General features: G+C 44.8%; 2 protein-coding genes across 8 annotated transcripts; one reads left to right on the forward strand and one right to left on the reverse strand.

The window, feature by feature from the left end:
* The first annotated feature begins 4,753 nt into the window (after positions 1-4,753).
* CXCR2 (C-X-C motif chemokine receptor 2) lies at positions 4,754-15,285 on the forward strand. Of its 7 annotated transcripts, XM_032354766.1 has the most exons (6): positions 4,754-5,244; positions 5,438-5,520; positions 5,816-5,990; positions 7,121-7,223; positions 7,922-8,130; positions 12,019-15,285. In XM_032354766.1, exons 5-6 carry the CDS (start codon positions 7,967-7,969, stop codon positions 13,112-13,114), a joined length of 1,260 nt encoding a protein of 419 aa, XP_032210657.1. In that variant the 5' UTR covers positions 4,754-5,244; positions 5,438-5,520; positions 5,816-5,990; positions 7,121-7,223; positions 7,922-7,966; the 3' UTR covers positions 13,115-15,285. The 7 variants fall into 7 exon arrangements, with proteins under 7 accessions (XP_032210657.1, XP_032210658.1, XP_032210662.1 ...); XM_032354767.1 differs by lacking the exon at positions 5,816-5,990; XM_032354771.1 differs by lacking the exons at positions 7,121-7,223; positions 7,922-8,130 and having other exon boundaries at positions 4,756-5,244.
* Positions 15,286-34,917: 19,632 nt separating this feature from the next.
* Positions 34,918-53,321, reverse strand: LOC116597043 (C-X-C chemokine receptor type 2-like). Its single transcript, XM_032354318.1, has 3 exons — positions 53,277-53,321; positions 37,585-37,805; positions 34,918-35,876 (listed from the first exon to the last, which is right to left on the reverse strand). The coding sequence occupies exons 1-3, from the start codon at positions 53,319-53,321 to the stop codon at positions 35,348-35,350; spliced, it is 795 nt and encodes a 264-aa protein (XP_032210209.1). The 3' UTR covers positions 34,918-35,347.
* Positions 53,322-66,974: the final 13,653 nt, after the last annotated feature.

Here is a 66,974-nt window from a genome sequence, read left to right on the forward strand (position 1 = left end):
CTTCACGTCCTTTGTAAGATCTCCCTCGCCCTCCCACTCCCAAGGCAAACCCGTACCTACTTTCTACCATTAGACACTGGTTTTCCGGAATTTTATATAAACGGAATCATATGGCATGCATTCTCTATGGTCTGCCTGCTTTCACTCGGCGTCCTTATTTTGGGGTTTTTCCGTAGTCCCTGCTTACTGTTAAGTAGAACTCCACCGCATGGAGAGACCACAATTTTGTTGACATGTTCAGCTGTTGCCAGACATTTGGATTGTTTCCAGTTTGAGGCTGTTACACATACATTTCCTGCGATCAGCTGCATACAAATCTTTGTACAGACATCGGCTTTTATTTCTCCTGGGGAAACACCCAGCAATGATATGGCCACGTCCATATCATTGATATGGTATATGTTTAACTTTTAACAGTTGTTGTTAAAAACTGTTCCCCAAAGAAGTTGTTTCCCAAAGAAGTTGCGCGTCGTCCCCTCCCACCAGCGGGGGCTGGGAGTCCCAGATGCTCCCCGGAGCCAGGACACAGGGCTTGCATGGGCCTCCCTCGGTCTTCTTTCCTCCTAACCACTGTGGTCAGTCCCAAGTGGGGAGTGCCTGGACGGAGGGGCAGAGACCAGGTGACTCTCTTCGCACAGTACTCAGTCAGCTAAATTTTTTTTAAATATTTTATTTATTTATTTGACATAGATCATAAGTAGGCAGAGAGGCAGGCAGAGAGATGGGAAGGGAGGCAGACTCCCTGCCGAGCAGAGTCCCCCCCACCCCCATTCGGGGCTCCATCCCAGGACCCTAGAATCATGACCTGAGCCGAAAGCAGAGGCTTTAACCCACTGAGCCACCCAGGCACCTCAGAGAGCTACATTTTAATAAAGAGGGTTGACAAGGGCTTGTGTAGTTCCACAGTACAAGGTCATATCCCTGACTGCCTGAGAATTCTTCAGTAAATTCCATGTTAATACCATTTCAGAGGAAGCGTGGGCCCCACTCTCCATCAAGGGGATTAGCTGCCCTGTCTGAGCTCCGGGGCAGACTCTGTGGCCCCAAGCAGCCCTGCGTGCTCTTATCCCCATCCCCTCTGCCTCACACAGGCAGTCAGAGCTTCTGCAAGGGTTGGGCAACCCTGTGGCTCTGGCCAGTGCCTGTGCACCGCCTTTTGGGGTCAAGGCCACTCAGAGTTGCCTCTCATTACCATTGCATGGAGCAAGAGTTTTGCAATAGCAGTTCCTGCCCTGGAGAGCTGGTGAGAACTTCTCCTTAGCAAAGCCTGCAACAAGGTGAGGGGCAGGGAATGGAGGGAGTGGAGGGGGACAGGACCAGGGCTCTGGAGCAATCAGGGCAACAGAGGAACAGAGGGGCAGGGAGGGAGCGGAGGGGGACAGGACCAGGGCTCTGGAACAATCAGGGCAACAGAATCAGCCTTACCCAAAGGGGCAGCAGTCCCTTCCCGCAGGTCTGATTTGCTCAGAAATTTGTATTAGGGCAAAGTTCATATTCTAGTGGAAGACATTATGTTTTAGTGGAACTCCAGTGTCGAGTTCATGTCTGCCTTAAGACAGAGGGAGAGGAGAGACCTGGCAGAAACCTATGTTCAAAGAGGAGGCAAAGAGTTCTGCTCCTGGACCAGAACTCATCTGAAGGAAATCGGGGGCTGGGAATGGGGAAAACGGACCTTCTCCCCATTTGGGGAGGATGGAAGGACAGTGCCGAGGTCCAGCCTCTAGCTCCGCACTGTCCCCACCCCAAAGAGCCCCCGCCAAGTCCAAGGAAGAGTGCAAAATTCCACAGACATTAGAGGACTGGGGACCCCTGGCAGAAGCTTCCACAGTCACCATAGCCACCCCTGGTGCTGCATGGGGACGTGCATGGAACATGGGGAGTGACTCCAGAGCGCATGTCTAGCCCAGCAGCACCCAGAAGAGCACCTGGGGGGCACTTGCAACAGACTCCCTCAAATTCCTGGGAGAATTTATTGGGGGGGGGGGGCGGTGAAGCCTGCATGAGTGCAGAGACTGTCAGCCAGCGTGATTGTGGTCACAGCGCTTGATGGGACCTCGCTGTTCCCAGGCTGGAAAACTTGGACAAGGTCATTATTTCTTGAAACAAGATGTCACTCAGATCCTCCAATGTACACAAGTTCCCCGACTTTGTCAAATCATTCCATGCTCGACAGAATGCTATGAAGCCCCCAGGACATGCCAGAAAACACTGTGGTTGGTTTGGGGATTCAGAGATTTTTATCATAGATTCGTCCTATTTATGTATAATATTTATATATTTTTCTATATTGTGTACCATCGATTTATATATTATTTTTATGTGTTTTTATGTATTACATATAAAAGATATAAAATCCCTACATTTTTTAAATCCCTACTTTTAAGAACGTCACAGTGGGGAGGAGGGAGCAGCTGAGATGATTACCAATCCCATAACTGAAGCCATGATAGAGATAAGCCCCGGGGGAGTGGGGCTGTGCAGACCGCACAGAGAGAGGGCTCCATGGCTCAGGGGCGGTCTTGGCCAGGCGGAATCCTAAAGGAAAAAGAAGAGTTGGCCAGACCAAGAGTGTAGGAACGAGCATAGCCCGGGGAGGGAAAGGCATGCCAGGCTCTGCGGGGAACCACGGGGCTCTTTGGGAGCCACCCATGGTTCTCTGTGGTTGGAGTTGAGGAGTCCCGGAGGTGTGGCCTGGAACGAGGCCAGGAAGGTACAGAAGGTCCCATGCAGAGGCTCTGCCTGAGAGCAGTGCAGGTCCTTGAAGGGTTTGAAAAGGAAAAGAGCCTGATCAAATTCACACTTCGGGAAGATTGTTCTGAGAGCAGAGTGGAGGATGGTTTGGGGGAGAAAGACTTGAGGCAGAGATGATTTCGACTTGCTCTCTGCCCTCCGCGCCCCTCCCCCCACCCCGCAACTGCGCATGCTCGCTGGCGCGCGCACCTCTCTCTCTCTCTCTCTCTCTCAAATAAAAAATCTTTCAATACAGACACATTCAATCCACATGACAACACTATGCAGTAGATGCTTCAGTAGCCCCATTTTACAGATGATGAAACTGAGGCCCGTGAGACTGAGTAACTCGCCCAAGGTCTGCAGTCCAGCTCCGAAATCCACAGCTCTCCCCCATGTATTGCTTTAGTTCAGGCAAGAGAGAATAAAGTGTTGCCTAACACTGTCCTTGAAGATGGCAAGGGGCAGATAATCAAGAGAGATGCTAAGAGATAGCCTTGTGCGAGGGGCCTGCCAGGGGCAGACTGTTCCCTGTAGGCTAGTAGCCCAGCTAGGAGGGTGGGGTCAGAATTCCCAGAGACAAGCTTTCTACCTGCTGCACCTTGTGGACCTACTTGCAGCACCTGTGGAACCTCAGGGGAGACGTCAAGAGGCTGCACGAGGCTCAGGCTGCACAAGGAGTTTGAGCTGCAAAGAGAAGTTTGGAGGGAAGCGGGGCACTGAAGGTGGGGGAGACCCCAGCACTTATGGGGTGGGGGCTGAAGCCCGGGGAGCAGATGGTCTGGCCTGGTGAGGGCAGGGAAAGAAGAGGACCTGCATTGGTCCTCTCCTCTGGAGAACATCCAGGGAACATCCAGATTTGAGGAATGAATGGAGAACTACAGCCACAAAATGAGACCAAGGTTCAGGAAAATAGGAAGAGAATGAGGTCAGTGGGATTAAATACTGCAGAGGTCAAATGAGACTTGAACAATAACCATTTCCCCATAAATACAGTTACGAGGCATACAGCAGGCTGGGAGAAAACATTTTAACATAATTGACAAATGTGAGATAGTATGAGTAGATAGGGTAACTAACAGACCCTTTTATGAATTGCCAGTGGGAGAATAAATTGATAGGGTCTTTTCTTTTTTTCTTTTTAAAATTTTTTTTTAAATTTCAAGATTTTATTATTTATTTGCTAGAGGGAGAGACAGAGAGAGAGCACAAGCAGGGGGAGTGGGAGGGGGAGAAGCAGGCCTCCCGCCGAGCAGAGAGCCCAATGCAGGGCTTGATCCCAGGACCCTGGGATCATGACCTGAGCTGAAGGTAGATGCTTAACCACTGAGCCACCCAGGTGCCCCGATACAGTCTTTTCGTATGGAAGCATAGTGGATACACAATGTTATATTAATTTCAGGTATATAACACAGTGACTGGACACTTTTGTACATTACGCCACCACAATACATGTAGTCACCATTAGCAGATACAGCCTTATCAAAATTTAAAAAGGCACCGATATGACCCAGCAAAATTACACTTAAGCCACACAAACCATCATACAAATTCCCAGAGACGTACATCCAAAGATGCTCGTAGCAAGACTTAAATATTCATCCACAAGGCAATTATCGGATCAATCATGATACATCCGCCCCGTGGACTAGTATGTTGTCAGGGAAAAAAGAAAGGTGGACCTATGTGCAGCCCATAACAGCATGGTGAAGTGCAGAATGATATCATCAGTTCCATATCATTTGTTTTAAGAAGAAGAAGAAGGAAAGCATGTCCATACATGCATGTGTGGAAAAGTCTGGAAAGATGGACATAAGATCTGTGTGTGAATCTAAGGACTTAAAGGAGTCCTTCCAGTTCGACTTCAGATCCTTTGGTGGTTCCTCTATTCTTTCCAGTATGTGGGCTTTGTTGTTATAACCGTAAAACCGCTTTATTTAAGAAATGGGCGTGCTTGCTTCGGCAGCAGATATATTTAAGAAAGGGGCTTTTTGGACGTCGTGGCATGAGGTTGTTGGTAGTGTTGGCTAGAGCTGTTTCAGCAGAGGGATGGGAAGGGAGCTAGCAGCAGTGGGCTGAGCAGTGAAGGAGAGGAGGCGAGGGGAAGTAGCCACTTTCTCTAGAAGTCCACCGTGAGCAGAGCGCTGGGGGCACAGTAGCTGGAGGGGTCCTACAACAGAGGGCAGGTGACAGAGACATGAGCAAACTCAGGGAAAGAGATGGCAGATGGGGCAGAAGGGCCAGGAGGCAGACCCCTCAAGGACGCGAGAGGCAGGGTGTCCCACAGCCGGGGCAGGAATTCACCAGAAAGAGAAGAAGGGATGCTTCTCACACTGACCCTAGAAGGAAGGAAGAAAGTGTGTAACAAGTGCAGGCAAGTCTGTTCACCAGGGGCTGGGGTTGCCTGCATCTTCCTTGTAAAGAAGGATGTGCAGGTTGGAAACGCTCAGAGACAGCCTGAGCAGGCTCAGTCTCTCCTCAGCCTGGCAGGCTCCTCCAGAAAGCCTCAGACAGGTAGGTATGAAAATCCCCAGTGCTGACCACAGAATCTCCAGGCAGATCTGTGGCCTGGAGTCAGAGTCCTAGGACCAACCTCATTGCTTCTCTGAGGGGACGCCTCCCTGGTGGGCCTCCTGGAATTCACCCAGGTGACCCCAGGTCAGACGTTTCCCTCTAAAGCTGCTTCACTTTTTTTCCGGCCAAACAGTGCTGACTGCTCCCAAGCCCCTAGCCCCGGAGGAAATCAGGAGCCACTCCTACGACGACAGCAACTGTCGTGGCAAATAGCAGGTAAGTGAGCTGTTCCGAGCGAGGGCCGTCAGGGACTCGTGTCTGGTGGAATTTCACTCTCCTCTCTGAGTCCCCTGAGAACTGATGGGTTGGACTGCAGGAGCAGGAACATAGAGCTAAAGAGAAAGATATCTTCACCTGGACAGTGTGGCCCAAAAGAACTTTCTGCAGTCCCGGGGGTGTTCTATATCAGCACTGTCCAATATGGGAGCCACTCGTCACGTGCGAGCCTTGAACCCTTGAAAGGCGGCCAGTATGACTAAAGAACTACATTTTTCGTTCTCTTTCAACTCAGTTTCAGTAGCTATGTATATCCAGTGGCTCTCGTGCTGGACAATACAGATCTAGAACGATCGCTTCATTTTCCAGTAGACTGCATCAAGGCCCAGCGAGAATTGACTCGTCCAAGCTCATCTTGACCACCAGCAACGGCATCAGCCCATTCTACTCACCCCACCATCCAGGTGCAGGTGCCAGACCAACCTAATGAATATCAAGAAGCGGGCCAGCGGCGGGGTGGGGCGGGGGGGGGAGCAGATGTCAGATCTGGGCTCCTCTTTCTACACCTTTTCATTCCGTTGTCTGGAACTGAAAGGTTCCTAACCAAGCTCGGAAAGCTGAAACTAGGCTCCAGCCCCTTGTTACAGTGGACAGAATACAGAGTTTGAGGTCAGGTAACATTTCTTAAAAACTGTTTAAACGCCAGTTCCCTGTGTCACTCTGATGAGGTTGCTTAACTCCCAGAGTCTGGTTTCCTCATTCAGAAAGTGCACACTTCACGCCTTTGTTATGAGGATTAAATATGTACCAATTCTTTTTGTTCAAGATTGTATTTTTTTTTAAGATTTTTTTTTTTAATTTGACAGACAGAGATCACAAGTAGGCATAGAGGCAGGCAGAGACAGAGAGAGTGGGAAGCAGGCTCCCCGCTGAGCAGAAAGCCCCATGTGGGGCTCCATCCCAGGACCATGGGATCATGACCTAAGCCGAAGGCAGAGGCTTTAACCCACTGAGCCACCCAGGCACCCCATCAAGATCGTATTTTTAACAGATCTCTATACCCAGGGTGGGGCTCTAGACCCCAAGATCAAGAGTTGTTGCATGCTCCCCTGACTGAGCCAGCCAAGTGCCCCTCAGTGCACAAGTTCCGAAAAGCCCTTTTCCCAGAAGCTGGACCTTAGCAGGGACCCAACACTGTAGCTCACATGACTCTTGTTATCCAGGCCAGAGCCGATGGGGCTGTACATCAAAGTCTGCCCGGGAAGCAGACCCACTGCTTTTCCTTCCCTGGGGGTGTGGGGGGGTAGTGGGACAAACAGTCACGGCACTAGTTGATAAACTGTTCCAGAGACGAAGATCGCCCTAACAAACGCTAATATCAGGCTTGCTGTATGTCTTAAGTGCTTTATGAGTAATCCCTCGTTTGAATCTCAGCACAGCCCAGTGGGTTAGATGCTATCACTGGCCTCATTTTACAGATGAGTAAACCAAGACTCGGAAAGGGAAAGTCACTGGCCCCGAGTTGCCGGGCTCACTCAGTCTCTAACCACTGCTTTCCTGTGCCTCTCTCCGTGTATAACAAGCCTCTGCCTGGTTTTAGCATCACCGGGCCAGGAGACACTGCATTCTTCTCCAGCATGGGAAAGAGAGAAGTGACAAAGAGTGTTTGCTAAACAGTTGGACTTGAAGGTTCTTTCCTAGGGGTAAGCAAGTTTGTTGCAGGCTTCGAGCGCTCCACGGGTCCTGGGATGCAGGGGTCAAGAGGCATAGTGGAGGGGCTAGAGGCATGGTTTGCTGGAGGGAGAGGGAGCTTGGGAGGGAGCCGTGAATCAGTGTTCACTGTTCTGCCTGTATTTATCCTTTCCACGGTAATTAATAACAAATGTACATTCTCAGTGTCACTCAACTCTGCTTTCGAAAATGTGTTTGGACTTGGATAAGATGTGAATTTTTCCCAAAAGCCTTTCTTTCCAAATGAGATGGTCTTGGCTCCAAAAGTGGCCAGCCATACACACCCAACCCCAAGTGTACAGGCCAAGAAAGGGCTCTGGGAGTGCATGGGGTGGGGACAGGAGACATTAGGTCCAGGATCACCAGAAGCTCAAGTTCCATCTCTCTCATCTTCATGAGCTGCTGTCCTTTGAGATGGGAGAACTGTTCAAAAGCAGGAGGGCGGGGGGCTCCCAAGCAGGGGGCAGCCCGAGGCAGTTAGGGTATGGGGACAGTCCGACCAGGCTGCTGAAAGAGCCAGGGTCTGCTGAGACTAGGGCAAAGATGAGAGAAATCCATGCCGTCCTGGTTAAACCGCTGCCTTGGCATGGGCCTCCGTTTGCTCCTCTGTGAAATGGAAAGATTGGCTAGAAAACACCACAGGTCCCTTACCGATATGAAACTCGACCAGGTCAGAAAATAACTCACCATCCAAGAGCTGACCTGAGAATTAATTATGCAAGTTATCAAAAGCATCCAGCCGCCTGAGGACTCCACCCTCGAGTTGAGCAATGTAATCCACCGCTCACTTCCTCCACTCTCTTCTCACCACCCCGCCCCGTCAGTCAGACACATCTGCCCTCCCGGACGGGTCCCACAGGTGAAAGGCCCAGGCTCCTGGTAAGTCTTGGAATACCTACCCTTCTCACCTTCCAGAATGTCTCTGTTCTCTGACCCCCTTGACACCCAGCCCCCAATGACCCCAGACATCTCTCCCCACCCCGGGGTGGGCTTCTTTCCTCTTAAGACCTCCCTAGATCCCCAAAGGGAGAGCTCCTGCCCCTCTTCCTTACTCCTCTCTCCAACAACCACTTAGGGCAACTCTCTGCCCAGCCCCTTCCCTTCCTGACTCAGCCAGCTCCCCTGCTTTGACTAGGATGGGGTCCAAGGAAGGGCCAGACATCATCCAGGCCCCCTTCCCCTATATTAAATGCAAATATTGTGGATTATATTTATAGAGAGAAAGCATGCTAGAATTGTATTAAAATTCCTGAATTTTCTATTGTGATTGAAAAGATTGCCTTCAATGTTTGGGATCTTGCATGTCTCCGTTGTTTAGCGTTTTTATAAAATGAATTAGAATAATCCCATCCATGGAGTTTCTGAATGACCGTGAGTCATTAGGGTCCTGCCATTTCACTCAACGAGGGAATCTCCCGCTTGTTCACCGAGAACATGACCAGGAGGTCGGTGGGAGTCAGCCAGTTTAAGGGTGTTTTGTTTATCATTCTTGCAAGAACTATTTCTTTTGTTCTGGCCCTACTGAATAGATAAGAAAACAATGTACAAAATAGCAAACAATAGGAGTAAACTGTATGCAGTCTGACTTTATGAGATCTTGAAAACTTAACTTACAAATATATTTCAAAAATATTTAATATAGGAGGTATGACTTTTTTTTTTTTTTAAATAAAGCAAGTCTGTAGACTGTAAGTTGATCCACACCTACATGGAATCCGGGCTGTAGCATTTGTAGGCTCTGTGACCTTGGGCTGACGTCTGAGCTCCTCTGTGCCTGTCTTCTCATCTGTAGTCAGGACTAATCATATCTATCAGTAACACTCCAGGGAGGTCATGTTCCTCTGAGGCACAAAGCAGACCTCAGACAGGTCAACTCCCTTCCCTTAGTTTCCCCCTTTGACTGTCAACACATCCTTTCTAGAGACTGGTAAGCTGAAAAACCCACAAGCATCCACAAAGCATTGTCTCCCCAGTGGCTGGAGGTGACTGCCCTGTCCTGTTTCTCTTGCCTGCTTCTTCTTGTCCTGTTTCTCTTGTCAGAATTCTGACAGGAATTCTCCACCTCCTGTCCTGACTTTCAGGGTCTCCCTCTGGACCCTCAAGCAGATCTTCCATGTCTGGGAGTGGGAGCTCCCCTGTGTATCTCCAGCCCCTCCCCCACACAGTTGAGCGCTGGCTTATTTAGAATGAGGACTTACCAGTGAAGTATGCTTGGCTGCTGTTGTCTCCTGTTAGGGCAGTTTCTGCTTCTGCCCTGGCCCTGCCTTCTCACGGTCAGTGTTCCTAAATACGGGCCTGTCCTCTATGGGCACAAGCTCTCTGTCCCATTATGCTCTGCTAAAAGTGGGCCTTCTCTAGGTCATTTCTTCCCTTGAGAGCATCTCTGATCATCTGTTCCCAGAGGTGACCCATTCTTGACCTTGTGACTTCATTGGACAGAACCCTGGGATAAACAACCTCCTGACCGAGGGATGGCAGAACTAGTGACTTGTCACAGGTCTCGCCAACAACACTGGCTGAGTTGTATGGTGGCCTTTCCCATTATTACTTTATCTCCCTGGCTAGACATTCCCCAAATGCATCAGATCTTTCTAGGTTCACAGAGTCTGCTCTTTGCTCTCCATGGGCTGAGAAGCTGATTTAACTGGCCACAATCACCTAGACTAAGAATTCCGTCACTCCAGGGGAAAGGGCATTGCTTTTCCAGTTTCTCTTAACCCTATTCGGCTTTCTTCTTTGCTATATATGATTGAGAGTGACAGACCTCCCTCTGCTAAAGAGAAAAGCTTCTGGAGAGTTTCATTGTTGATGTGGTTGTTTTACTATCTGTGTTTGCTTCTCAAAGGTGTCCCCCTTTGGTTAATTTTTTTCTAATTGAGATGGAATTCGCACTCTGTAAAAGTCACCCATTCACAGGGTACAACTAGTGGTTCCTAGTATTCGCGTGAAGCTATACAATCCTTCCACTGTCTAATTCCTGAACACTTTCATCAGCCTGGAAAGAAACCCCTCCCTCCAGCACCTGGCAACCCAGATCTACTTTCTGTCTCTAATGATTTGCCTGTCCTGTACATTTCACATACATGGACTTGTACAGTATGAAGCCTTTTATGTCTGGCTTTTTTTTTTTTTTTTTTTTGGCCTGGAATAATGTTTTCATGGTTCATCCACGTCGCAGCAGATGTCAGTCCTTTATTCCTGTCGTTGGTTGGATAACAGCCTATGGTCTGTGTGCACCTCCATTAATTTCTCCATTTATCGGTTGATGTACATTTGAATTGTTCCCACTGTTCGGCTGTCACGCTGCTGTGAACATTTGTGTACAAGTTTTTGTGGGGACATAGGTTTTCCATTCTCCTGGGCACGTATCTAGAAGTGAAATTGCTGGGTCATTGGTAACTATGTTTGACGTTTTGAACAACTGCCAAACTGTTCAAAGCAGCCGCTCCACTGGCGCATCTCCACGAGTAATATAAGAAGGGTCCCATTCCCCACATCCTCGTCAACAGCGTTACTGTCCCTCTTGTTTTATAATGATGATCCTATTGAGTATTGAAGTTATTCTGGAGCCTTAGTACTTCGTGTTTTTCTCTTTAACGCTGGTTCCGTTTTGAGATGGGTTACCTCCTTGCATGTGGTCCCAGGACGGTCATACCTTGTCATAAAGAAATGGCACAGTACTGATGCATCTTGTGGTTCACAAGGAACTCACTTGGGAGCTGGTTTACTTTCATTTACATCCTCTTTGAAAACTGGGTAAAATTTCAGAGTGACTGCAGCTTCCCCTGAAAGCAGGCTTTGGGCTATCCCCAAAACAAGGGCCGAGCCGACAGAAGCGGGTTTACCTGGACTTCGTCTGGGGGTGCTGAGGAGTGAGGGATGGATGAAGGCACTCACTGGCATGACAGAAAGTGTCCCCACCAGAATGGAAAAGCCACCAAAACAAGGATAGTGTGTCTCCACCTGTCTGCACCTCCTGATATGGCACAGGTGCCACTGCCTGCACCTGTCTCGACCTGTCTTTTCTGCCTCTCCCACTGCTGCGAGCACTCTGGATTTCTCTGCTCACCTCCACGTGGCAGTCCACGGCTGTGACAGTCACATTTCACCCACTTAGAGAATCAATCAGCCACCTGCTTAGGACTTTTAATATACTTTTTTTTCAGACTGCACAAATATTCCCACAGCAGGTCTCCTGCATCCTGAAAGAAAAATGCTGGGCTGTAAATAAGCTTTCTTCTAGGTCCAGTATCCTGCAGCTGTATTGCTGTTACCACTAAATCTATTTTCCCACAAACTTCTTTTAATGACTTCCCAAAAGTGGGACAGAGGGGCTCCTCCCTCAGCTTTCTAGTCAAACCTCTATCTTTCTCTAGCAGTCAAACCCTGCTTCATCTCCCACATCAAGAACTGAATGGCACCTCCTATTTCTGACATTAAATCCAGCTTCATTAGCCAGAGAGGCTCACCACTGAAGAATCTGAGACATGTTCTGTAGGGATTGGGATTTCGACAATGTTTTTGGGTGATGGTGATGTCATGGAGAGAGCTCAGAACCTCTTTGGCTTTGAGGGAACTATAGGTTTTGTGCAACGTGCCATTTATCACAAAATGTGGCTCATAACGTAGAGCCACAACTATTTCCTAATGTGAAGGTTCCGTGTAATATACAAGCCAAGGCAAAGAATCCTGTCCGAGATTCATGGGCAAATAGGCTAGAATCTGGGGAGAGATTATCATGCAGTAACTCCCATCTCTCTTCTCTAGGCCAGGACTTAAGTTTGCCTCCAATATGGAAGACGTGGACTGGGAGGCTTATGGCTTGGAAGATCTCTTTGGTGAAAATTACAGTTACAGCACAGACCTGCCCTTCATTCCAGAAGGCTCTGCCCCATGCAGGCCAGAATCTCTGGAAATCAACAAGTATGCAGTGGTGGTCATCTACGCCCTGGTCTTCGTGCTGAGCCTGCTGGGAAACTCCCTAGTGATACTGGTTGTCCTATACAGTCGGCTCAGCCAGTCTGTCACTGACGTCTACCTGCTGAACTTGGCTATAGCCGACCTGCTCTTTGCCCTGACCTTGCCTATCTGGGCTGCCTCCAAGGCGAAAGGCTGGATCTTTGGCACACCCTTGTGCAAGGTGGTCTCACTCCTGAAGGAGGTCAACTTCTACAGTGGTATCCTACTGCTGGCCTGCATCAGCATGGACCGCTACCTGGCCATCGTCCATGCCACACGCACACTGACCCAGAAGCGGCACTGGGTCAAGTTCATATGCTTAGGCATCTGGGCGCTGTCCCTGATCCTGTCCCTGCCCATCTTCATCTTCCGCAGGGCCATCAATCCCCCCTACTCCAGCCCGGTCTGCTACGAGGACATGGGCGCCAATACCACGAGACTGCGGATAGTGATGCGGGCCCTGCCTCAGACCTTCGGCTTCCTCGTGCCCTTGGCGGTCATGCTGTTCTGCTATGGACTCACCCTGCGTACGCTGTTCCAGGCCCACATGGGGCAGAAGCACCGGGCCATGCGGGTCATCTTCGCCGTCGTGCTCGTCTTCTTGCTCTGCTGGCTGCCCTACAACCTGGTCCTGGTCACAGACACCCTCATGAGGCTCCGGGTGATCGCGGAGACGTGCGAGCGCCGCAACGACATCGGCCGGGCCCTGGACGCCACCGAGATTCTGGGCTTCCTCCACAGCTGCCTCAATCCCTTCATCTACGCCTTCATCGGCCAGAAGTTTCGCCACGGACTCCTCAAGATCATGGCCTTCCACGGGCTCATCAGCAAGGAGTATTTGTCCAAGGACGGCAGGCCTTCCTTTGTTGGCTCTTCTTCAGCAAACACTTCTACCACCTTCTGAGCCCCTGGGCCCTGCTGGAGCGCCTCGGGGCACCTCCCGCGCCGTCAGCATCCATCCTGAGCCTCATGTCCACTAGTTGTTTCCAGTCTCTGTGTCAAGGCAGCTCCCGGCTGTGGTTACAGGAAGCTACTGGGGCCACGTCCTTTTCAGGCCCATTGGACGGGTTAGAAAGCCTGCCCTCGTTCCCCACGCCTCCCTATACTTCCTATGCCAGCTGCTAGAGCTCAGTCCATCCTAGCACTGAGCTCAAGCACTCTGGTGTCTGGGGCAGTTAAAGACATTCGAAAGGCATCCTTTCAGGTGACGACAGAAAGTTCCTACCACGGGGAGCCATTAGTGGCAAACAGCAGTCGTTGCTTTCCTGACTCTCCCTTTCTTGCTTGCTGGCAAAGCCCACCTCCCTTGAGGGAGGCCGAGAAGGACAGACACTCATTTTCCCAGACTCCCTTAGCTAGGAGAGGCCCTGTCATCCACTTCTGACTAGTAAGGTTTCAGGGCAATAGTGTGCTGGTGAAAAGAAGTCCGGGTTTGTAGCATTTCCCAAGTTGCCTGGGGCAAATGTTCCCACCAGGGCGATGTCAAAGGTTTTCATGTGTTTAGCAACTAGCTCACAAAAATTTAGGAAATGAATGGGCTGCTTTCACAAGCAGGTACAAACTGGCTTCAGGACACCATTGCTTAAGAGGAAGTCTGCTGGGTCCAGGGACTCCTGGGAAGTATTCCTGATTTAAAAAGAGAGAGAGGCACACACACCCACATGTCCTTGGTTCTTGCCTTTATGGTTCTTCCCAATATGGTTGTGGGATATGATGTGACAAAGAGGCAAAAATTGTGCTCAACACACTTGGGCAGATGGAGTGGATAAGAACAAAGAGCCCAGAAGAAGACCCAAGCAGGAATGGTCAATGATTTTCAACAAGGGTTACCAAGACTATTCAATGGGAGAAAGGATAGTTATTCAACACATGGTGCTGGGCAAACCAGTTATCCACATGCACAGGAATGAACCTAGTCCCTTTCCTCATACCATATACAAAAGTTAACTCAAAATGGATCATAACCTACACAGGAGAGCTTCAACTACTAAGTATTTATTAGAAACGTAGAAGAAAAGTTTTATAACATTGGATTTGGCAGTGATTCCTTGGATATGACACCAAAAGCACGGGCAAGAAATGAATAAATAGATAATTGGATTTCCCCGATGTTAAAAACTTTGTACATCAAAGGACACGATCAAAAGAGTGGAAAGGAAAATCATAGGATGGGAGAAAATATTTTTGAATCAAATTTTATACAGTTTACTCTCCACGATACACAAATAATTCTTACAATTCAACATCAATGACAACAACAACAAAGACAGATAATAACAAGTGTCAGCAATGATATGGAAAAAGTGGTGGGACGCTTATGCACCGTTGGTGGAAAAGTAAAGTGGTGCAGCTGCCATGGAAAACAGCACCTCAAAAGATGAAACAGAACTACTGTATGATCTAGCACTTCCATGTCTAAGTGTACACTGAAAGCAGTGAACTGAGAGCAGAGACTCAAACAGTACACTAATGTTCATGGCAGCATCATTCACAGTTGCCAAAAAGTGACAATCACGCAATGTCAATCAGTGGATGATGGACAAAAAAAATGTGGGGTATACATGCGATGGAATATGGTTCAGTCTTAAAAATGAATGAGTGTCTGGGATATGCTACAACAGGGATGAACCCCGAAAACATGATATGAAGTGGAAGAAGCCGGGCAAAAATAGTGTATGATTCCACTTTTTAGAAGTACCTACAATAGTCAAGCTCATAGAGACAAGAAGTCCAACAGTGGTTACCAGGTCCAGGCAGAGGAGAAAGTAAGAAGTAGTTGTTTAATGGGTACACAGTTCAGTTGGGGGCGATGAAAAGTTTCCTGAGATGGATAGTGGTGATAGGGGTAGGACAGTAGGAATGTGCTTAATCCCACTAAACAGGACACTTAAAACTGGTAAAAAAAAAAAAAAAAAAAGTCAATTTTATGTTGTGTGTATCTTACTGGAAAGGAAAAAAAACAACAACTAGTTCCCAAACGACAAATTTCAGCAATTGAACCATTTGTGGAACCATCTACCTGTAACTTCTTGTTCGAGTAGATAATTAAATGTCTTTTTTTCTTTGTACAAGCCACTTAGAGTTGTGTATTTCATTACTTGTGATCAAAAGCATCTGAACTGCTACAGGCAAGGGTGGGCAGGTCCTGAATGTAGATTTATTTACAATAATTAAATCCCTTCTCTGCTTATTGGGTGCACAGAGAGAGACAAGGATTGAAATCGAGAGAGAACCCAGCCTTTCTACTTCCTTCACCCCTAGCCCAAATCTGTGGCCGCTGGACATGTGTTATGGAAGGAGATGTGTCCCAGGATCACAAAGTGTTTCTTATGTCTTTGGGTGAAACCAGAGTCCTGAGTACCAAGGGTCAGTGTGTTTTACCAAATCAGCAGGATTGGGGAGCAGGAAGCCAGACAGCTCTGCTGAGCTCAACCAGCCACCCCTACTTTGAGTCTCCACTCTCTTCTCTCTCCCACTCAAAACACACTCACACACATGCACACACACACACACACACACACACACCCGACATGCAGGACCATCAAAAGCACACCTTGCAGAATAGGGACATGGTATCCAGGCAAAACCAAGGATCTGCCTTGGTTGGGCAGTATTTCCTGAAGACCTGTCTCCCAGAGCCCTGGGACATGGCAGAGCCTTACCCTGGCAGAGCTCCCGTTCACAGGCCTCGTCCCTGCGGGGACTTTGGCAGGAGGGGTTTGGGCTCGGAGCAGCCCCCTAAGGAAGTAGGACGGCAAGGGGAGTCCGACGGCTCCCTGGTGAAGTCCCCAAACTTCACCAGGCTCCGATCCCCTTCCTGTTAACAATTCTCCAACCACTAAATCAAAGAGACAGCAGCTGTGGCTCTGACCAAAGACCTCTCCAGGGAAGCAGGAGCAAACCTCTGAGCTGGGGTGCTCAAGGGACAGGTAACTACCAGTCCTGACTCATGAAAGTGCAAACAGGATTAATCCAGCCCTGATAATCCCTTGTCTCGAGCTCATTGTTTGCCAGGCACTGTGCTAAGCTCAGGTTCAAGCTTGACTGAGCTGCTCTGGCCAAGCCTTCCAAACAGCTTCTGATTCAGCAGGCCAACGTGTGTTAACTGGAGGGAACACCCCAGTTGCCAGAGGGACTGGAGGTGTTCTGACCTGGCAGGGCTGAATGGCCAGATGGCTCTCTGAGATCACTGTCAGTGGGAAGAGGCCAGACCAAGTGTCGCTGTGGTTCTGGGGCTCTGCTCTTTGCTCCTCTAACAAGGGCTAGAGGAAGCATGTTTCTCGAGGGAAATAAGGGGATAAAATAAGCCTAGGAGCTGCGCTTGTGTAAACTGTTACTCTCTCTCTCTCTTCCTCCCTCCCTCCCTCTCCCACATAAAGACAGTTTTGGCACCAAAAAACCTACCAACCAAGACATCACTGGGAGGAGGCAGATCCAAGGTCTGTCTTCGAGTTGTTGATTTCCTTCTTCCCTCCGATGTTTCCAGGCCTAAGTCCCGCATTCAGGGCCCAGCTCTGTTCTGCCTAGATGTGCCTTCTCAGTCTGAGCCTGCCCCTCTGGCTTCTGAGCTACCTCCCCACCCCTTACATGAACCCCCCGTCTTGTTGCTCCGTTTCCCCAGTTCATGACATCTTCCTTGACGCAGTCCCTACTCATTGCAGGAATGGGCTCCCTTTGCTCAGGAAATCGGGTTAGCCCCAGTGTCTCCTGGGTGACAGGAAGACGTGCCCCTCAGGAGGGGCATGTCACGTTGACGTTCATCCCGTGTTGACCGATGTGGAAAATGGCCACCCTGCCCTGGCAGAGCCAGAGGAGACCTAGGTCATCCCCCCATCCCCCGCCGGGGGCTAACCCTTGCAATATGCAAGTGGGGAAACTAAGGCCTAAGCAAACAGCTCAATCAAGATCTCATGGCTGGGTAAGAGTAGAACTGGATTAAAAATGCCTAGTGAGGTTCATATTTCTAGATATTTAGCTTTTCTAGTGGTGACCCCTCAGGCACCTTATAAATAGAGGGAAAAATATGTAAATGAACTTCCCAGAGTGTTCCACTCATATGGGTAGGGCTGGGCCACTTCTTCAGCGCCTACACTCATCTGACAGAGTCAAAAGGCAACTGAGGCTTGGGGCCCAGGTTGGGAGCAGCTCAGATGGGGTTACCCTATTCTGAGCTGGTAGGTAAGATGGTTAAAGAGACCATTGGATGGGGTTCCTGGGTGGCTCAGTCAGTTGAGTGTCTGACTCCAGATTTCAGCTCAAGTCATGCTCTCGGGGACGTGGCATCGAGCCCCACAACAGGCTCCACGCTCTCCCTCTCAGTTCTACCCACGCCTCCCCACCACCGCTCACACACCCACATATGTGTGCACTCTCTCTCTAAAAGAAAAGAGACAGTTAGAGCCCAACACAAAATTCAGAGACAGATAAAACAAGCCTCTGTCAAGGACACGTGCTCTATCACGCAGGGCTCCACTGGAAAGCAGGACCACTCGGGGGAGAGATTCGTTATCGGGATTTGACTGCACGCAATTGTGGGAGCTGGCAAAATGGTCTAGGTTGGGCAGTTATCTTTGCTTCTGGTGCTAGGACCTGAAAGTGGCAGGCCAGAGAGAGCCAAGAAGGAAAGATCCCATGAAGCAGACAACAGCGAGGGCGAGCTGGGACCTGCCAGGACAGACTGAAACCTGCGCCAGTCTCTTGTGGACTACAAGTTCAACATGCAGACGGCCTGTGAGAGATGCTGACGCCTCCATCGTGAAGGTCAGAAGATGCGTGGCTCAGGTTAAGGACCGACCAGCATCTGGTGCTTGGCACTGACCTTCCAGAGCATAAAAAAGGATGCAGCCTCTGCCCCCCTTTCCACCTTCCAAAGCTCACACAACAGTCTCTTCTGGTCGATGTTAACATGAAACTAGGTGAGAAAGGGAGGGAATTTGATGAAACATGATTCCAGGTTAAGTGAATTGACTCTTTGCAAATCTTTCATACAAACTTTAGGTGTGGACTCTAAAGAGAAAGAATGATCACCACCAGTGTTTGGATAATGTTTACATAAACTTTCAGTCTATCAGGGAGGAATGCTTTGGGGCTTTTGATAATACTGGGAATATTCTTTCTTTACCTAGATTTTGGTTACCTGGGATTCATTGTATTATTATTCTTACAGCTGTAGTCATTAGTTTTCTACAACCTGTGGTTTGTGTCCTATTCACCATAAAATGCTTTTGATTATTAAAATAAAGGGGGAGATATGAAGAGAGTTATCAGAAGAACAAAGGGACAACCCTGGTCATTTGGAGGGGCCACAGCAGGGAGCCCAGTGGAAACTACTACATCCTATAATTTTGGGGTCAGAATCCACCATATTATTATTAGACCATATTACCACCCAAACTTGTAGCAGAGTAAATAGATACAACCATGAAAGAAGGCAATTTGATCAGATCTATTCTAGTGCCCATACCTTCTGATTCAGGAAATATCCTTCTAGAAATCTACCCCATAGAAATACTCACATAGGGAAACAAACATCAATACAGAATATTCATCACAGCCTCATTTCTAAAACTCAAAGCTTAGAAACAACCTGAATGTTCAACAACAGGGAAAGAGTCCAATAAACTGTGAAGGTGCATCCAGGCCACGGAATACATTGGACATGTGTGTGTGGTTTAAACACAAGGCAAAAACGTGGTGCTAAGTGGAAAAAGGCAGAACAGAAGATCACATATTGTATGATTCCACTGACATAAAATGTCTAAAAAAGGCAAATCTACGGAGACAGAGAGCTGGGGTGTGGTAGGGTTGGGAAGAGGAGCCGGGAATGATTACAGATGGGCACCAGACCTCTTTTAGGGGTAATGGAAATATTCTACATCTGGATTATGGTAATAGTTGTACAACTCCATGAAACTGCTAAAAAGTCATGGTACGGTGTGCTTAAAGCAGGTGAATTTTATAGTCGGTAAATTGTAGTCAATAAAGCTGTTTTAAAAATCCTTATGGAGGGCACATATTGCATGGAACACTGGGTATGGTACATAAACAATGAATTCTGGTACAGTGAAAAAAATTTTAAAAATAAAAAAAAAATCCTTAAAATATAATGAGGTAGTGATACGACAGGACATGGAAAGATCTTGAAGAAATAATGCTGGATGAAAAAGGAAAGTAGAACAGTGGGTGTAGTCAATGGCTTATCCATGTGTGTAGAAACACATTATAAGTATGTTTATAAATGTTCAGAAAGACATCTGGAAGAAGATATACGAAGTTGCTGAAAGGAATTATAGTTAAAGAGAAGTGGAGGGTGGGCTGATACACACGATTAATGCCTACAGTTTTGCATTGTTTCAGTGAATTTGATTGGGGCAGGATTTTCTAAAAAGTGCAGGAACCCAGGCCTGACTGTCCATGCAGGGGGCAGGGCATGCCAGGCAGCGAGATACCGTTCTCCTTACAGACAAAGGGGCTAGGCTTTGTGAATTTGTTTCTAGGCTTTTATTCTTTCTCAGTGAACAATCTTTTTTTTTTTTTTTTTTAACTTCATTTCTGGTAAAGTTGCTTTTGCAAAATGTCACCTTAGTCTCAAATGAGTTAAGCACCGAGGGGCCAGACAAGAACTAGAGGGCACTAACGGCCATGAAGCCGTGTTTCTAAAAATACGCCATGTTTAGAACGGGCCCCTTGCTTCAAACATGGCTTTACGGACAACCCCTGAATGGGTCGGAACCCTGGCAGAACCAGATGGCTGACCGGAGCTGGGCCAGGAGAGAGCATTTCACCAGACTCGTGAGGGTTTAATAAAGAGTGGAAAGAATTTGGGGAAAGGAGTGTCCAGTGGTGCAGTAGCCCAAGATCAGAAAGAGCTAAGAGCTGTTGCTGCCACTAGGCCTGAGAGGTGAGGCAAGGGAGCCATTCTGGGAGCCCAGGGAGGAAGCTGTATGATAAGGGCTCCCTGCCAGGATCCAATCCCAGCAACTAGCAGGGACAGAGCTGGGGGAATAAATGCCCTTCTTGAAGCTTCTGCCCATCCATCTCCTGCAAGGGTTCCCATTGACTGGACTCAGAATCCAGAGGACAGGGGAATCCATTGAGATAGTCCGTATTGCTCAGGTTCCCAGGGCATAGAGCAGGATAAGATAGGTGGAGGGTGGACCTAGAGCACAGTTGGAAGATATCCAGCTCACCATCCCAGCTTAAGGTGAACGTAAGGGTGAGGGTCCCATTGCTGCTGAATCAGAGTACCTGAGAGTGGGTCCTGGGAATCTGGAGTCCCTGATGAGTCTGATCAAGACTCAAGTTTAAAACCCACTCACCCAGAAGAAATGCAGCCCTCTTCTGACCATTCCACCTGCCCAAAGTGGAACAGACATGGAGATGGGGAGGGGACGTGGGGAGGAACGGAGATCCGATCCCAACTCAAGGCCCCTCCCCCAGCAGCTTCAGAGACATTCACAAGTCACCTTCCCGGAGAAGACAGACATGCAACTGATTTCTCAACAGAGCCTTGCAAATTCTGATGTCAGACATGTTCCCCTGACCAAAAGCATCAGGGTCAGCTTCCTATCAAAGCTGGCTCTGTGCCAAACCAATTCAGAGATGGAGTCAAACTTCAAGGTCCATGAGGTGACCTGTCCCATGTTCTCAAATCCACTGTGGTAATAAGAACAGCTAGCATTTCTAGAGGACTTTCTTGAATGGCCAGCATTATGCTAAGGGATTGACTACACTAGACTGCATAGCTGCCTACGGCATTTTGGACAATTCTGCTGCCCCGTAAGTATATACTTGAGTTTAACTCAATGGCCAAAATGCAGAGCATGACTCCCAAAGAGCTTCTGAAAGGCTGAGTCTCAATGTCATAGTAGCTCCCAGGAATCAGGGTCAGGGTTGCACAAAAACTCTGTGTTTATGGGAAGACCCTGGTAACTCAGCTTAGGACATATACATATAAGAATGTTATTCACACCATACTCTATGCAAATGGCACCACTTAGGCCAAGTAGTGTCCAATCTGCCCATCTGCGAGTGGGGGTCCTGAACTGCCCTACCTAGATCTAGTCTGTTTGGGTGGAAGGGAGCTCAACATAGCCCCTTCTAGACCAAACTCTCCTTTTGACAGGTGAGTGACTCAAGACCAAGAGCAGGTGGATACTCGCCAAAGGTTTTGAACTGCAAGTGACAGAAGCAATGCTGGACTCTGGTCTCCAGGTCCCTCATCCTTTGCCATCTTCACTCTTATCAGGAAGACTCCTGCCAAGTTGTTGGGGAACCTAATTTCCATAGGACTGACAGCAAGATCCACGAGAACATGCCCCTGACCTTTTTCTTCTAGTACCTATAGGTAAAGATCCAAGGGGAAGGAAAACCCAAAACTAAAGACTTAAAAGGGAGTCCTAAACTTACTTCTTCATTTGTTTGCCTCCGTCATGAGAGGCAGGTAGACATTTGGAGCTGGTTTAGATGGTAGATTTAATTATTTCTGGATCTGGCCCCAGGGCCTATCACCTATAAGTAAGTAGGTTTAGCTTAGGTAGTAAGCCCTAGAACCACATCCTTACATGCACATCCCAACTCTAGTTAAACTTCTGTGCCTCCGTTTCCTCCTCTGTAAAATGGACTAGTTACAGAACCAGACTCATAAGGTAGTGTTAAGGATTAGATTAGTTAGTGAACACATATAAATCATGAAGCTCAGCAAATGAGCAAAGGGAGAAAACAAGAGATAGAGGGAGAAAACCAAGGAACAGATTCCTAATTCCAGAAAACAAACTGATGGTTACCAGAGGGGAGGGGCGTGGGGTGGATGAGTGAAACAGGTGGTGGGGGTTAAGGATTGCACCCATCATGATGAATGATGAATGGAATTGCAGAATCACTGTATCGTACACCAGAAACTAATACAGCACTGTATGTTAACTAACCGGAATTGAAATTTTAAAAATTTTTTAAAAGCACTTAGTTTAGTAATGGAGCGTGGTAAGTGCTCAGTAGATTTAGCTATTAAGTTTTCTTTAAATATTTAATTTTGCTTCAACTTCACAGATGTAGTAATTTGGGCTAAACTTTATGCACAGCCATACTGATATGAAGTTTAAATCCGCTCCCAGCTATGGTGTCAGTATAAAATGAACACAGCAACCATCAACTTGTCTGTCGTATAAAAATGGTGACATTTTGAAAATATGTCTTGCAACCCAATGTGTTCTACTTTTAGCCATTCATTTTCTTTATCTGCCAATAAGTGAGATTAGGCAGTTTTTATCTAAGCACTCAGAACCCCGTTAACTTTCAGAAGACTAGTCCTAAATCACACACCCTTCTGGGGGCTGACACTCACAGGGCTCTGATGAACAGTGGAGACCATGCCGCCATTGGAAGAAGCCAGTGTGGTGGGTTCCCTTTCTCCATCATATGCCTGAATCTTGCAAAAAAATATATATATATACTCACATGTGGTAGAGAGAGACTAATCAGCTGTTCTGTTCATTCATTTAAAATTGATCCATCAGTGTTTTAGACCTCACTCTTCCCTGACTCTAAAGAAAAAAAGGTAACTAGGCTCAGTGTCTACCTCCAAGACCTTATGGTCTAATGGAGAAATGCAGGAAACTAATTAACACAACACAAATTCAATAAGCATTCAAGTCAAGATGTGCAATGGTTTCATGGGAACAAGTGGAGGGACTCATAACTCAATGTAGGGAGGTTTTCAAAACTGTCTAGCCTATGAACTAACTTTTAAGCGATGAATATATTTAACAGTTGAAGATGAAGGGGGAAAAATCTCAGTGATGAGAGTTTAGAGACTCCTTTGAGGGTAGCATCCAAGCATCCCTTCTCCCAGCTATGTGTGTTCTACCAGAAGCTGCCTCCATGGCCAAAGCTGGGCCAACCACAGTTGCTTTTCTGGAAATGGAAGTCTGGGATATTACCTGGGATTTTCAACTGATTTGAAGTGATGTAAACTTGTACAGTAGCTGTGGTCAGAAAGAAATAGAGAAAGCTGATGTGGCTGAAAAGAGGAGTGAAACAGACCTGCTAAATGAAGTAGAGAGGAAAAATCAGTAGTCCCCAAAGAGAGAGAGCCCAGAAAAGAGCTACCTTTCTGTTCCTTGTTCTGGTCCCTCTTGGAATCTCCTGACCCTTGGGGTCCATCTGATGACCCTTGGATACTTCCACTAAATTCCTTTTAGGCTTCAGTCTCTTTAAAGCAGATTTCTATTACTTGCAAGCACAGAAATCTAGACTAAGACAGACATCATGATGTATTAGGGGAAATTTAAGGGAAACAGTCTGGCCAAAGCAAATGTCAAAAGAGATGTGGGATAAGATAAATAAGACCAGGCCATCAGGCAAAGCCAAACCTCAGGAGGCCTTGAATGCTATGCCAAAATGTTGGAACTTTGTCCCACAGGCAACAGGAGATCTGGAAAAGCTTTCAGCAGATGAATATGCAAAAGGATCATTCCCTGAGTGGTGTGTGAATGGACCATGAGGGCTAGAGATTCAGGCAGGAGTCTAGTCAGGAGGCTATAGCAGAAATGGTGAGAGTCTGAGCAAAGTAATGACAACGGGAGTGGAGTTTGAAAGTTCTTTAAGAGCAAGACAACAGGGCTTAGCTAGCCATTGGGGATAGTGATGGGGCAGCGAGAAAGAAGGAGTGGGTCAAAGAGATTTCTTCCACCCACAGCTTGGACAAACAACTTGAAGAAAGCAGGTTTTGGAGAGAAGATATTGGCTTTCATTTTGGATTTATGGTGACATCAAAGTAGATGCACTTTGGAAAATTTAGCTCAGGAAGCCCAGGAGAAATGGCTAGCTTAGAGACACATTTTTGAAGATCATTTTCACAGAGGTGGCAGATCATTAAAGCCACAGGGGTAGATAACATCACCCAGAGGAAGCTGGTAATAGAGAAAAGGCAGGAAAAGGGGGACAATGGAATCTGGAAGAACACCAGCATTTAAGAGTCTGGGAGAGGAAGAGGAGCCCTCGAAAGAGACTGAAAAGAAGACAAATATACAAGAGGAAATCAGGAGCCTAGGGAAAATAAAGTTTTAAGAAGGAGGAAGTGAGGCATATGGAGAAATAGCTCTCCTATTCTACTGGTAGGACTGAAAATCTGACCACCATTTTCTTCTTGAGCTTTCTTTGCCTACAACCTGTATATGGACACCCAATAAGCAAGCTGTGATCTGGCACCTCAAGGAAACTCACTGGGACCCTCTTCCCATCTGTCCCTTTGAGGATCCTTGGTTTTTTTATCAAGCTGGCCTTCATCCGTCTGCCAGTTCCAGCCTGGCCACCCAAAAGAATAGGGCCAACTTCCCTGAGTGAGTGTGTTGCTTAGGCTAACAAAATCTCCCAGTGTTTTTCCTTTTCTCTTCCAGCCCCATCTCCCTAACACTTAGGTGAGAATCCATGGGCCAGAGTCCATAGTCTTAACCACAGTGCCTACTCCCATTGTTCCCAGTTCTGACTCATTACCCTTTGCAGGCCCATGGACTTTTAGTCTTGTCCCATAAAATGAGTTAATTTCTTAAAAGACCTTTGACCTCTCATTCCTTTCAGGTGTGCCCAGACTTACATGAACCCCCAGAGTGGCCCAGTTCAGGTTCCACTGAGACTCTGCTAAATGTCCCTTGTCTCCCTTCATGGACTTGTAGTGTCCCTTGAGCCATGAGACTCAGATCCCAGCTGCAAAGTGAAGCAGAGAAATAGAACCATAGCTGGCAGGGATGTGGAGGGGTTTCAAGGGAGGGTTATTATAAGAAAGGAGCTTGTATGCTAATGGGAATGATTCGGAAGAAGAGAAAAAAATAGTTGTTGTAGAAACGTGAAGCTGGACCACTGATTCTCTTTCCAAGTCCTGTCCTTTCATCTCAGAGCTGCCCAATGCCTACAAAAGTGGTTTATCCCAACTTTCCTATTAGTCCCTTGCCCATGTGACATCATGCGGGAAGCACTGCCATGAAAGTTAGAAGGTCTGGGGATATTTGCCAGTTTTTCTGCTGAGTCATCCTCCCAAGACTCTCTACTATGGTAACACTGTCTGTCATATGTCAAGGCCCTGGTCTGTTCCAAGAGTCTGGCATATATAACCTTGAAGCTTGATAAGCATCTAATGTTACCATCCCTTCAAGGAGACAGAGAAGTTAAGTTCAGAGAAGTTAAGTTACATGCTCAAGATCGTAGAAGTCATGATGGACAAAGACCCAGCCGGACTCAGATCCCCAGCATGGTTCTCGCTCTACCGCAGGGTTTCTCTACTACCATGAGCTGTTGAGAGCTCAGACTCTGAAAGCCTTAGTCCTTGATTTAATCTCCAGTTTTGCCACAACTGCCGCTCTGTTGCCTTGAGCAAGGTATTTAATCCCCTTGGCTCTTATTTCCCTCATCTGAAAAATGGGCATAATAGTAATTCCTACCACAAAGTCTCAGCGAGCATTAAATGAAATCATGAATGTAAGAAGTGTCTTTCACAGTGTCTGTCACAGATTAGGTTTTCAATTAGCAGACACGTCTGTTAGTGACAGATTAAGCTGACATGTCAAATGGCGGTGTGCAAGCTTCTCATGACCTTGAGAAGTCAATCTCTGTACTTCATGGCTCAGAAAGGGAGAGTCTTCTGTGTGAGGGAATGATTCCAATCATTCTTGTTCTAGGCTTAGTGACTGAAAGAAAACTCTTTCCCTCACCCAGGGGTATTTGTCCTTTTTCCAGAGAGCCTGCCTACCCCAGATAATGAATTGCCAACAGATGACAAAAGAAGGTATTGGAAGGGAAGGAGGAAGAAAGGAGGAAGGAGGGGAGAGCAGGAGAAAGAAGGGAGGACTCTGTGGAACCCCTCACGTTAGGCCTGGTCAGCAGCTTCCTGGAAAGCACAAAGAAGTGGCCTTCTGTGATATACCTAATCACTAATGATCATGATCTGAGCAAAGATAAAAAAAATTTTATCAAGTCATAGAACTCTACATCTGCACAAATAACGGATGCATCTGTATATCTCAGTAGACTCTTAGATTTAGATCACCTCCTGGAACTGGAAGGGAGCTTACCTAATCAGACCTCATTTCAATAAAGAGGAAACTGAGTTTCAGAAGGTTTTAGTGAATATTCAAAGTCACACAGCTGCTAAGTGTTTCTTTTCTTTTCTTTTCTTTCTCTTTTATTTAATTAGAAACATCCCCCCCATATCTTCAGATTGAACTTGTGGTACGTTAGGACATCCAGATAGACCTCTCTGCTCTGGCCACCATGACACTATAGGAAATTTCATGAACCCTTCACACATTCTCCTTTCATTCATAAGTTTCCTTTGTCCACTCAGTTTCATGTGTACTGTGCATGTCCTCACCTCAAGGATCAAACACAAAGCTGGGTGCATAGTAAGCATTTGATATGTAGTTAACTGGTTATTGGATTCTTACTCATTAATGTATGTTTTCTAAAACCCGTTGGCCAATGTGCACAGGGGATAGCACATGCTAAGTAGCATCAGGGTCCCAGCCAAGAGGAGTGTACAGGACACTGACCAAGTGGGGAACGCAGCCCCGCATGCTTGTTCTCCCTCCACCCCTCCACCCTCCACACTTTCAGAGCTGGACCGCAGCCAGCTATTTCAGGAAGACAGCCTTGTTTACAACATGGGAAACAAGAGAGGTACGGATGTGGCCTCATCTTTCTGTTGGGCAATACAACTTCTTCCCATGTCGGAAGTGACTGGATTTCTTCAGAAGCACCTTCCTACTTACCTTCTCTATCTTATTTCTCCCACCCACCCCCCCAATCTGAACCTGGCTAAAAGAAGAGGGTGATAATTCTGGGATAATGTGATATCGTTCACCTCCAACACATGCATACACATTCACACTGTGAGTTAACTAGAAATCTGATCAGTGTGTTTTCCAGGTTTACATTTAAGGTGTATTGGCTATGGTGAGTGCTGTGAAGTGTGTAAGACTGACAATTCACAGACGTGTACCCCTGGGGCTAATAATACATTATTTGTTTAAAAAATAATAAAATTTTTTTTATTTTATTTTTTTTTTTTTAAGATTTTATTTATTTATTTGACAGACAGAGATCACAAGTAAGCAGAGAGGCAGGCAGAGAGAGAGGGAAGCAGACTCCCTGCCGAGCAGAGAGCCCGATGTGGGACTCGATCCCAGGACCCTGAGATCATGACCTGAGCCGAAGGCAGCAGCTTAATCCACTGAGCCACCCAGGCGCCCAATAAAAATTTTTTTTAAAAAAAGAAAACTTAATGAAAAAAATAGATGTAATGGGAAAAAGTTTTAGCAATGCTTATCTTAATGGAAAGGAAATAAAGAATAGGAAGGGAAACTTTGTTTTTATTTTGTGTGTTATTTGAATTTTTACTGATACCCTATCATCATGATGGTGGACTGAGGGGCATGAAAAAACAGCACTCACACACACTCACACACACAGACACACACACACACATTCTACATAGAAATATGGTAATTTACAAGTATTTTTAAGTTTTTAAATAAATGCCTGAGATCAAAAGCAAAAGGTGAGAGAGAGGGAAATCTAAGGGCCAGATGGGAAAGGAACTTAGAAATGTTTGGACTTCTCAGGAACCAGTTAAATCCAGAGGAACCCAGAAGGATGCTAGAACTGATTATGTACCTCAAGGATGGGAATGGTAAAGCAACAGGTCTACAGACCCCACACATAGCAGGGAACTAGAACAGGTTTCCCAGCGAAAGGCTAAGAACCAGGAAAAGAGTTGGCCCACCCTTATCTCAAGATAGAACACCAGGTAGTTCTGAGTCCTGACTCAAAGGTGACCTGCCTGCCCTAGGCCATAGGGGAAAGGGAGCCACCTGGGAGACAGTCCCAAATCCCAAGCCTGAGTAGCAAATGGTGAGGACACAAACCTGCCCTTTAAAATGGTATGGAAACCCAAGACCAAGAAACAATAACAATAACAAAAAGTGCTCTGAACTATGAGACCCAATAGAGCTCCAGCAAGGAGAGCCATGACACTGTCCCTGTGTAGACTTCTTCATAACCTAAAATATATGCAAGACTCCCATGTAGAAAAAAAAATTTTTTTCTTCAACAGATGAGTTCACAATCAAAGAACTCCAAAGAATTACAAAGAACTAATACTACTACAAACAATAGTCCTCCAACATAACAAATGGGAGAATTTACACCTGAGGAACTGAATATAACAGAATGATACAACTGTGCCCTTAAAATAAGTATATATATATATATATATATATATATATATATATATATATATATATTTTTTTTTTTTTTTTTTTTTTTTTTTTTTTTAAGGGGCACCTGGGTGGCTCAGTGGGTTAAGCCTCTGCCTTCGGCTCAGGTCATGATCTCAGGGTCCTGGGATAGAGCCCCACATCCATCAGGCTCTCTGCTCAGCAGGGAGCCTGCTTCCCCCCCCAACCCCACCCTCTGCCTACTTGTGATCTCTCTCTCTGTGTCAAATAAATAAGTAAAATTTTTTAAGAAGTATATATATATTTAAATCCAGGGGAATTTTATCTAAAAAAAAAAAATGGAAGATTGAAAGAATGTTTTTATCTCTGCTCCCCCTCAAAAATCCACTAAAATGACACTAAAAAGTTTTTTTAAGATTTTATTTATTTATTTATTTAATATAGAGAGAGAGAGAGAGAACAAGAGAGAACAGGCACTAGACGGGGGGATGGCACAGGGAGAGCAGGGCTCCAGGGCTTAAGCCCAGGACTCTGGGATCATGCATGATCTTAGGAAGTCACTTAACCAGCTGAGCCACCCAGGCACCCCAACACTAAAAGGATTTTTAAGGCATCACCCACAATGTACAAGAGCAGAGAAAATGTAAGAGTTTTTTTTAATAGAAATCAGAAAGTAGATGTTATTGGATCAGGAGAAAAGACATAGAGACAATGAAGCAAGCCAAAGAAATCGTCACAAAAACCATAATATCCTCAGAAATATAAGAGGAAGTATTGCAACCATGAGGTAAGAAAGGGATGTTATAACAGAGAACCTTGGGGAACAGAAAAAAAGCCTACTGGAAATTCAAAATATGATATAAAAAATGTTACATTCCAATTAACAGGTTGGACAATAAAGTTAAGAGTAACTTCATGTGAAGTGGAAAGATGAAGATACTGAAAAACAGACAAAGAGTGATAACAAAAATTGAGTTAGAGAATCAGCCTTGGGAAGTTCAACACCCAAGTAAATGGAATCCTAGAAAGAAGAAAATAGAGAAAATGAAGGGTAGAAAATTATCAAATAAATAATACCAGAAAATTTCACAGAACCTGAGTTTCCAGATTAAAAGGATTCACCAGCAAAATGAATGAGAAAAGAGCCCCCACCAAGGCACATCATTGTGCATTTCTAAAACTAAGAGGATAAAGAGAATATCCTAAAAGTTTATCTTTTTTAAGTAATCTCCACACCCAGCATGGGGTTAGAACTCACAACCTTGAGAGCAGGAGTCACATACTCTACCGACTGAGCCAGCTAGGAGCCCCCTAAAAGTTTCTAGGAGTCAGTCTCATAGAACAGATCAAGAATTAGAATAGCATCAACAGTCTCAAAGCAACCCTAGAAGCTAGAAGAAATTAAGAGACAGAAAAATTCTGAAGGAAAATTAATTCCAACCTAGAATTCAATACTCAGCCAAAATACCAATCAAGTGTAAGAGTAGAATAAAAGCTTTTGGGGGCAGCACCTGGGTGGCTCAGTCAGTTAACCATATGCCTTTGGCTCAGGTCATGATCTCAGGGTCCTGGGGTCGAGTCCCACGACCGACTCCCTGCTCAGCAAGGAGTCTGCTTCTCCCTCTCCCTCTGCCCCCCCACTCCAGTTTGTTCTCACTCCTCCTCCCTCTCTCTCTACCCCAAATAAATAAATAGATAGATGAAATCTTTTTCTTTTTAAAGCTTTTTTTGAAATTCAAGGTCTCCAAAGTTACTTCCCATATATCCTTCCTTACCAAAGTCTAGTAATCTAGTAAAATAAAGGATAAACCAAAATATTACTTTTTATTGATGACGTTTATATAGTACCTATTGTATGCTAGGCATTCTTCTAAATGTCATAGGTGTGTATGTGTGCTTATTTAATTTAATCTCCATAGGAAATAGCTGAACATTGTTATTATCCACATTTTATAAAGTGGTAAAGGGAAGCTCAGTAATCTGCCTTTGGGCACAAAGCCTGTAAGCACTTAAAGAAAGAGGAAGATTTTAACACCCATTCACAGGAGGAACCTCGTCAGCCTGATAAAGGTTAGCCATAAGGTTAACCTCAGGACTTAATAAAGACCGAATGCTTACTCCAAAGACTGGAAACGGGACAAGGATGTTCACTTTCACAACTTCTTTTCAGTATTGTACTAGAGGTACCTGGAGGTACTGGAGATACTAGAGGCCAACGAATTAAGGCAGTAAATAAATAAATAAATAAATAAATAAAAGACATTTTAAAAAGTAAGAAACACAACTGTCTTTATTCTCAGATGACATGATTATCTACGTATAAAACCCAAAAGGATCTTTAGAAATAAAACCACTAGAACTAATAAGAGAATTTCCTGAGCTCCTGGAATACAAGATCAATACATAGAACTCAATTATACTTCTATACACTGGCAAAAAACAAAACAAACAAACAAACAAACAACAACAAAAAACACAACCAAACCTGAAAAAAAAAACTTTAAATACTATTTATAATAACATCCAAATAACTACAAAATACTTAGGGATAAATTTAACAAACATGTACAAGATCTGTGTACTGAAAACTACAAAACATTGCCTAGATAAATTAGAGATGAGAAAAAGTGGATAAAGATACCATGCTAGGGATTGGAAAACTCGATATTGTTCAGATATCAGCTTTCTCCAAATCGATCTGCAGATTCAACATAAACCAAATTAAAATCCAAGTAGGGTAATATAGAAATTGGCTATCAGATTCTAAAATTAATCTGGTAATGTAGTTAAAGCAATTTAGAAAAAAAAAAAAAAGCATAGGTCTGAAGAGTAACCTGTCCGGGTTGAAAACAGGACTATGAAGGCTCCAGAGAGAGGTGCCCAAGAAAGAAAAAAAATACATATAGATTATCTGATGAATGTGAAGGTATTGAGGGAGACATTTGAGAATGATGTAATAAAAAGTAATGATGAAAATCCTATTGTTAATTCCAGGGAAGACAGAACTTGTACAAAGAGAGGAAATGCAAACTTTGTATCCAACTGTGAATTATTTCTTATATAGTCATTATAACAAAAACATTGAATGTTGATTTAACCAGAAAACATAGTTATCTGTCCTGGGAGAATGGGAGGGGCAGTATTTGCTTGGACAGGAGTAATTGCCCGAGAGAGTTTGAAAAAGTGTTAAATCCTCAGAAGCTAAAGGAGAAAGTCAATAAATGATATCTAAAACTGGAAGAAAAAAATCAAAGCCAGCTGAATAAGCATATTTAGAAATATGTACACCACTATTAAATGAAACAACTATCAGAGTTGAAAGTTGTTTCCTTCTCTGCAGGGAGTGTGGCAAGAGGGTTGCTGCTGATGTTCACTATAAGCTTAATAAAACTATTTCACTTTTTTAAACAATGTACATAAAATATTTTGATTAAAAAACTAATTTAAGAAAGTCTGAAAAAATTCTGTTTCTTTTATACATTTTTAATTCTTAAGTTCATGTTTACTCTCAAGGCTGGAAAAAGGATCTTGAGTTTAAAAACAGAGTCCCAGGATACATAAAAGCAACTGTGGTGAGAACATAACCATTAGCCACGTGTGGCTTTCTAGAAGGACCAAACCCAGAGATCTATGGCCACTCCATCTTCCGCGTGGAAACAGCAAAGTCTGTCATCCATCATGATTTTTCAGTTAGTGGTCATCTCAGAGAAGACACATCTCAGGAAAGACCCTTAGACCAAAGAGGAGGTGGTCATTTCATTTCCTCTGAAATTCCCTAGTTCAAATGCAAGTTGCAGGGAAAGAGGCCACCTTAAACCCCTATGGAATAAAACCTGGACTCTCAGTTAATCTTTTTTGCTGGACTGGGCAAAGGATGGTGAGGGGCCACGGTTTGTCAGACAGATAACTAGTGTAGGAGAAAATAGTATATTTCAACATAATTACATGGAGTCTGGAAAATGTTAACCTAGCCTACAAAAAAATTTTCTTTTTTTAAAAACATTATATAATTTATTATTTTAAGCTTGTTCACTCATTCATTCATTTCTAGTATTCTCTACCCCCAAGGTGGGGCTCAAACTCACCACCCTGAGATCAAAAGTCACATACTCTTTCCAGCAAGCTAGCCAGGTGCCCCCAAATCAAATTTTCAAAACTTATGAACAGCAAGCACCAAACAGAACATACATTCACATCCCAATCCTTGTCCCCGACTCTATCATTGAGGTTCCCCACATCCTTAACCTAGTCCTATCCCTGGCTCACTACCATCTCTGACACCCCAGTTCCCTGTCAAGATGCATCCCATCCCTGATCCCAACCTCACCCTGGACACCGATCCCCTCTCTGAGATGAACCATCTCCTTGACCTTGCCCTATCTAGTAGTTGAAACACTTGCTTTTGATATTTCAGGACTCCCTGTTATTTCAGCACCCACATCCCGACATTGTTACAGATCTGAAACCCAATCATTTATGTATTGAGCTCTACTGGAGAATTACACATTGCACTGAAACTCTAATGGAACAATGTTGCCTTTGTTCAAAGAGAGTTCTGACTACAGTTGACCCTTAAACAACAGAGAGTTAGGGACATGGACCCCACCACACCATCAAAAATCTGTATGTATACTCTTGACTCCCCAAAAACTTAAGTGTTAACAGCTTCCTGTTGACCAGAATCCTTACCAATAACATACATAGATGAACACATATTTTGTATGTTCTATATACTATATTCTTACAATAGAGTGACCTGGAGAAAATCATGAAGGGGCACTTGACTCACTCAGTCAGTGGGCCATGCCATGGGTCTTGGGGTAGGGAGTGCAAGCCCCATGTTGGAGGAGTAGATTGCCTTTAAAGTTTTTAAAAATCAGGATGAAAATAGGTTTATACTACTGTATTTATTTTAAAAATCCACATTATCAGTGGACCCACACAATTCGTTTGAGAATCAACTATATATCCCTCCCTGTTTAAAACAATTCCAAGTTATTTTATTGGTGTTCGATTCTCATTTCCCAGGTTACTAGTGAGGCCAAGCATCTTTTCAGATGTATTTGAGTCATTTGTGTTTCCCCAGACCCAATATGGATCCATATTCACTTACTGAAGCCCCTGACAGAGTCATCTTTGGGACAGCAGAAGGTGGAGGAAGATGGGCATTTAAGCTCACAGTTGAGAGGTGGAAGGAAATTAGGGGAAGGAGGAAAAGAAAGGAAGATTCCAAGACCCATTTGCCAGCCTTCCTCCCTGGACTTCTGCATTCTTCCAGCTTCTTTCCTGAATCAGATCTACCTCTTAGGGCTTGAGCCCTAACTCCTTTCTCATCAAACCACTTGGAGACCCTTGGCTAGATAGCCAAGGTACCACCATCCTGGTGCCCAGAAAAGCACCTTAGACAATGTTCCCCAGAAAATGGTGACTCTACCAGTGATGTCTTTTTGCTCCAGCCACTGACTGGACTACAACAGTAGCCCCTAACATTCTCTCCAGTTCTGACATCTCTCCCAGAGACCCACCACACTCACACACTCATGCCGTTCCTACACCTCATCCATACTTGGTCCCAACCCCATTGCGCCTCCCTGAATCTCACTAACCCCAGCCCCAGCTTCTCCCTATTCTGGATCTCCCTCTATTCCCGATACCCATCCTTTTCTGACCTGTCCCAAGCTGCCACCACATCTCCGGCTCCCGGCCACATCACATCCAACTCTAACCTCATCCCTGGATCTACTCTCAACCTTGATCTAAAGCTCATCTCTGAACTTCTCTCCATCTCCAACCTCAAACCAAAGGAAGCTTTTCCTTATGTTTTCTCCGAAGAGTTTTATAGATTCAGCTTTTATCATTAGGTATTTCACTCATATTGAATTAACTTTTGTATATGGTATGAGGAAAGGGAATAGGTTCATTCCTGTGCATGTGGATAACTGGTTTGCCCAGCACCATGTGTTGAATAACTATCCTTTCTCCCACTGAATATTCTTGGTAACCCTTGTTGAAAATCATTGACCATTCCTGCTTGGGTCTCCTTCTAGGCTCTTTGTTCTCATCCACTCCATCTGCCCAAATGTGTTGAGCACAATTTTTGCCTCTTTGTCACATCATATCCCACAACCATATTGGGAAGAACCATAAAGGCAAGAACCAAGGACATGTGGGTGGGTGTGCCTCTCTCTCTTTTTAAATCAGGAATACTTCCCAGGAGTCCCTGGACCCAGCAGACTTCCTCTTAAGCAATGGTGTCCTGAAGCCAGTTTGTACCTGCTTGTGAAAGCAGCCCATTCATTTCCTAAATTTTTGTGAGCTAGTTGCTAAACACATGAAAACCTTTGACATCGCCCTGGTGGGAACATTTGCCCCAGGCAACTTGGGAAATGCTACAAACCCGGACTTCTTTTCACCAGCACACTATTGCCCTGAAACCTTACTAGTCAGAAGTGGATGACAGGGCCTCTCCTAGCTAAGGGAGTCTGTCTGTCCTTCTCGGCCTCCCTCAAGGGAGGTGGGCTTTGCCAGCAAGCAAGAAAGGGAGAGTCAGGAAAGCAACGACTGCTGTTTGCCACTAATGGCTCCCCGTGGTAGGAACTTTCTGTCGTCACCTGAAAGGATGCCTTTCGAATGTCTTTAACTGCCCCAGACACCAGAGTGCTTGAGCTCAGTGCTAGGATGGACTGAGCTCTAGCAGCTGGCATAGGAAGTATAGGGAGGCGTGGGGAACGAGGGCAGGCTTTCTAACCCGTCCAATGGGCCTGAAAAGGACGTGGCCCCAGTAGCTTCCTGTAACCACAGCCGGGAGCTGCCTTGACACAGAGACTGGAAACAACTAGTGGACATGAGGCTCAGGATGGATGCTGACGGCACGGGAGGTGCCCCGAGGTGCTCCAGCAGGGCCCAGGGGCTCAGAAGGTGGTAGAAGTGTTTGCTGAAGAAGAGCCAACAAAGGAAGGCCTGCCGTCCTTGGACAAATACTCCTTGCTGATGAGCCCGTGGAAGGCCATGATCTTGAGGAGTCCGTGGCGAAACTTCTGGCCGATGAAGGCATAGATGAAGGGATTGAGGCAGCTGTGGAGGAAGCCCAGAATCTCGGTGGCGTCCAGGGCCCGGCCGATGTCGTTGCGGCGCTCGCACGTCTCCACGATCACCCGGAGCCTCATGAGGGTGTCTGCGACCAGGACCAGGTTGTAGGGCAGCCAGCAGAGCAGGAAGACGAGCACGACGGCGAAGATGACCCGCATGGCCCGGTGCTTCTGCCCCATGTGGGCCTGGAACAGCGTACGCAGAGTGAGTCCATAGCAGAACAGCATGACCGCCAAGGGCACGAGGAAGCCGAAGGTCTGGGGCAGGGCCCGCATCACTATCCGCAGTCTCGTGGTATTGGCACCTATGTCCTCGTAGCAGACCGGGCTGGAGTAGGGGGGATTGATGGCCCTGCGGAAGACGAAGATGGGCAGGGACAGGATCAGGGACAGTGCCCAGATGCCTAAGCATATGAACTTGACCCAGTGCCGTTTCTGGGTCAGTGTGCGTGTGGCATGGACGATGGCCAGGTAGCGGTCCATGCTGATGCAGGCCAGCAGTAGGATACCACTGTAGAAGTTGACTTCCTTCAGGAGCGAGACCACCTTGCACAGGGGTGTGCCAAAGATCCAGCCTTTCACCTTGGAGGCAGCCCAGATAGGCAAGGTCAGGGCAAAGAGCAGGTCGGCTATGGCCAAGTTCAGCAGGTAGACGTCAGTGACTGAACGGCTGAGCCGACTGTATAGGACAACCAGTATCACTAGGGAGTTTCCCAGCAGGCTCAGCACGAAGACCAGGGCGTAGATGACCACCACTGCATACTTGTTGAGTGACTCAGTGTCTATCCTACAAGGACCATATATTTCTGTGGGTGGTGTGCCACTGAAATTTCCAAATTCATCGTCATACCACTCATCGGTGTCATTCCATAGATTTTCCATTGAGAAAATCATGGATCAATCTAGTCGAAAGATTCAAGAGAAAGAAATGTGATTTAGTAACTCAGATTGAAATCACTCATCAAGGATGTGAGAATAGTTATCAGAATAGCTTTGCTTCTCTGTTGGTTTGGCAACAGGAGAAGCCCTTCCCTCTCCTCTATTTTGAACTTCTTTTGAGGTCGATTTCATAGCATCGTCATTAGAGAGGAGTCCCCATCCTTGTTCCCCCTAAACATCCACAGAACCATCAGCAGTGTTCAAATATTTTTCCAAATTGTGAAAGGTTTTGCTGAAGCAAAATCACACCAAAAGACCAACGTGTAAATCCAACAAAAATTCATCTGCTGGGAAGGAAGGGGTGCTGACATTTCCACCCACATAGCTGCTAAGGTGGGGCCCCCAGAACTCCCAAGATCTCCAGAAAACAGTCTGAAGACCTTTGGAAGGTTACCAATCCTGGGTAGGATCCAGTCCTCACTCTATGCTGATTTATCAATAATAAGCTGCGTGACCTTGAGGGGGTTGTTTTACCTTTACAGATTTCTGCTTTCTCCTCTGCCACTGGAGGGAGACAGAGTATATGACCCCTGAGTCCCCTGCAGGCCTGAGGTTCTCTGAGTTCATTCCGATACAGACATTCTAGTATGTTCTCTGCCTGCTGATACTGCATTTTTCCAGAAGACAGCATTTGAGGGCAAAGCAATAAACATTAGACTGGGAAAATGCAAGCCTCTTTCCCCCCTAAAAAGGGAGAGGCGTGAAAGGAGGAAGTGACAAGATTGTGGCCCCCTTGTTACCAACCACAGCCCCCTCTGAGATCGGAATTGAATAGGTGGTCACAAAGGAGGAGGCAGGAAGCCAAGAGTCTTCAGGTCCCAGAGAAATGAATACATTTTCTTTTGTCTTTTTTTTTTTTTTAAGATTTTTATTTATTCATTTGACAGAGATTACAAGTCAGCAGAGGCAGGCAGAGAGAGAGAGGAGGAAGCAGTCTCCCCACTGAGCAGAGAGCCCGATGCGGGGCTCGATCCCAGGACCCTGGGATCATGACCTGCGCCGAAGGCAGGGGCTTTAACCCACTGAGCCACCCAGGAGCCCCATGGATGCATTTTCTAAAACACAGTCAAACCAAGTCTCCCTCCCCAAAGAAAGTCCTGGCAACAGAGGTGGCTTCCTACCTGAAGCACCCGCCAGGTGTGTCCAACTGTAGAAGGCTGGAGCTCAGAGACCAGAGGGATTTAACAGTCGGAGGAAACTTGATGAATAAAGGGAAATAGAGAAGCTTCGTCACAGCACACCTCCTCTCTGAGCCCCGCCCATGTCCGTATTTGGAGGACAGAGTGAAGTCAAGGCACCGCGGGGCTTCGGAGACTCCCAGCACCCAGATGTCCAAGCAGGGCTTCCAGACATGAAGATGGAGTTAAGGGTCCACTATCTGAATTCTGCACATGGATAACTACTTTTGTTTTCTTCTTCTTGCATTCATGTCTACTTGTTTATCCCTTAAATTCCCTTGATCACCTTTGAAAGCTTCTGACTTGCTTGGACATGAATAAAGGGGAGAGGATTTTATTCTTGACAGTAGATACTTCAGAAGAAGTCCACTGTAGGCAGTTCTCGTAGGAGACCCCCCTACTTAGCAGGGACTGGGGGCCCGCCACACCCCACACATTATTGTGGGAAGGAAGTGGAGGGCTGTCCTTGAGCTGCGTTTGGACAACAAGCACACAATTTTTCCTTCTCCTACAGGCTTCCTTGGGGTGGCTCCCGGGAGTGCTGGAGACAGTCATGAAGATCAGAGGGAGAAGTAAACCGCCACCCACCCACCCACCCCAACACATCAACACAACCATTCTCAACTACTGGTTGATTAGAATGGCCCGAGGCTGGGGGCAGGGACCCCAGGGAGACCACTGGAGCTGGGCCAATCTGTGACCAGAGGAGTTGGGGTGAAGCTCATCTTGCTCCTCTCCCAGAATGAAGGACGTCTTCTAGGAACCTGGCTCAGCTGTTCCCAGCAGTTAACGTGTGTCCCCTGGCTTTACTCCTCTGGTACAGTAACCACGTCTGTTACAACACGAACCCTGCATTATAATGACACACTTATAAGTCAACCTTCCCCGCCAGCCCATGAGCTTCTAAAGAATAGAGACCCTCTCTCCTCCACCTTCCAATCCTCTGCCAGGGAACAGAGTAGGTGCTCAATCCATCGTTGTAGAAGAAACATCAGACAGACCTGCCATGATTCACGGATCAGGTCACCATCCTGATTCAGAGTGTCTGTTGCTTTTGCCCACACAGTCATAGATGAGGTGTGCCTGAAAGTTTCACTTCCACACTGCCAGGCCAGTCTGCCTGGCCTCGTTCTTCTCCGACCATCCTCTAGAGTTTAAAGTTAGCATCGATCTGTTCCAGTATAAAGTCTGCCCCTACCATGAATGCCCATTAATCATGCCCTCCCCACAACCCCGTGCATAAATTCTGCCACTGACAAGCGTGTTTTCTAAGCTAAGTCATGCTCATCAGGAGACGATTGCCCTGGGGCCACCCACGCTTTGCTTTTACTGGTGTTGGACTGTTGTGTTCTGATGCCTAGACCAGAAAGGACTTGAAGTGGGGAGTCCCTGAAGGGAATGGACGTTCCCTTATTAATCATCTAGGGGAAAAGTAATTCTGGGGCGGTAAACAGTGACTGGTAACACAGGAGAGAACAGACGGTGGGGTTTGGCTGCCAAATGCCTAGGAATATGCTAGTGTAAGCAGAGACCATGGAGAAAGAGAGTGTCTACCATCAGGAGGTGGTAGTCGCCGGGCAGGAGGACATCCTTGCAAGGGACCCAAGGAGACAGACCAGGGCAGGAGCTGCTCTAGCTAGTATTTTAATTCCCTCTTTGTCTATAACACCCTTCTGCTTTTCTTAAGCCCTGACTTCAGTCAGTCCAACATTCCAGCCTAATCCAAAGAAGGACTGAGGTAGGAGGGAAGGGTCTGGCCCGCCCTCCGGCCCAGGGAGTAAAGGAGAAGCAGTCCCTCTCGGTGGTTGTGGAGGCGGCCACGGCGGTAGCTTAGGTCTCCAGTGGGAAGGTGATCTGGAGGAGAAGAGTTAAAAGGACTCTCCTCTTCTTGGAAGGAGAGAAAGGCAAGAGCATTTCACGGGAGGGAAAAGGCATGAGCTTGGAAGAAAATGTTACCCACTTGAAAATGTTCCAGCAAGTCCGCCCACCCGACAGATCCTCCGTACCACACCTTCCCACTTAGAACTGCTCCCTCTTCAACAGATCTGTGATGTTCCTAGCAGGAAAGCATGTTTCTATTCTGTGCGGAACATCCAGTGCCATCAAGATTGTTATGACATGTGTCGCCTGAATGCCAGTCCTCTGGCAAAATGCGGAGGCCCCTTCTTGCCACTCTGATTTGAAAATGGAAGCTTCATATGCAAGAACGTGTGAGCAGCACAGCATGGCTGGATGTGTATCTATCCCATCCCTCTGTCAGCTTTGATGCCCACGTTGGCCTCCCTTCACGGTCCTGCAGAAGAGTCTGCTTGGACCTGGGGACCAAAATAGAGGTAGGGGAGGAGGAGGAGAGGATTCACCCCCTCCCCCATGATCACTCGCATTACCATAGTGACAGGTGCAGGGTAAATATGTGACCTAAGATGGTCCCCGCAGAGCCAAGGTTGGGACGGCTGTTTGGCGACAACGGAAAAGCCAAGATGGCGTCTTAGTTACAGCTGGAAGCCATCTTGGTGCATCAATGGCAAACCAGACCAGGAGTCAAAACTAACACACAGAGGAAGGCAGAACTGGGAGAATCACCGAGAAACGGAACCAGAGTCCTGAACAAACCAGAGGCAAACCTCCCTAAGTCCTTTTCAGTTCTTCACTGTTAAGACCAGTTTAGGCCGAGTTTTCTGTCACTGGCAACCAAAACTGTGACCCACTGAAAGAGTTCTAGAAAACAAGTGGTCCAGGATGAGAGGGGGGAGGGGAATGTCAGCGCCTCACGGGGTCCGGGCTGTGAGAGTCAGGGTGAGCAAGGACTTAACAGGTATGATCTAGGCAGGTGCAGACCTCCGAGGCCTAACAGAAATCAAAGAGGAACCTCGGAAAGTAAGCACTTAAAAACCAGTCTGAGAACCCACTCCCGAATGAACTCAGACATCTTCATCAAGGACCCATAGATCTCGGTTTTGGAGTCAGACAGATGGTGCTTCATATACGGGCCTTCCTTTATTGGTTTATGATCTTGGATAAGTTTCTTTTTTTAAAAGATTTTATTTATTTATTTGACAGAGATCACAAGTAGGCTGAGAGGCAGGCAGAGAGAGAGGAAGGCAAGCAGGCTCCCTGCTGAGCAGAGAGCCGATGAGGGGCTCGATCCCAGGACCCTGGGACCATGACCTGAGCCGAAGGCAGAGGCTTTAACTCACTGAGCCACCCAGGCACTCCGTTGGGTAAGTTTCTTAATGTGCATCAAAATATCTTTATTCTTGGAATTAAAATTAAGATTTAAAAAGACTAAAAAAAAATCCTTATCCATAAAACTTGGGATCAGGATCCTGGCTTCATGGTGCTGTGTGATGATGAACTGAGGTAGAGTGCGGGTCCTGGAACCCGACCACCACGCCGCAGATCCCAGCCCTGTCCCTGGTCAGCCGTGTGCCCTTCCAAGGCTCAGTGCCTTCACGTTCTCATCTGTAAAATGGGAAGAAAGGTAGTGCCTAGCTCATAGAACTGACATGAGGATCAATGAAATGAGCTAATACATGTAAGGGACTTAGCACAGTATCTGGCAGATAATAAATGTTCATTCACCTTTTGCTGACCTGATACACATAGGCACCCCTCACCCACGGTCCTGTTGGGAGAATATGCATCGAACACACTGAACAGTGCAGACCCTCTGACCCTGAAACCCCACCTAATGTGAGGAATGGAAGGGAGGGTGGCAGGGAAGACAAAGCTCATCACAGGCTTGTTTATATAACACAGGTTCATAATGACTTCAGTACGCTTCCAAAACTTTTATACAAATTACAGTAGATCTATAAAATGGAACACCGTGTGTCCATTAAACTCAACACGGAGAGCCACAATTAATGTTACAGAAAGGTACCTATAATAGGATGTCAAGGGCAAATGCAGGTTAGCAAACAGAATGTACAGCAGGATAACACTTTGTAATAAATGTGTGTAGGCACACAGGGGAAAAATAGGAAAGAAAGTCAAAACGTTAACAGCGGTTATCTTTGGGTGGGGGGCTTATAGAGAGTGGCTTTCTTGTTTGTACCTTTTGATGTTGCCCAATTTCTCAAATAAGCATGACTTTGGCAATTTTTAAAAAATACGTAGCCATTTTCACCATAAATAAATAAATAAACAAATAAATAAATAAATGGAACCCGGTAAATAACCCTCTCATGGTCCTTTCCCCCCCCTCCACTCCAATTTGCCCGTCCGGCTAGGCTCATGAGCAGACACTCAGGATGCTAAATCTCCTGTCCACTGAGCTCCCAACTCCTCCAGCCCCAAATGCCCTGCGTCCTCCTTCCCCTCCCCTCCTGTGTCACCCGTCCAGGTTCTCCACTGTGCTGGTTTCCAGATTGTGTTACTGAATCATTTTTAGGAGTCTTTCCCTCCTACTGGGCTGGGAACAGGCAAGACTCTGGGACAGAGTAGTGATTCATACACCATCCCTTCGTTCCTTGCCCCTCCTTAAAGACAGGAACTATAAAGGAGTCTATTTTGCATTCCTGGTGTCCCGCAAAGTGTGTGACACATATGAGTAGATGCCAAACAGGAAGTGGGTGGATAACCAGCGCAGCCACACGGAGTCCTACGCTCAGAGGAGCCCTGAGCTGGGGGCAGAATGCTCTGCGGTCCGCTGCCTTGAACTTCTTAATAACTTCATCTTGGAACTGGTGTCTTCTGAGTGAAGTCTGGTGCAACAGGGGAGCGCGACAGGGGTTGGAGCTCAGCTCACAAGCTGTCCCACCCTTATTGCCTCCTTGGGCTCAGCCCCCCCACTCCCCCACCCCACAGGGGCCCTATGCCTCTGGGAGCACAGCCTTAAATAGCAAATTAAAAAGATGGAGTCCATTAGAGACTATCCTTAGGGGCACCTGGGTGGCTCCATCACTTCAGTAAGGCCAGGTCTTGATCTCAGGGTTATGAGTTCAAGTCCCGCACTGGGGTGACACGTGGAGCCTACTTAAAAACAAAACAAAACAAAACAACAGAGTCCAGTTAAGAGAATGATCATAGAAGAAAGAAACAAGCTTTTCTCCTGCTTTTGGAATGAGGGGTCCCACGCTCTTATTTTGCACTGGGTGCTGCAGCCAGCCCTGGCACCAAGTAAATATTGGTTGAATATTTGAAATAAATGAACGAAATAGGGGCGCCTGGGTGGCTCAGTGGGTTAAGCCGCTGCCTTCGGCTCAGGTCATGATCTCAGGGTCCTGGGATCGAGTCCCGCGTCGGGCTCTCTGCTCAGCAGGCAGCCTGCTTCCTCCCCCCTCTCTCTCTGCCTGCCTCTCTGCCTACTTGTGATCTCTCTCTGTCAAATAAATAAATAAAATCTTAAAAAAAAAAATGAACGAAATAGTGGAGGGGAATGAAGAGGCAGATTAGAATCTTCATCTTACCTCACTAAATGGCCCCTCTGTCCTTCCAGGAGCTCGGGCCACTTTGTTGACTCATCGTCGACACCTGTATGTCTCTTACACAGAACATTCAATCTACCAGAAAGTTCTGTCAGCTCTACCAAAATGCATTCCAGTTCCTATTTTCTCATCACCCTTACAACTGATGCTCTGACCCCCCACGCCCTTCCCTTCTCACCTAGACTCCTGAAGTGACCTCCCAGTCCTCCTGCTCTTCTACTCCCTTCTTTTGAAAAAAGCCAAAATCCTTTAAGTCCTGCCCCATCACTCCCCACCCCCACCCTGATCCTGCCTCACCATCCCTGGTTATTAGTGGGCTGGGTGGCTCACACAGCAGGGAGTTACTGTCTTTCAGTCCTGGAGGCTGGATGTCCAGGACAATGGTGTCAGCAGGGCTGGTTCCTCCTGAGGGCTGCAAGGGAAAATCTGTTCCAGGCTTCTGTCCTAGCGCCCGCTGCTTTGCTGGCCATCTTTGGCCTGTCTCTGCCTGTAGGCACATCAGCCCAATCTCTGCCCTCATCGCCACATGACACTCTCTCCTTGGACGTCAGTGTCTGTGTCCAAATTTCCCCTTTTTAGAAGGACACTAGTCATGTTGGATTCTGGCGCCCTCTGGTGGCCTCATCCTGACTACTAACATCTGTGGCAACCCTATTTCTAACTAAGGTCCCATTCTGACATACTGCAGGACTCTAACATATGAATCGGGGGGAGGGGACATAATCCAGCCCATAGCATCTTCTAACTGTATCCTCCTCCTTCCCCCACTTGGAGCTCTGGTCCAGCTGTATTAACCCGGCTCCTGCCTTAGAGCATTACTTCCAATGCCCACTCTTCTCTGAATGCTCTCCTACAGACCTCCCACAGGTAACTTCCCCATGTCCTCTGAGAATTTGTTCAAATGCTACCTTCTCGCTTAGGCCCACTCTGTGCACCTATTCACAATTCCACCTCCCCTAGCATTCCTGATGTCTCTGGCTATGCTGTTTCCCAAACATTTTTCTCCACTCACAGCACTTACTACTTCTAGCATCCTCTGTAATCTGCGTATGTATTACATATACTACCATTAATGTCTCTAGACTATAAGCTTGGGGAAGGCAGAAATCCTTACCTATCTAGATCACTGTATCCCAAGTGCTAGGAGACAGCTTGGTGATTAGGATGGGATAGAGTGGTGGAAGAAAGAAAACCAAAAGAGAAAGGGGGGGAAGGATGGATTCCATTTCTAGAGGCTAGGAGACCCCCAAGTAACTTGCCCTCTGTTTCTCTCACCTCCAACCACTGGGATAGAGCACTGAAGGGAAAACTGATTCCACCGTGGCTGTGAGAAATGACTTAGCAAAGCCTGAGACCCTTAGCTATACTGACAACACCTGAAATCAAGAAAGGGTTCCGATGCTGGGGGGTTGGGGGGTTGGGGGGGTGGTTGGTTTACACGGGGTGGGGGGGCAGTGGCTGCGGTTGCAAGATCAGCCCAGGAGAGGGCAGCATTCCCCTCCTAGCAGAACAAATGACAGTGGGGACCCAAAATGAAATCATCTCACTGAAAATACCCTCGACCCCAAAGAAGCTGAGTCAGGCAGCCAACATCTAGAACCCAACATCACCCTTGAAGGTCTGCAAATCCTTTCACATGCATTCATTCACCCCTCAAAAGTCCTCCCAGAGGAGAGTTTAGTGGTTGGCAAGAGTGTGAGCACAGTTGAAGTTGATCGCCCCTTGTGCTCATAGGCCACCTGATTTCTCTCCGGCTTCTAGCACTTCAGAGTCCTGTCCCTGTGGTCTTCCGCTTCCCCCACAGACCCTTCCACCAGACCAGTGGTTCTCGGTCTCTCGGTGTGAGCCCGCACATTCAAATACAGCACACCGGGATGCTCTTGGCAAAACAATTCAAAGGTATATTTCAAAGAACTGGAAATCTCCTCACTGTTTTCTCAGAGCTCACTTTTTGGTGCCAGATCCCCATCTTAGGCAGTTCAGGCTGCTGTCACAAAACAGCGTAGCCTTGCTGGTAGGTGGACATCAAGGTGCCCAGCACCAAAGGCCCAGCTTCCTGGCCAGCAGACAGCTGCCTTCTCACAGTGTCTGCGCAGAGGTGACAGAGAAAGGGCTCTGGTCTCTCCCTCTCTGCCTAAGGACTCAAAGCCCATCACAGAGGCCTCACCCCATAACTTCAGCTAAACCTAGTTGCCTCCCAAAGGCCCCACCTCCAAATACCATGAAATTGGGGGTTAGGGCTTCACCATAGGAATTTTGAGGAGACACAATGTAGTCCATAGCAAGTTCCATGGCACACTCTAAGGAGGATGATTTCCTATCCTGATCGCGCTCTCTTACATATTCATGAAGCAAGGTTCTAGCAAGTTCTAATGAAGTACCAACCGGCTTTAACGTGGGCTTGCTTATTTTCTTACATACCACCAACTGCAGCGAGCTCCACCCTGCGCGGCCCAGCCGGCATGCCCGACGTTCTGTCTGACAGACACGGCTGCCAAAATAGTGTCCTTGGTTGTGGTAAAAAATAAACTACGCAAATGGTGCCTGGGGGTGGAGGGGTTGAAGACGGGAACTGGGCAGATGGGAGACAGGTGGGAAAAGACTTTTCATTGATCATTTTTAATTTTTTTTTTTTTTTGAAGCATATGGGGGCGCTTGGGTGGCTCAGTCAGTTAAGCGTCCGCTTTCAGCTCAGGTCATGGTCTTGAGTCCTGGGGTTGAGCCCCAAGTCCGGCTCCTTGCTCAGCAAGGAGCCTGCTTCTCCCTCTCCCACTCCCCCTGCTCATGCATTCTCTTTCTTGCTTGCTCTCGATTTCTCTGTCTCTCTCAAATGAATAAATAAAATCTTTTTTTTTTTTAAAGAAACATGTGAAGTGGTTTCCGTTGAAATTTTTAAATGTATAAAATGTAATCTTAGCCTGTTAAAAACTAGGAACTTGAACTTGGGGATGACGAGTAGGAGGTGCTGCTGGGAGTCTTCCTTGAAGCTCTTGCGTCTGGAATTGTCCATCTCCTAGCTGCTCTGTGTCAGCCACCACCCAGAGAGACGAAGAGGCCTTCAGCCAATTCCACAAGTCGTCTTTCTGGGCCTGGGCTTAGGGAACTGTCCCTCTTAGTTCCCCGCATTCCAGGCCCTTGATTCCGAATCAGCTCACCCGGACCCTCTTGGTTCTTGTCTCTTTCCTGTCAGTAGTCTGTCTAGATGCCTGGATTCTCAGGCCCCCAACTGTAAACCAGGGTATGCTGGTATCTCCTCATTTCGCACATGGCCCTCTCCGCCTGTATTGTTTCTAGATACAACTCCAAATAGCTCCACAGATACACCCCCACTTCATCTCACCCCAGCAGCGAATTCTCATTCCATCACCGACTACTGAAACCTGCCCGCCCGGCGAACACTCCCATTTTCTATCACTTAAGATAAGGCCCTCGATTTATACTTGAATATACATATATCCAGCTTCCTCCTGAAATCATCACTCCTGCTCCCAAGCCTGCACACCCAAAGAGTTTGTTCAGCCACATGGAGCTGATCTCTTTGTCTGTTGTTCATTTAAATTTAGACTTGGTTTTTAACGTTTAAAAATTTAGACTCATTCACATTAAAAAACCATCAAAGTTTCTATGCTGTCCTCTAAAATTTGGGAAGTATGGCAATACTGAGCCCATGGCAAAAATCAGCTGACACTGATACAGGAGAGAGATCCTAGAAACAGAATCACACTCATGCCATCATCTGATTTTTCAACAGAAGTGCCGAAGCAGTCAGAGAGGGAAAGGAAATTTTTAGCAAACAGACTATTGCTGGGATAGTGAGGTATGGGAAAAATATGAACCTTGACCCCTACATCATACACAAACATTATATTGAGATGAATCACCAGCCTAAACCTAAAAGCTAAAACTGTGAAGCTTCTAGAAGAAAACATGAATGAATACCTCCATGACTCAAGGCCAAGCAAAAAGTTTCTTGCACAACTCAAAGAAGGCAATAACCATTTAAAAATGTCTTTGCTAAATTAAATTTAATCAAAATCAAAAAATTTCTGCTCATCCATTAAGAAAAAGGTTAGATAAACCACTGTCTGGAAGAAAACAACTGTGAAACGTATATCTGACTAAGGGTTGGTCTCCAGGATATATCAAGAAATCAAACAATAATAAAAAGAGCAAAAGACTACTAAAAAAAAAATGGGCAAAAGATCTGAACAGGCAGGGGTCACCTGGATGGCTCAGTCGGTTGAGTGTCTGACTCTTGGTTTTCAGCTCAGGTCCTGATCCCAGGGAGCTGAGATCGAGCCCCATGTCAGGCTCTGTGCTCAGCACAGAGTCTGCTCGAACTTCTCCCTCTCCCTCTGCCCTTCCTCCCTGTCTCAAATAAATAAATAATAAAATCTCTTTAAAAAAAAAAAAGAATTGAACAGGCCTTCACAAAAGAAGAGATACAAATGAGCAATATGTCCGTGAAGAACACAAAGGCTACGAAGCAGTGGGAGTGTCCTACATCGTTGGTGGCGGGTATAAAAGGATATAACCCCTCAGTAAAAAGGTCTGGCAGTTCCTTCTAAAACTAAACGCACTCCTGCCCTCTAACCCAGCAATTCTGCTCCTAGAAATATATCCAGGAGAAACGCAAATATGCACTCACAAAAATATTTATACAAAATATTAATAGCTTATTCATAAGAGCCAAAGACTAGAAACAGCCCAGCTGTCCCCACACGGAGGATGGCTGAACAAACTGGTCTGTTCACATGGTGGAACACCAGTGGAAGATTGTCCATGACTTAGAGGGATGAACCCTCAACAACACGGATGAATGTTTAAAACTTCAAGCTGAGGGAAAGTACACGCTGTGACGAGTCTGCTTTCGTGAGGTTCCTGAACAGGCAAAGCTAATCTATGGGAGAAAATAATCTGGTAGGGTCTTGTTCTCTTCTCGTTGCTGAGGCCACTGTGCCCTTGTCGGTCTCTGGCCTCCCTGAGACTGAGCGCTGTGCGTTCCATGATGCTGCAGGGTTCTGATGGAGAGATATTTGAAGTTGATGTTGAAATTGCCAGCCAGTCTGTGATTATCACGACCACATTGGGAGATTTGGGAATGGATGAGGGAGGGGACGATGACCCAGCTCCCCTACCAAATATTGACACAACAATATGAAAAACAGTCATGGAGTGGTTTATGCCCCCTGAGAAGGATGACAATAAAGCAAAGCGAATAGATGATATCCCTGTTTGGGACCAAGAATTTCTGAAAGCTGATCAAGATGGCAAACTACTTAGACGTCCAAGGTTTCCTTGATGTTACACGCAAGAGGGTGGCCCGTACCATAAAGGGAGAGACTCCTGAGGGGGTCTCAAGACCTCCCATATCCAAAATGACATTTCCAGGAGGCAGCCCAGGTATGCAACGAGAAGCAGCAGTGTAATAAATGAAATGTCATGTCTGGCCCTAGAGCGCTCTAAGGATTGTTCCAAAGACTAGTTGCGCTTCTCTGTTTATAATTGTTGGTATTAGACCAACAGTAGACACATGCAGCAGATCGGTGGTTTGGGCAGGATACTGTCTTCCTTGCAGGTGTGGGTTGAGTACAGATTCCAAACGTATGGCTCTGTTTCCTCCAGGATGATCTAAATCTCTTTTTTCTTTGCTCCAAATAAATCTGAACTGTGGGTTCTCTCTAGAAGGTGGTATTTGGTGCTTTCCCTCTCTTTGTAGAGCGATTTCTGCCTATTGTCTCGTTAACTTTAGTGACCTGATGAAAGGTGGCATTGTATATAAAACAAGCTGCAAAATAGGGGAAAAAGGGAAAGGAAAGAAAGAAAATCAGAGCAGTGGCTACCTCAGTAGGGACAGAAGCAGAGACAAACAGGAGGGACTCCAGGGGACCTTTAGGGATAGTGGTGATGTTTTCTGTATTGATGGAGGTTTGGATGATACAGGAGCACATACTTGCCAAAACTCAGTGAATATACACTATGGATTTGTGTGTTTTGTTGCCTATGAATTTTACTCAGAAGAAAAACTATAAATACTGATCTTTAGTTCATGCTCTACAGCCTGATATATTTAGAAAGAAGTGCACAACTGTCTGCAATTTCCTTTGAAACTCATCAAGAAAGCAAAATGGATTAATGGATACAGGGATGGCTAGATGCATAGATACAAGGAGAGGGCAAGCCAAATGTTAATGGTAGATTCTCAGTTGTAGGTATACAGGCATACCCTGTAAAGTTCTTTCAACTTTGCTGCATGTTTGAAAATTTTCACAATAAAATGTCATGGACGGGGTCAGCTGGCCCTTGGTCTCAGCACTCTTTTAAGCAGGGTGCACACTGTCCAGTTTGCCACACTTCCTACCCTACCTTCTTGCCCCAAGCCTACCCTGCTTCACTCATTTACATTTCCTGCACCCCCTGGTCCAGGGATGTTTTGTCTGAGACACATACCCCATATCCTAATGGTTGTTAAAGAAATCTCTGAAAGAGGTAGAATTAGCATTGCACCAATCCCTCCACTTACCAGTTTTGTGATCGTGGGCAAATTAGTTCACCTCTGAGCCTTGATTTTCTTGTCTGTAGGATAAAGTGAACTGGTGAATGCAAAGTCTCCAGCACACAGTGTGCACCACATCCATGATGACTTTTATTACACACTCCAGTATACTGACATTGTAAATGTAAACAGATAGAGGAGTGAGAAACTCTCTAGAGTTTACATGCAGGGGAAAGAATGGGAATACTTCTTGCTGGAAACTGCCCTATGTGCTTTCACTAAATTTCCTCTTGCGCAAGAAAAGCAAATGCCACCTGTACCTGTGAGCTAAGCACAGTCTCTGAAATGGAGAATTCGGTGGGATGGTTGCAATAAGAAACATATATTTGAGTTACCAGGGTGGCAAAGAAAGCTTCACAGAAGAAGGAACACTTGAGTTGTGTCTTACAGGATGGATAGGAGTTTTCCAGGTCAACCTGGGGAAGGAGGGCTGTCCAGGAAGAAAGAACAACATCGGCAAAGGCATTGAGCACAGAAAAAGCAATGGGTTGGGGAGCCTGGGTGGCTCAGTTGGTTAAGGGTCCAACTCTTGATACTGGCTCAGATCATGATTTCAACGTCCTGAGATCAAGCCCCAAGTCAGGCTCCACATATAGCAGGGAGTCTGCTTGAGATTCTTTCTCTAACTCTTTCCCTCCCCTAGCTCTCTCTCTTGCTGTCTCTCAAATAAATAAATCTTTAAAAAAAAAAAAAGTAAAGAAATGGGATCCTCAAAATTGACAAACAGTTTTTACTAGTAGAGCCCAGGAATGGCAGGAGATAAAACTGGAGAGGAAGGTAGTGGCTAAATCATGGCCCATTTGCTTGCAGCTGGTTTGGGTTTTGTGCTGCTGATTAAGAGCTATGGGCCCATTTTAGGAAGCTACTTCTACAGCAGAGGAGGGCTAGACTGACGACAGAGCGCCCCAAGGCAGGGAATACAGCTTGGTTCCAGCGCCACCCACTACTCCCCAGAACTGATTGGGATCATTGTGAAGCCAATGGATTCCAGGGCCCACACCAGCCATATTGAATCAGAGTGTAGGAGCAAGGCCTGGGAATCCAGATAATTAACAATCACCCCAGGTTTCTAACATGCTTAGAAAACAATGAGTCCAGGAGATGGTGTCCCCGGCCCTCCAAAAGGAGATTAAGGCCAGAACTGAGGCACTGGGGAAAGAGGAGATGAGGCATATTACATACAGCCTGGTTGATCTTAAATAATGTGGCGAGCGTTTGCATGTGGGGGTGACTTCCGGGCATGACTGTGCAGACTATTATACCGTTTAACGAGATAGGGAATGCTGAGAAAGGTCAAGTTGAGAGAGAGGAGATAATGACTTCTGCTTAACCAGATGAATCACTATCTCGATAGCCAGCACTGTCCGGGGAGTGGTGAGCTCCAGCCCTCGAAGGTCACCCAAGGAGAGACGATGACGTGAGAAGAAGAACAGTAGCTCCCAAGTGCACTCATGTTCTCTTGCGTTTCTCGCACAAATCCGTCGCTTGGATGTCTCACATTTTCCAACCATGTTAAACAAGAATCAGGACAATAAATTACAGGCATAAAGTTTGAAAATAGACAAGCAGAAAAAGTAAACATTCCCTGAGTCTTCAAAACGCAGATGCCTGACAGATTCAGGCCTCATCCTGCCTCTGGACTTAAGCCAGGGACAGAGCTCCTGGGTGACCTGGCAGGCCCTGGACGATACCCCATCTCTCATTGGCCTTTGATGCTGTTTACGGAATCAACACTCCTGCACAGGTGACCCTCCTCAGACGACAGAGACGGCATAAAGGGCATACCAATTGCCAGAAAACTGGGATCAGAAGAAGAGGGAAGTGGGCCGCCTAACCTCTCAGAGCCTCTTTATGTTCTCGGATAAGGATGACAGCAAGTGCTTTAAGGAACAAATGAGGAAACACACATGAAGACCTGTCAAAAAGTCTGCTCACGGCTCTAAGGAGTCATAGAAACCCACTCCCACCAGCTCAAGTTGAAGGAGACTTTATGGAAATGAGACAACAGGCAATCTCACCAGTTTGCAAGAGCAGGAAATGAAGTAGAGTTTGTCATTCAGGCATCGGAGCTGAAAGCCTGACATGACTCCCTACCGCGGCATTCTCTCTGGGGACATATGGCCTCCTGTCTCTGCTTCGCTCTGCCTGGCCATGCGTTCCCACATGGCAGACATGGCACTCGTCTAACCCACACCCGTTCTTCCTCACTCCAAGGAGCTCAGCTTGAAGAACAGGGTCAAAGGCAACTATGCCTGTTTGCTGTTCACGTTCCCAGCCTCCTTTCCACCTAGCAGTGGCCTCCTGTGTGGTTCTGGCAGACGCTTAAGGGGAAGACTTAAGAAGCGTTGGGAACCTAGCTAGGAAAGCTCTTGCTTTTCCTGACAAAAGGGAAAGATGCTGCTGGGTGCCACCTCTTCCTTTTTCTTCCTTTTGCTTGTGGGAGCCAGAGCTACAGCAGCCATCACGGGACCATGAAGAGAAGGTCAGAAGAATCACAAAGAGCTGGTTCACCCTCGGACTGCAATGAACCCTGGAACCAACACGAACGGATAGTATGTGTACAATAACAACAAAAATCCCGCAATGTGTTTAAACTCTTACGAGTTTGGTTCTTGTTACTAGTAGCTGAAGGCACTCTTGACTGATTGAGTGATTCAACTATCATCTAATTTGGGATTTTCCAAATTTCAATCATCCTCAGATCGTCTGCTGCATTTGTCCCGCGTCCATTCAAGTGCTATGTTTTTCTTTAAGTTGACTAATTTGTATCATAAGTTAAATACCCACTTTAGCCTTGTGGCTCTCTTGTGTGAGTTTGCGGTCTTTCTAATACCTGTTCAAATAAATATGCAATGATTAAAATTAGGGGTGCCTGAGTGGCTCAGTGGGTTAAAGCCTCTGCCTTTGGCTCAGGTCATGATCCCAGGGTCCTGGGATCAAGCTCCGCCTGGGGCTCTCTGCTTGGCGGGGAGCCTGCTTCCTCCTCTCTCTCTGCCTGCCTCTCTGCCTACTTGTGATCTCTGTCAAATAAATAAATAAAATATTTAAAAAATAAATTAATTAAATTAAATTAAAACAGGTTTCCAAGTTGGTAAACATATCCACCCACCACAAGGGTGGTGCACCCCAACTCCACCAAGAAGTTCCTGCCTCAGAACCGTTTCAGACCTTGCCTGTCCACCTGGCTGTTCATTTGCATCCTTTTTTTTTTTTTAAAGATTTTATTTATTTATTTGACAGATATCACAAGGAGGCAGAGAGGCAGGCGGGGCGGGGCGTGGGCAGGCTCCCTGCTGAGCAGCGAGCCTGATGCAGGGCTTGATCCCAGCACCCTGAGATCATGACCTGAGCCAAAGGCAGAGGCTCAACCCACTGAGCCACCCAGGCGCCCCCAGTTGCATCCTTTATAATGAACTGGTAAATGTAAGTAAGGATAATAATAATTTTTTATTTTTAATTAAATTAAATTAACACTGATTCACCACAGGCCACCCCAGATCATCTCATTTTTACCAGTGGAACACTTCACAAAAGCAAAACCAGCTCTGTCTCTGTGTCTGTCTCTGACATTCCTGTTCCAGATTCCCAGGAGGGAATGCTAGTGGGAAGAGTCTTCTCCCAAGCCGCGTGGCACATAACGCCATACGTACCTCAAGGACTTCAGGGGAGATGGGGATAAGAGGCAGGTTTATCATAGCCTTATAAAAGATGAAGAAGAAGGAGGAGGAGGAGGAGGAGGAGGGGGAAGGGGAGGAGGAGGGGAAGGAGGAAAAGGGAAAGGGGAAAAGGAAGAAGGAGAAGTTCTCATTGCAAAACTAGGATTTCTGTGTACCTGAAAATAAAAGAATTAGGGAATATTGGTCAGTCCTTTTCTCTCTTTTTTTAAAAAGATTTTACTTATTTATTTGACAGACAGAGATCACAAGTAGGCAGAGAGGCAGGCAGAGAGAGGGGAAGGGAAGCAAGCCCCCTGCTGAGCAGAGAGCCCGATACGGGGCTCGATCCCAGGACCCTGAGATCATGACCTGAGCTGAGGGCAGAGGCTTTAAACCACTGAGCCACCCAGGCACCCAGGTCAGTCCTTTTCCTATGCCTGTGCAGAGCAAGCTACATGGCCAAGGAAGAATTAGGATCACCAGGCTAGCTGGTACTGCTGGTCCAGCGGAAGCAGGAAGCTCCTTCACAGGTTCCTGAAGACTTTGCTATGTCTACCTCTCAACATCGTCAATCTAGCATTCAATCTGTTGTGAAGCAACATTTCAAGACAGTAAAAGAAAGATGGGTTATTCAATATATGGTGTTAGGATAGCTGCAAATTTACTGGGGGAAAATTAAGTTATATTCCCAATTCACTCCACTCCCATATACATATACACAAAATTCAAATGGATTAAAGATTTAAATATGAAATAATTAAACCACAACTAATGGTACAATAGACTATCATGTAGCACCTAGAAAAGGCAGCGGTCAATCTATTTGCACTAACAAGGAAATACTATTCAATACAAGAGCAGGTTACAAATAACATATATAGAATGATACTATTTATGTTAAATATGTGTATAAATCTCCATATGAGTATATGAATGTAAATGTATTAAAGGATGTTGAAAGGAAAAATCTTAATCAGATGACTATGATTACTTCTAAGAAAGTGACAAGAATGAAATAAATAATGAAAAATAAATAAATAAAATAAGAAAGTGACTAGAATATAATCAGATATTTTCCATCTAATTTTTAAAAAAGCAGAAAAGGATAAAATTTGATGAAAACATTAAACTACAAAGTAATAGAGAAAAATAGAATTTTTTAATAATTCTGTTGTGTAATCAGCTTTCTTAGGAGTATGTCAGTGACATAAAAAATAAATTAAATGAAATAAAATGAAGGGGCACCTGATGGGCTTAGTCAGTAACGTATGCGACTCTTGATCTCAGGGTCATGAGTTCAATCTCCACACTGGGCATGGAGCCTACTTAAAAAAAAATTTTTTTTAATTTAAAAATAAAATGAAAAGAAAGATTGAGAAACTTGACATGAAAATGTGAAACCTCTATATCGCAAATCAAATCAATGGCATAACTAAAAGATACATAACAAAATGGAAAAAATATTTGCAACACGATGGAGAAAGAGGAATATTATTAAACTACAGATTATTTAGAAATAAATAAGAACATTACAAACCCAATAAAAAAATGAGTAAAAGGCATTAAGAAGCACTCCATAAAAGACATGCAACTGTCCAAAACTCATGTTCAAGATGTTCTGCCTTGCTAACAATTACAGATAAGCCAATTAAAATAAGATGTCATTTTTCACTTATATAAACAAAATTTAAGACTTATAAACCAGTTGTTAGCAAGAGTGTCGGAAAACAGGCACCCTTACCTTCTGTGAATGAAAGTTCAGATTGGCAGAGCCTTCCGGAGAGCAATTTAGAGACGGGCATCAAAATTTTAAATGTGTACACGTGTTTCCCTGTTCTAGAAATTTATTTTAAGAGAAAAATGGTGCAGGGGTGCAAAATGGTATGAACAAGAATGGTCACTGTATTGAAAAATTAGAAACAACCTAAATGCTAATCAAAGCGTTTTTGTTAAATAAAGACATGAGACTCAGAGGTGTTATGGAGACCAGAGACCAGGCAGGTGTTACGAAAGATAAGGACGATCTTTACATAATGACACAAAGGATAAAATGTGAAAGTGAGACAACCAGCTCACACAATTCCATATATTGTCTTTTGTTTAATATGTAACCCACTGGCAAGGTAGTTGCTCACCATTAACAATGGTTATCTCTGTGGGGTAGAATTTCAAGGGAAATTTTCTGTATTATTTAAATTTTTTTATAAGGAACACATGTTACATGTATGATAACTAAAGTCAATAGGGATTTCATTTCAAAACATTTAAGGAAAAATATGTTATATATGCTCTCCTATGAAGGGTTTATGCATGTACTCTGCCATTCAACAATATTCTTAGTTTGTTATGTGAAATGTGGTATCTCAGTGGATGCAGAAAATCATGAATGCTGAGTTCTGAGGACCTCCCTCTACTTGCTGACACCAGACCAACACATCACAGAGCCCACCCCCACACCTTCCTCCTTTACTCCTGCCATAGTAGTGCTGCTATCTCTTGGCCACCCCAAAGCCAATTTTGTGCTTTAGAATCCATCTCCCTGCTTCTTTCTTGAAGTCTCACATTACTAGTTATCATCTTCACTTTCTTTATCTTCAAGTTCTCCTTTCTTGAAGCCTACTTGTCAGCAATGAGAACTGCTCAAGGTTCTTCTATACTAATGAAAAGAAAGAAAGAGGTTAGGGAGGAAGGAAGCAAAGAAATTCTAGATAGAATTATTGGGGATGAGAAAGGAGGAAGGGAACAGGAGGAGAGAAGAGAAGAAGAGGCTCCTTGGGCAGATTTCCCATTCTTAACATTCTTAAAGAACAATGCTAGCCTGACTATACTAAAAACATGATAGAGAAAGTGCCTAACCATAAGATAGGCAGAAAAGGTGCTCTCTCTCCAGCTGACCAAGAAAGCCACCCAGTACCTTGTACCACAGCACCTGCCTTGGGCTGCCCACTCATGATATTAGAACCTGGATGATCTCAATAGTAGATTCATCTCCCTACAGTTATCACTTAATCTCTCCCCACATGGCCAGACTTCTAGAAAGAACTGTCTGCTTGCCCTCCCCTTCCTCACCTCCTGAACATCCCTCAGCCCATGGAGTTGGCTGCTGAGTCCCACCACTCCACCAAAACCAGTTCTTCCACGGATGCTTCAGTCCCGCCTCACCTTCTGAGCAGCACTCAGCACCACACTCTTGTGTCTATCCTTGCTTGGTAGGCTTTGCCAGTATTTCTTCTCCAGCCTGAATTTTCAGTTGGGGGGCTCCCAGCACCCAGTCCTGAAATCTTTGCCTCCCTCTATCTTCTTTCCTAGGCAGTTCCATCCAAGTCAGCATGCTGGTCACTGTACAAACACCAGACACCTCTATGAGATACTGGCCTAGTCACTATCTCCACTAGGATGTCTCACAGATCTCATTCATTCATTCAATCACTCATTCATTCATTCATTGTCTCAAGCACCTGCTATGTGTCATGAACTACCCTAGGCACTGGATAAAGAGTGAAGAACAGAATAGGCATGGCTCATGCCCTTGAGCAGCTTACTTTGTCCAAAACTGAACTCAAGATCTTCCCTGAACAAACATGTTCCTCCATGTTCTCTAGTTTTGTAAATGGCAATATCACCACCCATTCGCTCAAGCCAGAAATCTGAACATTATAGATGACACTTTGCGTTCCCTTATCCTTCCTGTGGCAGACACACTCTAAGGTGTTATGCTTTTGTATACTCCCTCCCCTTGAGGTAGAACCTGTGACTTGCTTCTAATCAGTAGAATATGGCCAAGGATGTCAGTTCCTTGTTTAGGTTGTCTTACTTTGCAAAGGTGAGAGGATACCAGACCCAGGATTATGTTATGTAAGAGTCCATCCTGCAGGTTGAAGTGAGAGAGACTCCCTTGCTAGCTTTAAAGAAGTAAGCTGTCATATTTGTCAAGGAACTGTGGGGGATCCCTCAACAGCCAGAAAGAAAACTGAGACCTCAGTGCTACAGATTGCAAGGAGATGACTTCTGCCAAGAACCTGAGGGAGCTGGGAAGGGAATATTCTCCCTGCTGATCCTCCGGTGAGACCACAGCCAGCCCCAGTCATTACCTAACTGAAGTCTGGTAAACGCCTGAGCAGAAGACCCAGTCCTCTGTGCCTGGACTCCTGACCCATGGAAACCATGAGATAATAAATGAGTCTTACTCAGTTGCTAAGTTTGTGGTGATTTGTTGCTCAACAGGGAAAACTAATGCAGCATCTCTCAATCCAGCACCAGGACTTTTGGATTTCTTCACTGAACTCATTCTCGAAAACATTGAATTCTCTTCATCTCCACTACTCCACCCAGAGCAAACTGTCATCATCTCATAGCAGACGAAGAGAAGAGCCTCCTGACCTCCCCTGCCACATTTGCCCCTCCTCTCAGAACTGGGCCAAGGCATGAGAGCACCCTCCGCAAGCCAATAACTTGGCATTCCTTCAGCTCAGCATTTATTCAGCAGACATGAGGAGAAATTGTCTATTAATAAAAGCGGTATGTATTTCAACTTAGGCCAAAATGGGAAGTTCAGATTTATGTGATTTTTTTCCACAGCAGATAAGTTTTTGGGAGCCACGTTAAACCACATAAAATTTAAATAAAATAAATCACTAATTTCCTGTAAATAGCACAACCCATTACATTATTCATATTCTGACTTTCAGCTGACTGTCCTTAATGATAGTTCTTGGCTGACTCATCTCAGGTTTGGAGACACAGCTCGCATGCGTCTACCACAAGTTTTTAATTTTGAAGAACACTTTATCTCTTTTTCCTTTTGTTGTTGTGCTCTAGTGTCACATCTAAGTACCCATTGTCAAATCCAAGGTGATGAAGATTTGCCTCCATGTTTTTTTCTAACAGTTTTATAGTTTGAGCATTTATATTTAGGTTGTTGATCCATATTGAATTAACTTTGGTATCGGGAATGAGGTAAGGGTACTACTTCACTCTTGCATGTGGTTAACCAATTGTTCCAGCACAATTTGTTTAAAGAGAGACTCTCCTTCCCCCAGCAAATGGCCTTGACTGCTCTTGTCAAAAACCAACTGGCCATAAAAGTTGGGTTTATTGCTTGGACTCTCCGTTCTATTTCCTTGGTCTACATATGTCTGTCTTGATGCCAGTACCATGCTGGTTTTATTGTTTTAGTTTTGTAGTAAGTTTTGAAATCAAGACATGTGAGTCTTCTGATTTTGTTTCTCTTTTTTAAATGCTGTCTTGAGGGGCATCTGGGTGGCTCAGTCATTAGGTGTCTGCCTTTAGCTCAGGTCATGGTCCCAGGGTTCTGGGATCGAGCCCCACATCGGGCTACCTGCTGAGCAGGAAGCCTGCTACTCCCTCTCCCATTCCCCCTGCTTGTGTTCTCTTTTTCATCTTCTCTCTGTCTCTGTCAGATAAGTAAATAAATAAATCTTTTTTTTTTAATGTTTTGGTTGTCTGGGGCCCCCTTGTAATTCCCTATAAACTTGAAGACTGACTTTTTGGCCAAAAAATTTTTTTTAAAATAGCCACTAGAATTGTGAGAGGGAGTGCATTGAACCTCTAGATTGCTATGGGGATTACTGCCATCTTAATAATATTCAGTCTTTCAATCCATGCATGGAATGTTTTCATTGATTTAAATCTTCAATTTCTTTTAGCAATGTTTTGTAGTTTTTAGTGTCTGAGTCTTTCATCTCCTTGGTTATTTTTATGCTTAGATAATTTATTATTTTAGAAGCTATTGTAAATAGAATTGTTTTCTTCATTCCTTTTTTAGATTGTTCATTGTTGGTATATATAAACACAACTGACTTTTGTAAATTGATTCTGTACTCTAAACTCTGCTGAATTCATTTATTAGCTCTAGCTCTGTGTGTGTGTGCGCGCACGCACGCGCGCGCACGCATGTACACATGTGCATGTTCTATAGGATTTTCTTTATATAGAACCATGTTGTGCATATAGAGCTACTTTAATTCTTTATTTCTAATTTTGATGTCTTTTGTTTCTGTTGTCTGATTGCCATGGCTACGGCATCCAGTACAATGTTGAATAGCAAGACATCTTTGTCTTGTTCCCAATCTGAGGCGGAAAGGTTTCAATTTTTCACCATCAAGGATATTATTAGTTGCGGGTTTTTTCATAAATGTCCATTATTATGTTAAGGAAACTCCCTTTTGTTCCTAGTTTTCTGAGTACTTTTATCATGAAAAGGCCCTGAATTTTCTCAAATGCCTTTTCTGCATCTATTGGGATGTACTTTTTTCTTTTCCTTCATTCTGCTAATGTGGTTATTACATTGATTGATCTTATGTTGAACTGCTGCTGTATTTCTGGGATAAATCTCACTGGTATATAATCCTCGTGGTATATAATCCTTTCAGTGTCATGGTATATGATCCTTTCAGTGTGCTGTTGGGTTTGGTTGGCTAGTATTTTGTTGAGGATCTTTGTATCTATATTCATAAAAGATATCACTCTACAGTGGCATCTTGGTGTGGGTTTGGTATCAGGGAAATGCTGGCTTCATAGAATGTGTAGGAAGTTTTCCTTCCTCTTCTGTTTCTTGGAAGAGCTTAAGTAGGGTTGGTATTAATTCTTTAAATCCTTCTTTTAAAAGATGTTTCTTTCAGAGGGGAGGTGGGGGGATTGGGTGAAATAGATGAAGGGGATTAAGAGATACAGACTTCCAGTTACAAAATAAATAAGTCACATAGATGACAAAGTCCAGCATAAGGAATATAGTCACTAAGATTTTAATGACATTGTTTGGTGACAGATGGTAATTACACTTACTGTGGTGAGCACAGAGTAATTGTTGAATCATTATATTGTACACTCTTTTTTTTTTAAGATTTTATTTTTTTCTTTGTCAGAGAGAGAGAAAGCAAAAGCAGACAAAGTGGCAGGCAGAGGCAGAGAGAGGAACAGACTCTCCCCAAGCAAGGAGCCCGATGCGGGACTCAATCCTAGGACCCTGGGACCATGACCTGAGCCAAAGACAGCGGCTTAACCGACTAAGCCACCCAGGCATCCCTATATTGAACACTTGAAACTAATGACAAAACTGTATGTAAATTATACCTCAATCAATCCAACAAATGAATGAATGAATGAATGTCTTTTCTTTCTTGGGAGATGTTTTGTTTTGTTTTGTTTTGTTTTGTTCTGTTCTGTTCTGTTCTGTTCTAAGTCGGCTCCGGGCTGGGCTTCACAACCTTGAGATCAAGACCCAAGCTGAGATCAAGAGTTGGTTGCTTAACCAATTGAGCCGCTCAGGCAACCGAGGAGATTTTTTATTACTAATTCAATCTTTACTTGTTACAGGTCTATTGATATTTTCTACTGGTTCTGAGTAAGTTTTGGTAATTTGCATGTCTCTATGAATTGTTCATTTCATCTACATTATGTAATTTGTTGACATATAATTATTCACAATAATCTCCCAAATCTTTTAACTTTCTGTATGGTCCCCAGTTTCATTTCTGATTTTAGTAATTTCCATCCTCTCTCTTTCTTTTCTTAGTTAAGCAAAAAAGTTTGTCAATTTTATTCTCTTTTCAAAGAAAAGAATTTTTCTTTTGGTTTCATTGTTTTTCTTTATTGTCTTTATTCTCTATGCTCCAATTTTTTAAAAAGACTTATTTATTTTAGAGAGAGTTGGGGGGGACAGAGAAGCAGGCAAGAGTCTCAAGCAGATTCTGCACTGAGCACAGAGCCCAGTGCAGAGCTCCATCCCACGACCCTGAGATCATGACCTGAGCTAAAACCAAGAGTCATATTCCCAACCGACCGCCACCCAGGTGCCCCTATGGCCCAGTATTTATCATTTCCTTTCCTTTTTCCAGCTTTAAGCGTAGTTTGCTATTCTTTTTCTAGTTCCTTAAGGTGTAAAGTTAGTGTGTTGATTTGATATCTTCCTTCTTTTTTTAATGTAGGCACTTGCAATTATAAATTTACCTCTGAGCACTGCTTTCACTACATTCCATCGGGATTTGATATATTGATATGTTTGTTTGATATATTGTTTTTGTTTTTATCCACCTCAAAATATTTTCTAATTTCCCTAGTGATTTCTTCTTTGATGTATAGGTTGTTAAAGAGTGTGTTGTTCAATTTCTGTTCATTTGAGAATTTTCCAGTTTTCCATCTGATATTGATTTCTAGTTTCATTCTTTAGTGGATGGAGAAAATATTTTGTATGATTTTGATGTTTTAAAATGTATTTTAAGATTTTTCTATGGCCTAACATATGGTCTGTCCTGGAGAATGTGCTATATACAGTTGAGAAGAATGTATATTCCCATGTTGTAGAGTGGGGTGTTCTGTATATGTGTGTCAAATATAGAAGTCCTCAAGTCTTCTATTTTCCTATTGATCTTCTGTTTAGATGTTCAATCCATTATTGAAAGTGGCATACTAGAGTCCAACTCTAACTATTATTATAGACAGTCTATTTCTTTCTTCAATTCTGTCAGGATTTGCTTCAGATACTGGTGGGAGGGTCTGTTGTTTGGTGTATATATGTTTATAATTGTTATATTTTCTTTATGAATTGACCCTTTTATCTATATGTAATGTCCTTCTTTGTCTCTCATAACAACTTTTAACTTAAAATATACTTTTCTGATACCAGTATAACCACCCAGCTCTCTTTTGGTTAGTATTCACACAGAATATATTTTTCTATTCTTTCACTTTCAGCCTATTTATGTATCCGGATCTAAAACAAGTCTCTTAAAAAATAAAATAAAATAAAACGAGTCTCTTGTAAGCAACATCTGGTTAGATCATACTTTTTTATTCATTTTGCCAATCTATGTCTTTTAACAAAGTTAATTTACTCTATTTATATTCTAAATGATTACTGGTAATGGAGGACTTACTTATACTATGTGCTATTTGTCTCCTCTACATCATATATCTTTTTTGTTCTTTATTTCCTCCAACACTGCCTACTTTTGTTTGACTGATTTTTCTGGTGTACAATTTTGATTCCTTCTTCATTTCCTTTTCCATACATTTTTTCATTTATTATCTTGATGGTTACGATGGATTACAACTGACATCCTAAATTTATTTTTTTTTAAAGATATGTTTACTTATTTGAGAGAGAGTGAGCATGAGGGGGAGAAGCAGAGGAAGAGGGAGAGGGAATCCCAAGCAGACTCTGATGACTGCTGATCCTGATACAGGGCTCAATCCCACTACCATGAGATCATGACCTGAGCCAAAACCAAGAATTGGTCACTTAACCCACTGCACCACTCAGGCACCCCCTAATTTATTTTTAAAATCTAGTTTGAGGGGCACCTGGGTGGCTCAGTCAGTTACGCACCCAACTCTTGATTTCAGCTCAGGTCATGACATCAGGAACCAGAGATTGGGCCCCATAGGAGGAAGCTACATGCTGGGCTTGGAGCCTGCTTAAGACTCTCTCTCTCCCTCTCCATCTGCCCCTCTCCACCTCTCTCTCTAAAAAATTAACTAATTAATTAATTAAAATCTAGTTTGAATTTATATTGACTTACTTCAATGGCATACATTTACTCTGCTTCCATCCAGCTCTATCTCCTCTTTATCATTGTCACAAGTCACGTCTTTATATACTGTGTGCCCATTAACATAGATTTAAAATTATTATTTTCTGCATTTGGCTTTTAAATCATATAGGAAATAAAAAGAGAAGTTACATTCAAAATACAATAATATTAGCTTTATAAAGTTTATCTAAGTGGTTACCTTTACTAATAATCTTAATTTTTTCCTAATACTTCAAGTTACCATCTAGGGTCCCTTTGTTTTAGCCTAAAGGGCTCTTGTTACCATTTCTTGTATGGAAGTTCTGCCGGCAACGAATTCCATTAGTTTTTGTTTATCTGGGAATGTCTTAATTTCTCCTTCACTTTTTAAGGACAGTTTTGGTGGATATGGAATTCTTGATTGATGGGTTTTTTTTTCTTTTAGCACCTTAAAGATTTCATTCCACTGCCTTCTGACCTCTGTTTTCTGATGAGAAATCAGCATTAAATCTAATCAAAGATCCCTCATAAATGACAAGCCACTTCTCTCTTGCTACTTTCAAGATTTTTCTGTCTTTAGCTTTCAACAGTTTAGTTATAACATATAATAGTGTGGATCTCTGTGTTTATCCTTCTTTGAGTTCTTGGAGCTTACTGGCTGCTGTATATTCATGGCATTCAACAAATTTTAAAGTTCGTCACCATTATTTCTTCAAATATTTTTGCCCATTTCTCTCTTTTCCTTCTGGGATTTCCATAATGTGTATGCTGATATTGTTGATGTTGTCCCATATGTCCCTTAGGCTGCATTCACTATTCTTCATTTCTCTTTGCTTTCTGCTCCTCAAACTAGGTAATTTTAATGTGCCCCATCTTCAAGTTTGCTGATTCTTCCTTTTGCCTACTCAAATCTTCTGATAAGGTACTCTTTTGCTTTTTAGGTCCAGAATTTCTTTTTGGCTCCTATTTATAATTTTTATCTCTTTATTGATATTATATATGTATTCATACATCATTCTCCTGATTTTCTTTAGTTTTTTTTTTTTTTGTCCATGGCTTCCTTCATCTTTTTTAATATATTTAAGACAGTTATTTAAGTACTTTTCTAGTAAGTCTAATATCTGGGTTTCCTCAGGGATGGTTTCTATCAATTTCTCCTTCTTCTTTACTGTGAATAGGCCATACTTTGTTGTTTCTTTGTATACCGTGCAATTTTATGTGAGAATTGGGCATTTTGAATGTTAAAGTGGTAACTGTGGAAATCAGATCCTCCCACATATAGGGATTGTTGTTATTGTGTGATTAAAGTTGCAGTCATCTGTTTATTTAGTACCTTTCCCAAACCAATTTTGCAGACTATATTCTTTGTTGTGTGTAGTCACTGAAGCCTCATTTTATTACCTCTGTAGTCAGCCAGTGACCTGACAGGGATTTCCTTGAATGCCTGGATCCAAAAAGGAAAATAATGGAAAGGAAAAGAAAAGAAAGAAAAAGGGTGTTCCGTGTATTTAAAACTTAATTGACATGACTGGGGAAGTCACTTCTGCATTGAAACAATGACCAGCCTCTGTAAGTGCCCATTAGCAAACTGCCAAGCAGATCAAACCACAAAACCCTGATTTTTTTGGAGGACAAGTTTCCTATTGCCTACACTTGAATCAGCAAGTCACGTCAGTGATGTAGAATGACATCCAAATAACTACTTGCTGTGGGAATGAGGGATGGTAGCTGCTACATAAAACACTGAGACTCACCAAAAGTCACCAGCATCTTTCTTCATCAAGCATTCCCCTAGATGCTACAAGTGTTCAACTAGACTCCAAAGTTCCAAATAATCTACTCTGACAGCTCTTGCCAGCTCAGTAATTGTTTCAATGAAGGGACCAATTCCTGGAGCTTCATTATTTTCCATGTTATCACTATGTTATCCATGTATATCTATGTTATCACTATGTTTCACTATTTTCTATGTTATCACTCTCTATCCCATATTAGTCTTGGTACCACAAAAAATAGATGGGAGACTTAAGAGGAGGGGCTATTTACAAAGTGTGGATGTGGGATGCCTGGGTGGCCCACTAGGTTAAGTGGCTGCCTTTGGCTCAAATCATGATCCTGGGGTCTTGGGATTGAGCCCTGCATTGGGCTCCCTGCTCAGTGGGAAGCTGCATCCCCCCTCTCTCACTGCTCCTATTCACCATGCTCATCCTCTCTCTCTCTCTCTCAAATAAATAAAATCTTTTAAAAAACATTTTTTTAATGTATAGGAACCATAAGAGAGAGTGAAATAAGCCAGGACTAACAGCAGCCAAGTTGATATCACCTCTAGGCCCTAAGCTTTGAGGAATAGGGATGGTTACCAGGCACCAAAGGAAGGGAAGAGTTGGGCTGAGGTTGTCACGTTGAGAGGAACTGTGACATTTGGTTGAGTCAGCCTAAGGGAACCTCACAAAGAGGAGGATACAAGGGATTAAATACCCTAATCTCTCTTTCTGTATCTCTCGCTTCTCTTCCTCTCTCCTTCCTCCTACTGTTGGGCCTTCCTATTAGCCCACAAAGCCCAAGTGTAAAGGGGCCCAGATGATGTTAGAGTGGAGAAGGTTGAAGAGTAGATCCAGAACACTAAATGGAAGACAGCCATACAGCCCCCGAGCCCCAGGATGAGCTCCAGCCTCTCTCTTCAAGACCAAAGAAACAAATGTCTGACTGTTTTAGAACAGTCAATTTTGGGGCTCCTGGGTGGCTCAGTCATTAAGCATCTGCCTTAGGCTCAGGGCATGATCCCAGGGTCCTGGGATCAAGCCCCACATTGGGCTCCCTGCTCAGAGGGTAGTCTGCTTCTCCCTCTCTCACTCTCCCTGCTTGTGTTCCCTCTCTGTCTCTCTCTCTCTGTCAAATAAATAAATAAAATCTTAAAAAAAAAAAAAGGCCAGTCAATTTCCCTACTTTGGCCGTCAGGATTCAACAGGATGAAGCTGTTGTCATCATCCAATTTTTTAATGCATTGTTTTTTTTAATGCAAGATACAGAACTATCCATTTCAGCACCAGATACCAATATTGCATAGTGATCAAAAAGCACAACAGTTGAAGCCTAAATCTCAGCTCAGTGACCAGCCGCTTATATGATTTTAGATACATTCTTCAGCCTATCAGCATCTGTTTCATCATTTACAAAATGAACTACTAGGAGTATCTACTTCCTAGAGTTGTCCCAGGGATTTAATGAGATAATACATGTAAAGCTCTTCAAACAGTGCATAAAACAGAATAAATCCTCAACTGCAATAAATGTTAGCTCTTACTGTGTCTTCAGCTATCATTTTCTCGGCACATCAGCCCTCCAGCTCTACCCCACAATTACTGGTCTGCTTTCACTCTCTGCAAGATACTGTGTTCTCTCCCCTCTAGGCCTTCATACATCCCTCTCTTTCTGCCTAGCTAATTCTTCTTTTTAAAACAATGAGATGTTTGTTCATATCCACCCATTTCAAAGGCTGACAATACCAAGTGCAAGCAAGGACAGGGAGCAATTTATATTTCTACTACCAGTAGAAGTATAAATCAGTACAAGTACTTTGGAAAGCAACTGGACAACATCCAGCAAAATTGAAGATTTCTGTAGCCCACAAAATGGCAGTTACATTCTGAGGAACATGCCCGAAAGAAATCTTCACATCTATATATAGGAAATAGGTACAAGACTGTTCAAAGTAGCATTGCTCGCGATAGCAGAATTACTGGAAGGAACTGGTGTTCTTCAATAGGAGAATGGAAGAAATACCTTTAAAATCATAATGTATAATGGCACATTGTAATGCTCTATCACAGTTAAAATACCTACACTTAACAACATAAGTAAATCTCAAAAGTACATTGTTGACTAAAAGAAATAATTTTCAAAAGAGATATACAGTATAAGACTATTAACAAAAGCTTAAAATCATGCAAAATATGCTATACATTATTTATGGATACATACATATGCAGTGAAAGCGTAAAAACATGCATGAGAAGAATAAACACCAAATGCAGGATGATGGTTATGTTTATGGAGTGGGGAAGGAAGGGAAGAAAGGAATGGAATCCAGTGGGAATCACAGGAAGTTTCAACTATAGTTCTTTTTTTAAAAGCTCTGAAGAAGGTTTAATTATAATAACAT

Source organism: Mustela erminea, chromosome 8, assembly GCF_009829155.1.
Source record: "Mustela erminea isolate mMusErm1 chromosome 8, mMusErm1.Pri, whole genome shotgun sequence".
Classification (NCBI taxonomy): Eukaryota; Metazoa; Chordata; class Mammalia; order Carnivora; family Mustelidae; genus Mustela; species Mustela erminea.

Bases quoted from the DNA above. Each gene is read 5' to 3' on its own strand.
- CXCR2 (XM_032354766.1), top strand. From the start codon at position 7,967: ATGCAAGTTATCAAAAGCATCCAGCCGCCTGAGGACTCCACCCTCGAG. The intron at 8,131-12,018 runs GTAAGTCTTGGA...TCTCTTCTCTAG, and splicing joins GTGAAAGGCCCAGGCTCCTG to GCCAGGACTTAAGTTTGCCT.
- LOC116597043 (XM_032354318.1), bottom strand. From the start codon at position 53,321: ATGATAAACCTGCCTCTTATCCCCATCTCCCCTGAAGTCCTTGAG. The intron at 37,806-53,276 runs GTACGTATGGCG...CATGTCTGGAAG, and splicing joins TCTCCCCTGAAGTCCTTGAG to CCCTGCTTGGACATCTGGGT. The intron at 35,877-37,584 runs GTAGGAAGCCAC...CGTCTTCCGCAG, and splicing joins ACACCTGGCGGGTGCTTCAG to GGCCATCAATCCCCCCTACT.